This window comes from Phoxinus phoxinus (assembly GCF_949152265.1).
Source record: "Phoxinus phoxinus genome assembly, chromosome: 2".
Lineage (NCBI taxonomy): Eukaryota > Metazoa > Chordata > Actinopteri > Cypriniformes > Leuciscidae > Phoxinus > Phoxinus phoxinus.
In genome coordinates, this window is record NC_136877.1 from 49,924,535 (window position 1) to 49,996,623 (window position 72,089).

Genomic DNA, 72,089 nt, shown 5'->3' on the forward strand with positions numbered 1-72,089 from the left:
GTGATTCATTTACACCAAAACAAAAGATAACATGTATGCCTTGATGTCCTCAAACATTACTTTTGTTGTCTTACATTTAATAATAAACTCAGATAAGCTCAGAGCAGACTCATTTTATGTACGTTTATTTTTCATGAATTGAATGTGTGCAAAGGATTGTGGGTGATTGAAGGACGCAAAGGATACACTTGATGAATCCTTCAAAATAATCTGTTAAATTGAGAAGTCCTCTGATGGAGCTTGATGACGATATATGCAGTTTCTGACTGAGAAGAACCCTATGCCACCACAGGAACCGCTTCATGAATCCTGCAAGATTCAAACTCACACCAGTTCATCTCAAATATGGGAACTGGCTTTGTTAACTCGTGGTTTTCTAGTCAGTATCTGCTGATTTTATGACTCGCGTAGTTTGCTGATTGGATGTTAAAAACACGAAATGTTCTCAAGAATTAAATATTATTTTAATGAACTGTTTAGAATATGGTCATTGCTTTTGTTCATAAGAATAACATTAATCTAGAAACACAATTTGTATTAAAATTTTTCAACCCTTGTGATCTTAGGTTAACAAATGTGAAAAAGTCATGCAAAGAAAATGTCATGTCACTCTTTATTTATCAATTAGAAAGCGTACACTGTTAACTTCAGCAAAAAACAGCAAATATGAAATAAATGAAAGTAAGAAAACAGTTGGCTATATATGAGCAGTGTCGGGGAAAGTTACTTTGAAAAGTAACGCATTACAATATAACATTACTCCCTTAAAAAAATACTTTTAAGAAAAGTACTTTTTCCTCACACGGGCTGTTTTTTTATTTTTTTTTATTTTTTTTATTACAATACAATTAATATTTTTGGGCAAATGTAAAGGCCATTTCACACCAAGATTGAAATAATAAGGCTGAAGGAAATGCAAACGTGTGTACAGTAGAGGGCGCTCAAACAAACCTTTCAGCTTTGCTGATATTCAAGATTGCAGAAGAAGAGGATGCAGGAGAATAAAGTTTAACACTTTCTTCTGCAATAATAACAACAAATCATTTTTGCTTATAGTTTAACATGAATCATCTAAGGTCGGCAGCAAGAATGGGGAATAAAATGAGATTAAATGCATACAAATATGTGTTACTCCAACTCAAGTTACTTGTAATGCATTACCCCAACACTGTAAGCTATAAGAAAAATCATCTTGTTTTGGTAAAAACACAGGCACTAATTGATAAGTTGTGTTAAAGACATGTTAAAAATAAATGCTCACTAGAGAAAATGTTTTAGTAAATATTAAAGATACATTCCTTATATAATGAGTGCAGATAATGCAGTTCTCTTTCATTGAATCATGAGCAAAAGCAGTGACTCCAATTCATTTCTTCTGCTGCAGTTTCTCTTCGTCTGTTTTCTTCACTGCTCTCAGGGACCTTTAAAAAGAGAACGCAGTCTGATTAATTATTCTCCCCAGAAAACAAAGTGTTGCTCTAAGAACGTTTTCCAAACATTCCCTTCCCTATCACGGGAACTCCCGCTGTGGGAACACCCCTGGTGATTGTGGGCTGAGACTCGCTCTGCGTTCAGGAGTGCTTTATAGCTTCCTGGTCTATGACGTCTCGCTCTTTCATTGGACTGATTATACACGTGCTTCACGACGCAGTCACCAGGGGTGTTCCCACAGCGGAAACGCAGCGTCTCGTTCCCTCTCAGGGAACTAAGGTTACATACGTAACCAGAGATGTTTTCATTATAATGTTTAAATGATTTTCCAAGAATGTTTCTTCCTACTATAAAAAACCCTCAACAAACAATGCATAATAACGTGTTTGTGCAAATCTTTTAAAAAATACTATTAAAGACCAGATAACGTTTAACAAACATTCTATTAACGTTACTGGACGAGCGTTTGTTGATAACTTTGAGAGAACCTTGCCAGAACAATAGCTAAAGTTATAAGAACGTTCCCTGTAATCTGGGAAACGTGGACAATAAAAACCTCTGATTTGAGCTCATGCTGTTGATGATTTATAGTTTTAAGATCACAATGAACCTGATCCTCACAAATCTGAACTGAATCACTGAAAACTGATTTATATTCTACATGAAAGAGCAAATTGTGAACTTCTTGTCAGTTACTGTAAGATCATTGTAAGAAAAATCTTACGTGTTTTATTGTTTTTGGGACCTTTCTTCCTTAAAACTTGAGCATAAGTTGCATCACCGACTCCAGCATCATCACCTGAAGAACACAAAAGTTATACGACTTTCACAATTCCTCAATAAACCACATGACTTTATGAATCATTCTGTTTAATAGTTTCACTTTAACAGTGTTTCTCTCACCTCTATCTGTGTTGTTCTTCAGTTCAGAGTATAAAGTGTCTCCAGACTCGCTGCTCTTCCCTGATAGTGAACAAGAGAAGCAGAGAATAAACACTTTACATCTGCAATACAATAATAACGGATAATCCATGATTATATCAAGAGAGAACAGAACCTCTCAAACCACAAAGAACGTTTATTAGCAGGTTATGTTAAATATATTGTTTTTTGTATTGTATATTTTTTTGTATATTTCTTTATTTTCACATGCTCTGTAATCTGCTGGAGACAATATTTCTGAGCATCTCTTTATTACCTCTTTGATTCTCAGAGTTCATTTCGATCAGAACATCACCAAGTCCAGCGCCTGTCATGAAAACAGCAGCTCATTATCTGACTCTATAGGCCTGATCTTCTCCAATATTCATTTTAAAATGTATTGTTGTGACTTGTTACATTTTCAAAATGAACTTTATCAGTTCTGTTAATGAGAGTAAATTGTTCTCTTTTCCTGATAATACAGAAGCATTATATATTAAATCTATAAATGTGATGGTTCATTCACACAGTTGTGTTTAGATGCAGTTTGTTGAGCGTTCACCTTTGCTTTTGCTTTTCTTTTTGTCCTGTATATTGATCTGTGCGTAAGTCAAATCACTGGGTCCTGCAGTATTAATATCTAATACAGAACAGAAAATAAATCAGATTATTCAGAATATGCTGGACAAATAATATTGTACTTCACTCACCTTTGCTTTTGCATTTCTTTCCTTTTGTTCTGACTTCTGAGTACGTCACATTATTTGACTTTGCCATGGTATCGTCTAGAAAAATATATTTAGTCAATTAGAAAGAAATTCTCTTTTTATTGTATTAACTAAAATTGCATAAATGTAATTGGTTAATGACTCTATTGAAGAGGGATTTTAACCTTTATCCACGGATATGTTTTTCTTAACAGTGACCTCTGAATATGTGACGTCTGAAAAAAAACACAACGAGGAACAAGTCAATCACGGATTTAATGATTTTTGTTGATTTTTTCATGATGCATGTGTAGATTTTTTCTAATAATTTTTAAGACTCAACCTTTATTTCCACTATTCACTGGAGTCACATCATTACACATGTGATCAGAATCTGCTGGACAGCAAACAAAGACATTTTTTAAAAGCAAGGCAGTCTAAAAAGGGGGGAAAAAACCCATAAAATAAATGTAAATCATTTGTTATTGCGTCTGACCAGACTGCAGAGGAGAGTTCAACGCTTGAGATTCTCCAGATGGATTGGGGACTGATGTCTGTTGAGTGTTACGGTGCTGATCTACAATAGAGACAAAGATCATTATGGTCACTTTAAGAGTCACTCACATATTATCTGATTACATGCATTAACTGCTCATTTATTAATAAACATGCAGTGATTGTCTAGGCTTCAGAAACTGTATCTTCTATTTGTTGCTGTTCATGTGGTTTAATAATTCATAACAGTGATGAACTTCTCCTCACCTTTCTTGTGTTTGTGTCTCCACAGCAGAACCAGTGAGATGAAGATCAACAAGCAAACACTCAATCCTACAGACACACCAACGGCCAGAAGAGAAGATGAAGCTGCTGAGACAAACATGACAAACACACAGATCTGTCCGTGAGTGACGTGACACTGTATGATCATATTACAATAATATCATCACTGATTACTCAGAGACCTCTGACTGAGATCCAGCTGTGGAGAGACTGTCCTCTCTCTGTTTTACAGTAGTAGAAACCCTCATGTGACTTTGAGACAGTAGTGATGCTCATCTCTCCTGTCGTCTGATTCTGGATCAGTGATCCGTCTTTATAGAAATCAGCGCTGAGGATCGTGGAGTTTGTAGATCGATGTAAACAGTGTAGAGTCAGAGTCTCTCCCTCAATCACAGGATCAACAGAACTCTCCAGAATCACCTCGCCGTCTACAGACACAAGACATGTGTGTTTAATACTGTAAATACTGTAGTAAGAATATAGCAAAACAAATCATAAGAAACATGCTGATATTATTAATTGTACTTTATACCTCTGGAGCTTTTTATGCTATGTGTAGTCTAACCCGATCTGATGAGGAAATGCAACTATTTTATGAGTAGATTCATGTTTTTTTTTCATTCATGTAAGCATTGAAGGAAATGATTATCATGATAATGATAATGATGATGATTATCAGAAAAAGCATTAAAAAGGCTAAAGAAGATTGGATAGGACAGCAGTGTTTCGAAATACATAAAAGTTTGAAGAAGAACAGCAGCAGAAAAGCATTACAAAATGTGAAAGTCCTAACTAAACAAAACAAAACAAAAATCGGTAAAGACGGGAAATGCCTCACTGAGGGAAGTGACATAGTCAGATGGACTGAGTACTGTCAAGAACTCTATAACCATCAGAACAAAGGAGACCCAGAAGTGCTTGAGGCTTGAGTCCTCAAATCATGACGACTTCCCCATTCTCAAAGAAGAGGTTGAGGCAGCAGTAAGATCGTGAAGAGTGGGAAGGCAGCTGGAGTAGACAACACCCCAGCTGAACTCATCAAGAATGGAGGAGAACCAGTGACTGAGATACTTACAAGAATCTGCAATAAGATCTGGCTCACAGGTGAATGGCCTGAAACAAAGATTCCCTCACTAATCATAACCCTACCCAAGAAAGGTAATCTTCAGTTGAGCCACAACTACAGAACTATCAGTCTGATCAGCCTTGTTAGTAAGTGATTCTCAAGATCATCATGAATAGACTATCAGGCAGAAGCAATCATTGCTGAAGAACAGGCTGGGTTCCCCAGAGGGAGAAGTAGCACAGAACAAATATTCAATCTCAGAGTCCTTTGTGAGAAGTAATCGCAACGCCAACAAGATCTGTATCATGTCTTTATAGATTTCAAAAAGGCTTTTGACAGATTCTGGCATGATGCTTTATGGGCAACAATGAAGAAGTACAACATGGGACAAAAGATATCCAACAACATCAGACGGCTGTATGAGTCTGTGGGACAGTGGGACAGTGGGTCTGTACTAGAGGACGGATACCCGACCCGAGCCCAACGGGACCCGACGGGCCGGGCCGGGTGTGGACAGATATTTAGAAATTATGTTCGGGTTTGGGTCGGGCTCGGTTACATCAGCGTGATAAGGCATTGAACATTTTAAATTTAAAACAGCTTATTATGTAGGTAGCCAATGTGCCTGATGCTTTCACTTGAATTCTGGTCTGTACAACAGTAGGGGTACGGCAAGGTTGCCTTTTGTCACCCACGCTCTTTAATATATATATATAGAGCGCATCATGAGTGAGGCTCTAGAGAAGATCCACCGTGGCACAGTCAGCATTGGAGGAAGAAACATCACCAATCTCCGATTTGCAGACGACAAATGATGGACTAGCTGGTAGCGAAGCTGAGCTGGCCGCCTTAGTGAAAAGCCTGGATGAAACATCCTCTAGGTTTGGCATGGAGATAAGCGCTCAGAAGACAAAGTTAATGACAAATAGTGACAAGCAGATAACTACCAAAATTAAAGGCAGAGGACAAGAACTGGAAACTGTGAGTCATTTTAAATATGTGGGCTCTATCATCAGTGAAGAGGGGTCAAAAACAGGAGTTTGATCAAGAACAGCGCAAACAACAGCAGTCTTAGCTGTCAAAGCTGAAACCTGTATGAAGAGACAAAGCTATCTCTCTTAAAACAAAAATCTGACTTCTGCGTGCACTTGTCCTCTCAATCTTCATATTTGCCTGTGAGTCCTGGATCCTCACAGTAGAGTTGCAATGAAGAATCCAGGCACTTGAAATGAGATGCTAAAGAACCATCCTTGCATCTCTTAAGGACCATATCACAAATGAAACGGTCAGAAACATCATTAGGTGCGAATCTGGCCAGTATGAAGATCTGCTCACTGCAGTTAGAAAGAAAAAGCTGGAAGGGTCTGGACATGTTGTCAGAGCCAAAAATCTGTCCACAACAATCCTCCAAGGTAGCGTCCCATGTGTCAGAAGACGAGGCAGAGAGAAAGAAGTCGGCTGATAACATCACAGAATGGACTATGAAAAGCTTTGCAGAGACACAGGCACTACATGACCGAGACAAGTGGAGGGACCCGGTCAGATGTTCAACAGCGCAACGACCTGACGACCACACCAGGTCATGGGACTGATGATGATGATGAGGATGATGATGATGATGATGATGATGATGATGATGATGATGATGAAGGGGCGAGAATCAGGAGCAAACTTTCTGTTGACCATATTGCATCGGTTTGAATGCTGTATCAAGCTTTATATAGCTTATCAAAATAATAAATAAAATCGAATGCAAGCTAAGTTCATCAGTCTTTTTGATGGAAATGACGGCCGACTGCAAACGAGTCGCATAAGGATTATTAGCCACTAATAAGCATCAAGGTCCACCTTTAAACCCAACCATCAGTGGTGCACTAAAACATTATACTAATGATATTTTTGTATAAATTCATACACATTAGTCACCAATTTGCCAAAATGAAATTGTTGGTTGTGTTTGAGTTTTTGTTGGTTGTGTATCAGACTTTTAACCACTGGCATAAAAACAGGTCAATTTTGCAGCTTAATCTGCCAATGTATATGGTAAGAAACTGTCTGATGAATGTGAAACGTGATCAGTCATATTTACTTTTGTTTTTATGTGGCATTTAAGGGCATGTTCATGTAACATCACAATAAATGATGTTCCAAAATGGAGGAGCCTAAACATTCAGTCCTGTCAATCATCATTATGAGCGTATATATAAGCAGTGACTATCCCTCCTCCTCCCCATCTCTATATTTATCTTATTGTTCCTCTGCACAGTCATAGAGGGTTTAGCTCGAGCCTCGTTCGAGGACAGCAAGCCAAGTTCTATTACCATTAACTATATTAAGAGTGAATTGGCATGCGAACTTGTGAATAGATACGTGTGTAAAAACTCATTCAAATAATTGAACATTAGTCAGTCTGTCATCAGCTGTACAGAAAACAATAAGTGGAAAATGTCTTTAGACTGTAATTAGAATTTAGATTATAACATTATGTCATGATTATGAACCGGACTCACCGTGTACAGTGATGTTTCGAGGACGACGCTTCTCTCCAGACTCAGACTCACACCAGTACACTCCAGTGTCAGATGTGCTGAGAGAGGCGATTACACATGAAGATCCTGTTTGTTTTGCAAAAGTGTGTGTGTGTTTGTCTGTGTATCTTCTCACTGTCCATCCAGCAGAGTTACTCTGATCCTCACAGCTCAGAGAGAGAGAGTCAGATGAGAAGTGTTGACTTCTGCTGGGCTTGAGGACCAGAGACACTGAAGCAGAAACTCCTGAAAAGAGGAAAATCTCAGTCAGAACGGACAGCACAGAGACTGCAGTGACACACAGATCCGGATGAGCACCAGCATAAACCCTCACCAGTGATCCACAGTGTGTGTGCGCTGCTGTTGTGTGTGTAATAGGCTGGTCGTCCTCTCTCTGCTCTGCACGTATAAACTCCTGTGTGCTGTAGAGCGGCAGGACTGAGAGTGTAAGATCCTCCAGCTCCTCTGCTGCTGTCTGACAGATGATCATGATCTCTGAACCAGCTGAACGTCCAGCCTGTAGAGGAGCCTGAAACCTCACAGATCAGAGTCACTGATTCTCCTTCAGTCAGCCACGGCTGTGGAGACACTCGCACTGACGCCTGAGCTTCAGCTGAACAAAACAACATGAGTTACAGAGCCGTAGAGAAACTGATGGAGAAGCTGATCACACACACACACACTCACCTGATACAGTCAGTGTAACAGCATCACTGATGTTTGATTTCTGTGAGTCTGATCTCTCTCCTCTACACCTGTAGTTACCGCTGTGAAAGTATTTAACATTACTGATGTTTAACTCTTGTGTTGAGCACAGACTGACAGCATTTCTGTGTTTGTGTTTATCAGCTCCACTGGTGCAGCAGTCTTGATCTGTACATCGATTGGCAGTGTTTTTATATTGGTTGTTGGTTCCCTCTATTTCCCATCTGAATGTCCACTCAGTGTCTCCTGCCCACTTTATATCACATCTGAGAGAGACTGTTTCTCCTCTAAACACTCGTTCATCAGGTCGTACCGTCACCACAGCTTTAGGACTCTCTGTACAAACACAGATTATTGCATTTATAGTTTCAGAAGTTGTGTAGATATTGTCTCTGATCTGTATTTGTTGCGTCACACACTACAGTCTCTCTCACCTGTAACATTTACCCACAGTGCATCACTGTATTGTGTGTAATAGACTGGTTTCCCTCTCCCAGCTCTACACCAGTACTGGCCTCCATCAGACACTGAGTCAATCTTCAGGCTGTAGTTTGTCGTCTTCTTCTCTGTCTCAGGGTTCAGTGTGTGTTTGTACCAGTAAGAGTCCCAGTGTCCAGTGGACGGATCCATGCGACAGGACAAAGTCACTGTGTTTCCAGTCAGTGCAGCTCCTGCAGGATCTGATGTGAGTTCAGGCTTCGGCTGTAGATCTGCAGGAGAACAACAACAGATTCAGATCCTCAAGAGTATTTGTCTTCATCAGAAAAAAAAATCATTCTGAGTCTTTGCCCAGAAAAAGAAAACTTTATTGGATCAGAGCATTTATTGTAGAGGTTGGTTTTTCGACAGGGTTTTTGTGCATATTTACTATAATAAATACTAAGATTAAATTAATTTTGTTGTTCATTTGAACAGAAACAATAATTGCTCCAGTCCTGAGGAGCATACATTTGTTTTGTGACTGACCACACATATGGTCATTAAACAGATGAATATGAAGACTCACCTGATACAGTCAGTGTAACAGCATCACTGAAGTCTGTGTGTGTGTGTGATCTCTCTCCTCTACAACTGTATTCACCACTGAGAGACACATCAGCTGTGAAACTGAACTCTGCTGTTGTTATATATCTGTATGGATAGCCAGTGTTGTATAAAGTGTGTCCATCTCTAGTCCAGCTGTATCTCCACTGAATGTTTTCTCCTCCCTGTATGACACATGTGAGAGTGACTCTCTCTCCTCTGAACACACGCTGATCTGGCTTCACCGTCACTGCAGGTTTTCCTGTATTAATACACATATGAGTAAATATTGATTAAAATAACATCACAGTGTCATGATCAATGTTATCAACCCAAAACCTCCTTATGAGACAAACACTGTATTAAATATTAAAAATCTAGTTTGTTTGTATTTTGTTTTGACTACATCAAAATTGCTTGTAATTATTGATAGACTATGTAAACTTTTTATAAACTAAAAAACTGGCTATATTTGTGCCATAACATACATATAAACTGAGTCTATAATACATGCATGTTATTTTCTATTTGCATGTCAAATAATTCACAGATTTCCAGTAAGTGCAGGCAGAAATAAATTGATTAAATACAAAAATATGTTTTTGGAAGTTTTTTAGCTGCTGGTTCATATCATGTGCAGTGTTTTTATTATAGCGTTTAAATACTTCAACTACAATAGGTTTCAAGAGCTCTGCATTCAGTCTGTCTTCCTCAATCTAACGGTTTTGAACACAAGAACACGTCATCTGTGAGAGAATTAAACATAACTCTTCAAAAGAGGAGTGAGAACCGCATTATTAGTGTGAACGTAACAGTCAAAGACTCTCGATTAGATGTGTGATCATGAATAGGAGAGAGAGTTTAAGAGGACAATGATGTTGAACTCACCCTTCACTGTGAGATAAACAACAGATCCTGATGTTGATGAGTTTGGTCTTCCATCTATCTGTCCTGTACACCAGTACTGACCCTGATCAGACCCAGTAACTCCTCTGATACTGAGAGTGTCTGTGTTTACAGTGTAACGCTCAGACGTCTGTAACTTTACACTGTCTTTAATCCACTCATATCTCCAGTTACTGTGATCAGAGTTTATCACACACTTCAGATCGACTGTTTCTCCAGTGAATACAGGACGGTCTGGTGTCACAGTCACTGTAGATGTGGGTAAAGCTGAGAAGAGACACAGAAACACAAAGACTCGAAGCTCTTTCAGGGAATAAAACTGATTGTTCAGAAGGACCTTCGGTTGTAAACGCTGGTTGTAAATGGGAATGTTGCTGGTATAAACCCTGCAGTGAATAAACCGTTAACCGTCACCAAAATACACAAAATACATGTTTCTATTATTGGAGATGTGGTGTGCAACTTTCTCTTCACTTTCACAGTTTTTGTGGTTGAGCTTCCTCACGGAGTTAGTTTTTCCCGCTGGATGTGTGCATTTTGTGTTGAACCTTTTTTACCATAACCAGCTAACAGGGAACGTTATCACAACTTTGGCTAATAACGTTATGAAGGATCTCTCAAAGTTATGAACAAAATTTTTTCTAGTAACGTTAATAAAATGTTTGTTCAATGTTATCTGGTTTTTAATAATGTTCTCAAAATTAGCACAACTGTAGTTTCTTCATCTTTAACACTCTTGGACCCATTTAGACATCGAGTTCATTCAACACTGAGGATCTTGCTGTGTATCACGTCACTATAACTTTCCCCATTGGATTACCGGTAATTAGGAACGTTTTTTTAATGAGGACTTTTGAGTCGTTAATACAAAATAGGTTAAAATAATATTTCAGAAACATCATACTAGTCCTTTTATATTATCATGATACTCATGAATATCTCCTGTAACCATAGTGACAGTGACTAAATATTAAAGATGGAGACCATAAGACTGGAAAGTCACAATTTACATGATTTTGTAATAAACTAAAAACACGAAACAAACACAAGACGTGTGCAGTCACTGAATAATGACTAAAAGTGAATTTCTTCAGTCCTCTTATAACAACAGATGTGGATGAAGATTATAAGTGTTGAAATATTATTTTAAATGGTCATTAAACAGATGAATATGAAGACTCACCCGATACAGTCAGTGTAACAGCATCACTGAAGTCTGTGTGTGTGTCTGATCTCCCTCCTCTACATCTGTATTCACCACTGCGAGACACATCAGCTGTGAAACTGAGCTCTGCTGTTGTTATATATGGATTGCCAGTGTTGTATAAAGTGTGTCCATCTCTAGTCCAGCTGTACCAATGAATGTTTTGTCCTCTCTGTATGTAACATGTGAGAGTGACTCTCTCTCCACTGAACACAGGCTGATCTGGCTTCACCGTCACTACAGGTTTCACTGAGAAACATAAAAGTAAATATTAAAAAGCATTGCAGTATCAAGGTCACGTCATGAACTCAAAACTTCCTCAGGAGAAAAACACTTAAATTAAAAATCTAGTTTGTTGGTAAATTGTAATGATTAGGAGCACAACGCAACGCGGGGAGTTGTAAGTTAACACACTTGTTTTAAATACTTCCACACATGCCAGCATGACGAAATTCAGAAATCTTTGTAAGATATCACTGAACATTTATTTAACCATACATAGCAAACATACATTTAAGTTAATTTTTCATCTTTTATTTAAAATTAGACAAATCTGATATTATTTTAATCTCCAAGCAATCTGTTATTTAACAGTTGAGATATAGGTATTTAATGCTGATCTAACCAGCAGAAGACACTGGCAGGGTTTGATTACCAGTTGGGCAGACGGGGCATGTTGTCACATCGCGTTAATGAGCCTCTATTAGAAATATGCTATTATGTTCTATACTTTTATGAATTCTATTGAGAAAACATGAGAAACGTAAATAAAGACTGAGAGTCAATGTTCAGAAATTATTAATTATTGTGTTTTGAACTATGCTGTATAGCTGTGTTTTCAGGCGTGTTTGTTTCAAACTCAAAAATTAGTTTTTTTATTATTATTAAAAAAATGCCATTATTTTATATGAAAAAGTTAATAATTGTATTTTATTGAAAAAATATTTTGGTTTGACTTGTATATATTTTTTATTAGATCAGACATCATTTTAAGCTGTCATATGGTGATGTTACAATGTGCGCCACATATGGGGCATGTTGTCACACTTCGCTTCCATTCAAGAAAAAAGTATACACTGTATTAATAAAACAAAACCACATAATTGTACTAGACATGTGGGAAATTAATGTGGGGAAAATAAATACTCTAAATTTACAAACACTGAGAAAGTCAAAAAGTGTTGTGTTGTGCCCCGCTCTCCCCAACACCAATAATGCATGTATTGGTAACACTAAATGAAACTGATATATTTATCCAGTCTGCATGTCTCTGTATTGTTGATCTTCCTGTTCTGACCAGTAGATGACGCTGTTTACAGTCAGAGAGTTTTAAAGATCTGAACTGGGAACTCACTCACTTCTGTCTGTCTGTTCTCAAGCCCTTTTCTCTCCCAGTCCTTCCCACTAAACCACTGAATGAATAAAGCTGAGCATTGGTGCTCAAGATCTTGATGACAGTCGAACCGTGCGGCTCATTGAGGAGAGGTGTGCTATCCAGGGCAGGACTTGGGCGGCTGGGCTTGAGTTTATGTTTGGGCCTATAGTTTACTTACACTACTAACATCATTATGGAGTAGCACAAATTACACAACAATTAAAATATGCTTTGAGGTTCCTCGAACAATTAATTTGCAACATGAATATAGTCAAAGTTTAGTGGTAGGCTAATATTAAATAGTCATTTTCTTGAAACAGCGCGCACTCCGCATCCGAAGATGCACGACTTCGAGCCGAGTCTGGCCGAGCATGAAAGTCTCATCACAACGGCAACCAGTTTGTGTGTTTAAATTAGTTACTTACATTTTAAAAAATGAGCCTAACATAGCAGACATAAGCCTTTGAATAAAAATAAAGGCCCATATTTTATAAAAATGTTCATGAAACTAAATGAAAAAGTTTACAAAATATGTAAGATATTTTTAATTTAGTTGTATAGGCTGATGTATCATGTAAATACTACAACACAATTCACATTAGTTAAAACATAATTATAATTTACTGCAGTAACGGACAGTACCTTGACTGAGTCCAGAGTGAACGAGGGACATCAGCACTAAAAGCAGAAGAAACACAGATATGAAGCTTTTCCATTCATTCAACACAATGTAAACCACACACTGACACATGTCTAGAGTTTATTCTACATGAACTGAAAGTGTTTTTCTGTTCTGATGCTCATTCAGATGAAAACTGATTCTCCAGCATTTAACATCATCACACACAATGACGTCACAGGACTCGTGAACTGATACGAGAGTCGATTCACTGATTCACTGATAGATTCAATGATGTGATCAAATACAATCCATTTGTTAACACGCTCCACAGCGCCACCCAGTGCATTTAATTATAACTGTGAGTTGGTGCTTGGGATTTATCATGGATTCACTGAGAATGTTATTAATTGCTTTACTGGCCGTAAATACTTATTAGTATTTTCTTTTTCGAATAATAACAGTTTTGAATATTCGTGCACACCCCTAATTTTGACTTGATAGTAAAATAATGTGGACATAGAGTAGCCTGCAGCTGAAATGAACCACAACCAGAAAGAAAACCTGCTGCAAGTGACCTCATGCTTCTGGTCTGAGAGCATTTTCACACCTCGTTTGCTTCAGCACTTCAAGAGCTCTCGCCTCGGCCAGAAATAATACATAGATCAACACTAAATGATCTCAGTTCCTCCTAAAATGACCCAAAAAACAAACGGTCACAGTGAGGCTCTGTGACTAGAGACTCTTATTTTGGAGAAGCCTCTTATAATGACACTGGACTGAGAACATACATACATGCATACTTTTCACATAACATCCTAACACACTATCTGTTTTGTGCATATTGTAACATCAGTTAACACAGATATATGTGTTTCACTGATTGTGTATTGTTTCGTGTTGTACCTGTCCTCTCCATGTCCTTTTTCTTTAGTTTAACATTTACTGGGTTATTCATTTCTCTTTGTTGATTTATGTATTGTTAAGAACTGAAACAAGACCAGTAACCATGTTAAATGTTTATTTATTTTCAATTAACCACTTGCATAATAATAAATTGTCATACTTACGTACTGGATCATTTTACTTTACCAAACAGACAAAACCCAGTCACTGTAACTGCCACCATTTTTGAATACCTCTTTCCCGCCAATAGGCACAGTTCATTGTTCTCATGTGTGAGGGGGAGATTGGGGTTCTGTTTGATTCTTTGTTAAACATTGTTTAACGTTAATAATTAAATGAGCTTGTTTTGTTTTCAATGTTTATATATTGGTATTATTCTAACAGTTTATATCTTTGTTACTGTTAAATCTATTTAGTTTGGTCTTGCTTAAATTCCTTTATTATCTTTAATTACCAAATGGTTTGGTCCAGATAGGAGGGGCTTAGCCTTTTTAAGAAGGCGCCTCAGTGTTGTTGGAGGCTCGTAGAGTGAGTGATTGTATAAGTTATTGCTCTGTTTTTGGGTCAATTTATTGGCATAGCCAACGTTTGTATGCAGATAACTTTGAACAGTTTATTTTATTTTTATTTGTCTAGTTTTCTTTTGGGATTTTCACTGTAAATACCAGATGCACTTATTGGATTAAACACTGAACTTTTGACCTCATCGTCACGTCACTTCATTTTTACGCCTCCCTCTGCCGGTACACCCAGAGCAGTGGTGCTGCTACTGTTGGTAACATCTTTGAGGCAGTTGGCACACCCCTGTCTCTGTTACAGAAACCATATTCACTCCACAGTATTTTAATGTGTCGGCCGCTTGCAGTCTCTCAAACAAACGAGTGTGAAAAAGCCCTTAAACCACATTAAAAATTATATATTTGCAATCTATCAAAAGTAAAATTGAAGTAAATATAGCTCAAGTTTTCAGTCAAGACATTTCTCAACAAAGACAAAAAATATTAGCTTTGCAAAACATGAATAAATCAATATGTTTAAAAGGACAACAAAAGTCTGGTTGTCAAGCATTGGTGGAACATGTTCATATGTCGACGTGATGAACTTCTTCTGGAAACCTGCGGTTATTCTGACACACGTGTGAACTGACATCATCCAACAACTAAATATGCAGAGCAGGCGAACTGGTTATAAATAACTGAAACATGTCTCAGAAAAGAGAAGTTAGTTCTGAGAAAAGCTCTACTTTGTTTGATAAACTGATTGTCCACAGAATGACAATGAAATTTAAGTTTCCAAATCATTTTTGCAGTTATTTCTCAATAAGAGAGTCCGAGAGAAAGAGAAGTGATCGAGAAGCTGATTGTGTGTTCGGTCTCTGTTCTCAAACTCTCTGAGTCTCTGATGGAGAGATTATTTAAAGATACAGAATCATTCAACAATAACTCAAATAAATCAGATTTATCTCAACTACTTGAAATAGGAAGAAATATATTACAACAAAACTGAGCAAAAACACACACATTGCCTCCAGCTTTCACATTATCACACAGATGAATGCATCATCAAACTCTTTATCTGATCAACACGTAACATCATCACATTAAATCTGATCAATAAATAATACAAGTGAGACTGTGGATTCATAGACTCTCCTACACAACAATCATTATATTATCCCATCTTCAGCTGAACACATTGCATTATAAACATAAAAAAGAAGATATAGAAGATAATAAAATACTCACAGATGAGAGGCAGTGCACTGGAGCCCATACTGTCACATTAATAGACAGTTTTAACAGCGCTGTGTGACACACACACACACTTCCTGTATTTGAAAGAACAGATGAGGGAGGAGGAGACAAAACTACACAGAAATACACAGATAAAGAAAAGAGAGATCCAGTCTAAGATATTTAGCTACTCATTTATTAAAGTTGTTACGGCTCTGTTCATCTACTTGAATATCATATTCTCCAGATCAGTTCTGATGAGATTGTTCTCACTCTTATTGTGTTCGTTCACACACACACACACACACACACACACACACACACACACACACACACACACACACACACACACACACACACACACACACACACACACACACACACACACACACACACACACACACACACACACACACACACACATTAAAGTGAATCTTGTGACATCTAATGTGTGTCTAATGTAACTCTACATCATATCAGTGAATGAAATATACAGACTTTTTAAGTTTAATTCCATAAAAACTCAAATGTTGCTCATCAAATGTGTTTTCTGCTCCTCAGCGCTTCGGCTCTCAGGAGAACAGCCTCGACTCGATGAACTGAAGAAATGGTTGGAGAAACAGAATCACAAAAGGCCAGATCTTCTCTAAGTTAGGGTTAGTAGTAAGTTAATAAAGTGACTTTGGAAAATGAGTCCTGACCTTTTAAAACGTTTCCTTAATGTGTGTTAACAGACCCTGAACCTGGAGGACATTAGGACCCTGAAACACACAAGCTGTGGACATCACACATCCTTTTTTAGTTTATTAAAAACATTATTTCTGAAATATGAGATAACAATCTTTGTCATGAAAGTGTTTTCATCCAATTTTAACTAATTTGCTCATTTTACTTTATTCATTTCAAATGATCAGAGACTCAATATGAACTCAAATGTACAGATGAACTGATAATTGTCCACAACAAGACGGCATGATGTTGCTCTCAGCAGGGAACAATACATGTGACGTGCCATCAATTGGTAAGAAAATACAAAATAAATGCATGAGCATCCGAATGTACAGTAGTATGAATGAATGAATAAATGAATGAATGAATAAATGAATGAATGGATGGATGAATGGATTAATGGGTGGATGGATGGATGAATGAATGGATGGATGGATGGATGGATGGATGAATGAATGGATGGATGGATGAATGGATGAATGAATGGATGGATGGATGAATGGATGAATGAATGAATGGATGGATGAATGGATGAATGAATGGATGGATGAATGGATGGATGGATGAATGAATGAATGGATGAATGGATGAATGGATGGATGAATGGATGAATGAATGAATGGATGAATGGATGGATGAATGAATGGATGAATGAATGGATGGATGGATGGATGAATGGCTGAATGAATGAATGAATGAATGGATGGATGGATGGATGAATGAATGAATGGATGAATGAATGAATGAATGAATGGATGGATGGATGGATGAATGGATGAATGAATGAATGAATGAATGAATAGTTTTTATTATTGTGTCTTGCCCTAATGGGCTTGTAAGACACCAAAACCACCAACAAAAGACCAGTTATCACAACATACACTGTAAAAAAAATCCCGTATTTTTTACGGAATAATGCTGGCAACTTTGGTTGCCAGAACAATTCTGTAAAAAATACATTAAAACTGTAATCACCTTTACGGAGCAGCATGTAAGTTTTACATTTTAAACTGGTATATTTAACAATGGATTTCAGCAATATTGACATGGCCATAAAGTTATTGAACAAATTCCTTCAGTAAGAATTGAAGACACCTGATGTTAACAAGCAGAATCACTGAAGGAGAAAACCATAATTAAAGTCACCATTATGGAGATCAGTGTGTGTTTTAGTTGGGGTCTTTACCCTTAAATTATTAACATTAAGTTTTGTTTGGCTGCTGTACATGAGTTATAACAGCAGATGATGAACAAAGAGAAAAGGTGACCTGATGGTGTTAGTTGTGTCATAACATAATCATTATTTCACAATCATTTAACCTGAATCACTGATCTCATATGAGTTAGGTTTATTTTATTAATTTTAGCTGCATAATATGTTTAGCCTTTTCAATGAAATTCAAATAATCAAATCAATAAAAATACAAATAAAACATTATGTATCCATATTAAAAAAATGTTTTGGCAACACAGACATATCAAGATTTAGCGTATGAATCTCAGCAATGGTGACAAACAGATCACCTCTGATCATAAGCTCATTATTTATTCATGCAGCAATGCATGATGGGAGCCATGAATGAGTTTTGATTGGTAAAACCCAGAATGCACTGCAACATGCTTTATAAATGTCACCATTGTTGAGATACACAGGCTGATTATTGATGTCTGTGTGTCTCTTTTTTGAACAAGAGAAACTCTTTAGAAATTATTTGGATTACATTGTAAAAGTTAATAGTATTATGATGTTCAATGACGGTACCACTATAGATAATATAGTAACCTAACTCATGAATTGGACTCTATATGAGTTATGTGATTCAGGTCAAATGATTGTGAAATAATGATTATGTTATAACACAACCAACACCATCAGATCACCTTTTCTCTTTGTTCATCATCTGCTGTTATAACTCATGTACAGCAGCAAAACAAAACTAAATGTTAATAATTAAAGGGTAAAGAGCCCAACTAAAACACACACTGATCTCCATAATGGTGACTTTAATTATGGTTTTCTCCTTCAGTGATTCTGCTTGTTAACATCAGGTGTCTTCAATTCTTACTGAAGGAATTTGTTCAATAACTTTATGGCCATGTCAATATTGCTGAAATCCATTGTTAAATATACCAGTTTAAAATGTAAAACTTACATGCTGCTCCGTAAAGGTGATTACAGTTTTAATGTATTTTTTACAGAATTGTTCTGGCAACCAAAGTTGCCAGCATTATTCCGTAAAAGATACGGGATTTTTTTTACAGTGTACATAAACTTATTTAAATAAACAAGTCATCCAGGCTTTACAAACAAAAGTAGCCAATTTAAACACATTAAAATTAAACAACCATTTCATCTTGTCGTCATCACTAATCCAGAACATTTCAGGCTTTTTAACAAACAATTCACCAAATAATACATTTCTAAAATCATCATACCGTGGGCAATATAACACAAAATGAGTTTCATTTTCAACCTCTCCTAACTCACACAGTCTACAGAGTCTGTCCTCTTCAGGAATTTGGGTGAACCAGTTTATAAGGCCAGGGGAAGGATGCCAGTTCGCAGTTGAGCCATCAAAGGTCGTTGGTTCCTTGTCAAATTTGCCTTTACATACAACTCTGTTTCACATACATCTTTAATTTGTAAGTAAGTCCTTAGCTAGGCTTAGCCATAATCCCAATCAGCCATTTATGTTTAAAATTTGACATCAAATTGGATCTGATGTTGTTGACGCTACAGGACAAATAATTACAGAATATGAACTGGAGTTGTGCATCAGCAAATACAGTCTGGAGCTCTGCAGGCCAGGGGGACTTATTCTGACTCCACAAAAACACTTTTTTTGTTACTCTATTTACAGACAGATTAATAAGTCGATTTCACAGTTGAACCATTTCACATTTCCTTTGGACTGATCCAGGAACCCAGCCCATATCACCCAGCGCTGCCAGCACTGGGACAAACCTGTGAACCCAAGAACACAGGGGACACACAGGCAGCATACAACTGGGAGAATGTACCATAACCAAGATCTTTACAGATGTTTAACTTGTTTATCACAGAACCCAGGGCTAAAGCTGCAGCAGCGAGGATTTTAACTCCTCTGTCAAACAACATAAATTCATCAAATACAAATCCTAAATACTTATACTGAGTTGCATACTCAAGAACGGTATACCAAAAGAAAAAAAACTTTGTGCTTCGCAAAGTAACACCTTTCCTGAAGTGCATCATTTGCGTTTTAGCTTGATTTATAACAAGTCTCCATACGGCACCAATTTTGTAAAACATGTACAATTTTCTGTAGATTCTCTTCATTTTGGGCCAGTAACGCTACATAATCAGCATAGAGCAGAATGCCAACAATGACACTGTCTAGGCGCACCCCTAAGTTTAGATGTTTAATTTCAAGAGCCAAATCATTTATAAACAGAGAAAACAGACTTGGGGACAAAATATCCCTGTTTTACACCAAAGGGAATACGAAACCACTCAGTCTGCTCATCATTGACCTCAACACATCCCACACAGTCTGCATACAGGGACTTTAATGCCCAGTAAAACTTCCCATCAACCCCTGCCTGGAGAAGCTTCAAACTTAACAAATCCCTGTCCACCCAGTCAAAAGCCTTTTTAAAGTCCACAAAACAAACAAAAGTGGGTTTGTTTTCAGTTAGTTCTAACAATTGTTGAAATGATATAAATATGATCCATTTTGTTAATCTACTAGATACTCTGTTGTTTCCAAAAAATTATTTAATCTAGCATTTAAAATACTAGAGTAGATTTTATAAACAGTAGGAGACTTCTGAAGTTAAGAGGTATACGGGTGTCATCTTTCGTTGATTTAGGAAGCGGTCGATTTGCGCCCTCGATGCGCACTTTTGCCGATCCCGCACTAATGCGCACTACACAACAGACTACTTCCCGACAGTCAAAGCGGCGTTACATTACGAAAGTGCGGACTCAGAGGAAGACCGCAAGTGCTTAGGGTGCCATTTGGGACAGGGCCGTATTAGTAGTAGTAGTAGTAGTAGTAGTAGTAGTAGTAGTATATGCTGCCACAGAGAATGATGGGAAATGTAGTTTGGTCATTCAAGCTCTTCAGCTCATGTCTGAATGAGTGTTTTCTGGTAAACTTGATCTCTCTGCTTCATTAACAACACATAATGCACACAAACTACATTATACTGTCAGTATTCAGAAATAAATGTATCATGATTGAAAACAATTTGCTTCCGCCATTGCCTCACACTCGTAATTACGACTTTGTGGTGGAGTTCATGTGCGTTACACTACCATCTATCTGACAAGACTTGAACGCAATAGTCAATGTGTTTACTATCTACGGCGGAAGGAACATGATCGGGTCATTCCCTCTGACCGTGAGGACCGTGAGCTTGAGGAGAGTCAGGAAGAGAGGATCCCTGAATCAGGCTTGAGAGACAGTCGGGAGGTCAGGGGTCAGTTAGGGTCAGTCAATAAAGTCAAGTTTGTATGCATGTGTATGTGTATTTGGTTTATATATTTATATGAAATGTGAGAAACATTTAAGAAACCCCTGAGGTATTAGTTTGTTTATATGATTGTTTTTTTGATAAATTTTTTATGATAAATATCCGGCGGTTTATGATAAATATATTATCAGGGACCCCCAAGCTCCCAAAAATTGGGGTGAACTTTTTTTTCACTTGTTTTCCTTCTTTTCAAAAAGAAATGAACTCAGTCTTTTTACTTTTGTAAAAAAACAAAAAAACTCTTTTAAGAGCCACCCACTAGTTAATAGTAAAGATAATTATTTCATTGGTCAAAAGTGACATTGGCTTTCCTTTAAATTACAAGTGAAAGCAAATTAACAGGCCCATTTTTTTTAATCAAATCTCAAGTATTTATACATAATATATGTTTACATATTTATACAATTAAACTAAAGCTATTATGCTTAAAGACCAAAGTGTTTCACTGGGAATCACACATTTGTATCATCATCTTCATCTTCATCATCATCAAAATAAAGGGTTTGGAGGAAAGATCACTGATTGGCCTGGAAAGTTTTCAGATTTCAGCCAATAGGAGTCTGGCACGCTTTATTTTATGTCACCTCACAACTGGCAACCAACCACAGAATAGTTACTTTTGCTTTGCTAGTCGAAAACAAACTTAACCCTCATGTGGTTCAAAACCCTATAACACCTGTTGTGTTCCCGGTCAAAAATGGTCCCGGTCCCCATAAAAAAAAACTTATAAATCACTCATTATACCATATTTACACCCAATCTTGAATTCAATCTTTTTGTCAACTTGTTCTTTCAATTAGGACTGGTTTTATATTTCTGTTTGCATCTGATTAATCGTGGGCCTCATTTATCTGAGAGTAGGCATGGTCACAAATGGCCGACCATTGAAAGTGAATGGGAGAGACTGAAAATAACAGAACAATTTAGTTTTCAGGAGCATGTTCATTATTTCCATGTACACATATGAGCATGTGTGCTTGCAAATATCGAGCCCTTGGACCTGTGCATGTATCGATACATTTACACACACACACACAAACTTTGAGTATTACACACATTCTTTTCCACAGAGAGAAATTTGATCCTACTGTGACGGAGTAGTACAGGTTTCAGACACAAGGAATTTCGACTACGCCACCCATGGGAATTTCACCCCGGGAAATATGAATGATACCTAAGAATTTAGGTCACATAGGTTCGACTCTTTAAGAAGGTAGGCAGAAACGTGGGTATCATGAAGAAGTACAAAATTTTATTAAGTTATATTTAAAAAGAGAATGAGATTCACATTAAAATAACCTCCGTTGCACCAGAATGTGTCTGATGCCTCGTTAGTGCATGGCTGACATCGGCTTCAAGACAAAAAACAGCAAGTGTCATAATATTTTGTCTGGAAGCTGTGATGAAACAAGAACATGAAAGAAAAATTATTTTGAAGCCGGGTCACTGCAGTCACGGCCTGTTTGTGTGTGTGTGTGTTTGTGTGTGTGTGGGTGTGTGTGGTAATGTCAGATGGGTAAATGTATATAGATGCAGGTTAGGGTAGGATCAAATTTCTCTCTGTGGAAAAGAATGTGTGTAATACTCAAAAAAGTTTGTGTGTTCAAACATGTGTGTGTGTCTGGGTAGCGTGTAAATGTATCGATACATGCACAGGTCCAAGGGCTCGATGTTTGCAAGCACACATGCTCATATGTGTACATGGAAATAATGAACATGCTCCTGAAAACTAAATTGTTCTGTTATTTTCAGTCTCTCCCATTCACTTTCAATGGTCGGCCATTGTGACCATTTTTATTTTATTTTGGACAAAACCAACACAGGAATATTTCCTGATAAAAATGTTGGGGTGTGGTTAAAATCAGTCTCAGCCAATGGACTACAACATTCACTGTTTTGGTAGTGACATGAAATGCAGGACACATTTTTTTTTTTTTTGATAAAGTTTCATGATTTAAAAATAAAATAAATATATTTTAACTTAATTTAAAAAAAAAAAAATATATATATATATATTTTTTTTTTTTCAATATCATTTTCACTAGTTGAAAATTAGGGGTTAGGGTTTGGGACAGCCACCTCCTAATTGAAAGTAGCCCATAAATTATGATTTATATATATATATATAAAGCTTACTGATATCTTACATATTATTGTGGGTTTCAATAGATAATTGAAGGATCTTAGTAAACATCTAAGATTTTAATAATTAAATGCTTTTCAAATGTGTTTTTTGGATGAGGGACAGCAGTTTGCACCAATTCTGTAGAATGGCCCATATAGTATGTGAATACTACTCTTAAAAGTGTATTACAAATTCAATATTTAGATAATTCTAACTCTTTTCCTTAAAAATATAATATATTTGTATTCGAACATAGTGTGCCTGGTTTGGCCTTATTGTTTTTAGTTTTTTATCATGTTGCCTGGGTGATTAACTACAAATTATAAAAAAATCACATTTTTACTGGGGAAAATACAGAGCCCTGTGCACATGTGCTGAAACCATAGAAACGAGACACAAAATTGACCCCAGTGGGTCATGTGACAACTTTAAATGATTGGTAAATTGATTCTTACATATTCCGGAAAAATGAAACAAAGGAATGGAGTCACGGGGGATGGTCGTTGTTGATGCGGTTGAATAACATTTCAAAGCTTCTGATTGGATCGCCTGCAATTCAGTGAATGTTTAATGTGACCAATGAAATCGTTCTATGGGTTTATCCAGGAAGACTCACAATCACAGACTCGTTCTTCCCTCTTGAAATTAGCATAGAGCCGTGCATAAAACTCCTCCTGCAGAGATTTAGCGTTATTGTTCTCTGAACGCGATCATGCCTGAACCAGCGAAGTCCGCTCCCAAGAAGGGCTCGAAGAAGGCCGTCACTAAAACCGCCGGCAAGGGCGGAAAGAAGCGCAGAAAGTCCAGGAAGGAGAGCTACGCGATCTACGTGTACAAAGTCCTGAAGCAGGTTCATCCCGACACCGGGATCTCCTCCAAGGCGATGGGAATCATGAACTCTTTCGTCAACGACATCTTCGAGCGCATCGCCGGTGAAGCGTCTCGTCTCGCTCACTACAACAAGCGCTCCACCATCACATCGAGAGAGATCCAGACCGCCGTGCGTCTGCTGCTGCCCGGAGAGCTGGCCAAACACGCCGTGTCCGAGGGCACAAAGGCGGTCACCAAATACACCAGCTCAAAGTAGAGGATCCGCTCAACACAACACAAAGGCTCTTTTAAGAGCCACACATAATGTCTTCAAAAAGAGCTTTGATCGTACATTATCTTGTACAAAAGTACAACTATAATCTGTTCTGTATTTATTGCAGAGAAAGTGAAAGCCTTTTATTTCTGATTAAGATTAAATGTAATTACTCTAACAGCATATAGGCTTTGATCTGCAGCAAATGTACTAATTAATTTTTTTTTTTAAATCAACATTTAGCTTTGAATGTTTTTCTTCTGCACAATCGCTCTGTTTTACAGAAACTCGATTCTGTAGATCAATCCACTCCTGAAAATACTCTCAACACTTGTTGATCCCGCAGCTGTAGAAGAGGAAGATGATGAAGATGAGGATGAAGATGTGAAACTTGTGCTCCAGTAATGCTGGGATTTACAGACATTATCTTGTCAACATTCACATCTTCCTCCACAAAAGACGGATCAGATTTCCACTGTGAGTAAAATGTTTTATGAGCTTCATAATTCAATAATTATAAGAATTATATAGTTTTACTCAATGCTTCTCTTTTAGTCTGTCAAGCCTATCCAAAAAAACATTTTTTTTACATTTAACAAAGTAATTTGATTATAGTCTGATCAGAGGCAAGTATTGCGGTTTCAACTCAGTCTGAGTATTAGAGTCTGTTATAAACTGCTGTCAAATACATTTATTGTGTTTGTTCCTGACTGTCTTTTAAAGGTGTGGTGTAGTGTTATACATTTATGGTGCAATTACATATTCACTCCACTAGAGGGCCACCTTGTCTTTCATTATGGTGTGGTTACCCGGAGTGAGTGAGAGATATAGATGCACGAGCTTGTGAGCAGCACATGCGGTTGGTGTTCAATAATAAATACCCAGTTCTGAGTTACATCTACATGTGTGTGTAGTTTAATGAATACACAACACAAGAAGGAATACTACATGGTGTCAGAAGAGAGTCGTTTCATGAACTCATGAACCTGCGTTAGACAGCACTGAGACGCGACGGAGGAAGTCGACGCATCGTGACTGAAGTGAGTCTGCCGAGTGAAACAAAAATATGGACCAGTTCAGATTACCACCCACATTAGTCCTGTCGGGGAATACAGGCGAAAACTGGAGGAGATGGATACAACGGTTCAACATTTACATGACTGCTACTGGATCAGACTCAAAAAGTGAGAAGGTAAAAATAGCCATTCTACTTCATGCATTAGGAGAGGGGGCTTTAGAAGTGTACAATTCACTGTCCATTGAGACAGAAGAGGATGAGGAGACAATGCAAGATATAGTAACTGCACTGGAGAAGTATTGCTTACCGAGAAAGAATGTTGTTTTCGAAAGGCACCAGTTCTGGGCTTACCCCATGCCTGATTCAATAACCATCGATAAATATGTCACAGAACTACAACAAAAGAGTAAAGACTGTGAGTTTGGCTCAACAGAATCTGACATGTTAAGAGACAAGATCGTGTTCAGCATTGGTGATCAGCGTTTGAAAGAGAGGCTCTTAAGAGAAATAAACCTGACCCTTGAAAAAACAGTGGACATTTGTAGAGCAGCAGAGGCAGCAAAAACACAAATTCAAGCAATGGGAGAGCAGAATAAAACTGTTCATGCCATTAAAAAGAAGACAAAAGATGTTAAACAAAACAAGAGATATGATAGAACGTCATCTCAACAGCAAAAACTAAATGTGAACTCGTTCATCTGTTAAAAGTGTGGAAAATCCCACCTTCCAGTGTCCAGCCTTTGGAGCTACATGTCATGTCTGTGGGAAACGTAATCACTTCGCCTCTGTGTGCATGTCAGAAAAAAATGACACTCAGCCTAAACATAGAAATGCCACTGTTGATTCATTATTCATTGGGACAGTGGAACTAAAAGAGACCCTCAGCTCTGCACAGAAAGCATGGTACACAGATGTAGATATTGGAAATGTGACAGTGAAGTTTAAATTGGACTCAGGGGCTGAAGCCAATATTTTACCTCTCGACATTTATCAATCTCTGCATGAAACAACGTCGATGCAACCGACTTCGACTATGCTGGTGGCGTACGGTGGAACAAAATTAAAGCCAGAAGGTGTGGCCAAGCTGCAGTGTGTCACTCCCAAAGTGCACGTTTTCTTACCATTCTACATCACCAGACACTCATCCATCCCAATACTTGGTAAGGACGCATGTGAACGGATGCAACTGCTGAAAAGAGTTGAGACTGTTGTAATCAAGCATCCCGCCTCAAAAGAGGAGCTGATAAAACAACATTCTGCAGTTTTTGAAGGACTTGGTCAGTTTCCTGGTGAACATCACATACATGTCGATCCGAAAGCAGTACCGGTCATACATGGCTGTAGAAAAATTCCCTTAGCAGTGCTGGGCAAACTGAAGGATACACTGGATCAGCTGTTGCAAGCAGATGTCATAGCGCCAGTCACCCAGCCCACTCCATGGGTTAACAGCCTTGTCATCACTGAAAAAAAGAATGGGTCATTACGAGTATGCTTGGATCCTCGTGACCTTAACAAAGCTGTTCTTCGCCAACACTTCTCTATTCCAACAACCGAAGATGTACTGTGCAGGCTTGCTGGTAAGAGAATTTTCTCCATCTTCGATGAAAAGGATGGCTATTGGCAAGTCAAACTTGACACAGACTCCTCCCTGCTATGCACATTCAACACACCGTGGGGTAGATACAGATTCAAACGTCTGCCATTTGGTGTCAAATCTGCTAGTGAAGTCTTTCAGCAGTATAATAATGAAGTGTTCGGTGACATAGAAGGTGTACATATCGTAGCCGATGACATGATTGTTGCCGCTGCCACAGAACAAGAACATGACATCGTTGTTGCTAAAATCATGGAGAGAGCAAAAGAACACAATGTGAAATTTAACCCTGACAAGATTCAGTACAAGGTGAACACTGTTAATTCCATGGGACATGTGATAAATCCACAGGGTGTGAGAGCAGATGATGGCAAGATACAGGCAGTAGTGAGCATGCCAACACCCACAGATAGACAATCACTACAGCGTCTTTTGGGCATGATCAGATATCTCGCCCCGTTTATCCCAGGTGAGGCATCACTAACAGCACCTCTCAGACAGCTGCTGAGAAAAGACATTGCATTCCAGTGGCATCCTGAACATGACACAGCATTGTCTGCACTCAAAATGGCACTGACCAACACACCAGTTCTCAGGTTCTATGACCCCAACACAGCGCTCACCATACAAACTGACGCATCCAAAGATGGCTTAGGATCATGTCTGCTGCAGGAGGGTCAACCAGTGGCATATGCGTCTAGGGCTTTAACAGATACGGAAAAGAACTACGCCCAAATTGAGAAGGAGCTACTGGCGATTGTTTTCTCGACCAAAAAGTTCCATCAGTATGTCTACGGACGCAGTGTGAATGTCCAGTCAGACCTAGGGCTGGGTACCGAGTCTCGATACTTTTTAGGTACCGACCGAATTGCCTCGATACTATCGAGTATCGAAAAATTACATGTTGTTCGGTTCCAGATTTCGATACCTAAGGAGTTAACTCGTCAACGTCAGTGCTCAAACAAATACATATGAAATGCACAACGACACACATATAGTCGCTCACGCACATAAACGCAAACTCTACACACACGAAACAAGCGGAACTCTCCGCGCACACTCATATGAGACGCGCGCGCGCACGCACAAACTCTCGACACGCATACTTATGAGAAGCGAGCACACACACACACACACACACAAACTCTCCGTGCACATATTCATATGAGACGCGAGCACACACACATAATACCTTAAAGATGTGGAAAAGTCGATCAAAAGTGTGGGTACATTTCTCCAGGCTCGATGCCAACGGCGCGCGATGCAGTATTTGCGGTAAAATAATTGCTGCAAAGACCGGTACCACGACAAACATAATGAAGACCCTGACAGTGCACGGAGTAAACATAAGAGCAGAAAGTTGCTCCGTCTTCGACTGGTAAATAAAGAGATATCTTGTTGATCACTCGGACAGTGTTTATATTGCAATAAATAATAACCTACTGAATGCACACTGCCGTTCAAAAATGTGTTGGTTAGTCAGAATTTTTTTTCAGTAAGGTTGCATTAAAGTTATCAAAGGTGACATTAAAACATGTGTAATGTTACAAAATATTTCGTTTTTAAATAAATGCTTTTCTTTTGAATTTTTTATTCATCAAAGAATCATGAAAAAAATGATCATAGTTTCCAAAATATTAAGCAGCAAACTGTTTTCATATTTCTGAAGGGTCATGTGACACTGAAGTAATGATTTTGAACATTCAGCTTTGACATCACAGGAATAGCCTAAATTACATTTTGAAATATATTAGATACGATTTTAAATTGTAATACTATTTCACAATATTACTAAAGTTTTACTGTATTTTTTTATTTAAAAATTCAGCTTTGGTGAGCATGAGCGCTTTATAAAACATTTTTTATTCATTTGTACACTGGCTAAGGAGCATGAGTCAAACTGAAAAAATAAAACTAAATAAATAAAAAATAAAAGTTTTTCTGAGGTAATATATTATGTAATCTTGTTAAAAAGGATTTCATAAAATTGGTATCGAAAAAAGTATCGTTAGGAACCGGTATCGAAACTGAGGTATCGAAATTGGCACCGGATCGAAAGATTTTGAACGATGCCCAGCCCTAGTCAGACCATAAACCATTGGAGGCTATCTTCAAAAAGCCACTGAGCAAAGCACCAGCGAGACTCCAACGTATGCTCTTACAGCTGCAGAGATACGACCTCATTGTCCAATACACGCCAGGGAAGGACATGTTAATTGCTGATGCATTGTCACGTGCCGTTGCTGATGGTCAGCACTCATGTACAGATGACCTCAGTGATGAAAGAGTTGTATATGCACTTGAAGCAACACAGGCTCTCAGTGAAGACATGCTAAAGCAGCTTACAGACGCTACTGCAAGCGACAGTACTCTCCAGCTGCTTGTGAAGATGCAAAAGACAGGATGGCCAACGCACAGAAAACAACTCAGTTCCTCAATTCGACAGTACTGGCCTGTTAGACACACTGTCGCTGTGCAAAATGGTATATTAATGGTATCTGATAGGATCCTGATTCCTGAGACGATGAGATCAGAGATGCTCAAGAGACTACATATCGCACATCAGGGGATGCAACGCACGAAAGCACATGCCAGAAAGTTTATGTTTTGGCCTGGTATGACCAAACATATTGAGCAGATGGTCGAAGCATGTCCAACGTGTCAACAGTTTCAGCCCAGGAACCAGAAAGAGCCACTCATCTCTCATGAAATACCAGAGCTCCCCTGGTTAAAAGTTGCAGCTGACATCTTCGAAATCAAAGGTCAGTCGTTTCTTCTGATCGTTTATTATATGTCAAAGTTTCCTGAGGTGATGAATATCAGAGACAAAACTGCACACACAGTCATTGCAAAGATGAAAGCAGTGTATGCCAGGCACGGCATTCCTAAAGAGCTAGTGTGTGATCACGTACCGTTCGCAAGCTACGAAATGAAGAAATTCACATCTGAATGGGGCATCAAACTGACACACTCAAGTCCGGCCTACCCTCAGTCAAATGGGTTGGCAGAGTGAACTATCAGAACCGTCAAAAGTGTCCTGAAAAAAGCGGAACAAACAGGGACGGACCATCACCTTGCTTTGCTGTCGATAAGGAATACTCCTGTCACAGGTACGTCTTATTCACCAGCACAAGTTCTGATGGGACTGTCCTGAGGAGCACCTTACCAACATCCAGTGAAGTCTTGCAACCAACTACTCCTCAGGGTGTGCATCAGGCGCTCAAAATCCTGCAAAAGAAACAAGTGTGTCACTACAACGTGGGAGCAAAAGCCCTGCCAGAACTGTATGCAGGTAATACTGTACACATTGAGACAGACAAGAGGGTGGCAGCCGGGTCTCATTGCTTCCAAACGTGATGAGCCAAGGTCATACAATGTTGTCAGTGTAGCAGGACGACAGTTTCGTCGCAACAGACGTCATCTGAGGAAAACAACTCACAGGAACACAGAAACATTTGATCCTGCAGATGAGGCTAACGACGATGCACACTCTCACAGCCCAGAGGCACATGAACCAAGAGATCGGTCTGCACAGGGTGTTCGAGATCAATCCTCACATAATAATAGTACCACAATCACCAGGAGTGGTCGAGTTGTGAAAGTTCCTGTGAGGTTTCAGGACTACTGTTTGAACTGACTATGTGCTTGTCTAGTAATTAAGGTTATACATGGTTAAGCCTTGAACTGCTTATTTGACAGAACATTTGATATATATATCTATATATATATATATATATATATATATATATACATAAGAAAGACTGTTCCTTTAAGAGATATATTTTGTGTTCTTATATCCTGTTTATAGCTATTTTTGATCCCTGAGAAAAGGGGGGATGTGGTGTAGTGTTATACATTTATGGTGCAATTACATATTCACTCCACTAGAGGGCCACCTTGTCTTTCATTATGGTGTGGTTACCCGGAGTGAGTGAGAGATATAGATGCACGAGCTTGTGAGCAGCACATGCGGTTGGTGTTCAATAATAAATACCCAGTTCTGAGTTACATCTACATGTGTGTGTAGTTTAATGAATACACAACACAAGAAGGAATACTACAAAAGGGAAACACAGAATTTGAATGATGAAATGTTTTCAAATGATTTAATTAGACACTAAATGTATAAAGATTTATTATTCAATTATGACTGAAACATTAAGACACATTTTGAATTAGATGGTTTACAAATAATATAAATGTGGAAAAAATAAATAAAGAATAAAACCGTTATGTATGATTAATAATTACTCAAACAAGCAACATTATTATTGTCAAGTTTTCATTATTGATGAATAGACTAAAAACACAAGGTTATGACAAATATAAAGCTTATAAGAACGAATAATCCAATATGTTCAAACCATGTTAAAGGAAAATAAATGCTGACAGAACATTCAAACATGTGGACAGAATATGAACTCTTTAATATCAGATTGAAGTTTCTTCCTCTGTGACGGCGTACTGACTTTGGTCTTCAGATGAAACTGTGAAATACACATAAATGTTTGCGTCAGTGAGGGAATATGTGACTCGAGAGAGAGATCAGACAGAAGCTTTACCTCTCGCTCTGTAACATTTGTAAAGCAGCACGACTGTGGCGAGCAGATACGGAGAAGCTGCCAGAGGAAAACTGAGGATGTGGAAGACAGAAATCTGACCTGACACTGAAAAACAGAAACACAAGAACATTATTGAGCAACATTACAGAGATCTCAAGGGCTTTCAGAAAGTTTCTCGAGGAACCCAAACCACCATTTCCCCTTTACAGCTCTGTATTAAAGGAATAGTTATTTTATAGTTGAAATATCTTCTTTTATGTTCCACAGAAGAAATAAAGACATGCAGGGAACAACAATGTAAATGAGGACATCATAGTATATTAATATAAATTATTCATTTTAATGTTTAAGAGGTACGAAAAAACTGTACGAGATTCATTCTTTGCTGCTTTCAAATGAAAAAAATAATTTATGAAAATTCAGATTTTGACAGGAAAGTCTTTATCAATCAGATTTTATTATAATGTTGTATAAAACACTCTTGATTTTATTGAATTGTGGGATGTTGTTTATAAGGTGTTGATTTCACTATATTTCAGAATATTTTGCATGCGATTTGATAGTTCTAGTTATGCGAGATATGTGAAACTATAAACACAGTTCTGTCATGAACTCTGAGTGTTTGTATATGGTAATGTATATGACAATGTTGGTATGTTTGGTCTCGAAGGAATAGATCTGCTACGCTGCTGTGAGCAAGTAACACATGCTGTACACAATACATGCATTACCCGTAGCAGATCTATACAGGTGGAGCTGGGGAAGGTGGAGGGTTTCTGAAAGCGTGCGAGCTCATTGGCTACTGATACAGCAGGAACCAATCAGCTGTGCCCTATAGATAATGATGTGATTGCAGACTGAGTTAAAGACCTGTCAGTCAGCGCCATCTAGAGTTTAATGACAGATCTTTGTATTTGTCTTGAACTGATTGTGACAGAGACTCGTATATAAATGTGTGGCGTATCTCATCAGACGCTCATGAATAAAATAACCTCTGACTGAGATCCAGCTGTGGAGAGACGGTCCTCTCTCTGTTTTACAGTAGTAGAAACCCTCATGTGACTTTGAGACAGTAGTGATGCTCATCTCTCCTGTCGTCTGATTCTGGATCAGTGATCCGTCTTTATAGAAATCAGCGCTGAGGATCGGGGAGTTTGTAGGTCGATGTAAACAGTGTAGAGTCAGAGTCTCTCCCTCAGTCACAGGATCAACAGAACTCTCCAGAATCACCTCGCCGTCTACAGACACAAGACATGTGTGTTTAATACTGTAAATACTGTAGTAAGAATATAGCAAAACAAATCAGAAGAAATGTTATGAATTGACTTTATACCTCTCAAGCTTTTTGATACTAGTGTTGTGTGGTCTAACCTGATCTCATGAGAAACTATTTTATGAGCAGACGATTGTTTTGTTTAGATTTTTTTTTTTAAAGAAAAAAAAATTGAGCACTAATTCTTTATTTCTTATTGGTTATTCACTGTCACATTGGCACATCTGATCACTTTTGCTGTATTATTTCTTATGGTGGATTGTTAGAGAGGGTTTGAAGAGGCGAGAAGCGGGAGCAAACTTTCTGTTGACCATTTTGCATCAGTTTGAATGTCGTATCAAGCTTTATATGCCTTATCGAAATAAAATCGAAAGCAACCAATTTGCCAAAATGTAGTTACAAAATGTCATGAGAGTTTGTTGGACGTTTCAGATTTTTAACCACTGGCATAAAATCAGGTCCATTTTCCAGCTTGATCTGCAAATTTATATGGGAAGAGACTGTCTCATGAACATGGATTGCTTGATTGCTTTGCTTTTATGTGGCATTTAATTGCAGGTTCATCTAACATCACAATCATAGAAAGTGTGGAAAAACTTATTCAAATTGTACAGATGTCAGTCTGCGATCAGCTGTACAGAAAATAGGAAAATGTATAAAGACTTTTTGTTAGAATGTAGATTAGAATGAGTGCAAATGTCATGATTATGAACCGGACTCACCGTGTACAGTGATGTTTCGAGGACGACGTTTCTCTCCAGACTCAAACTCACACCAGTACACTCCAGTGTCAGATGTGCTGAGAGAGGCGATTACACATGAAGATCCTGTTTGATTTGCACAAGTTTGTGTGTGTTTGTCTGTGTATCTTCTCACTGTCCATCCAGCAGAGTTACTCTGATCCTCACAGCTCAGAGAGAGAGAGTCAGATGAGAAGTGTTGACTTCTGCTGGGCTTGAGGACCAGAGACACTGAAGCAGAAACTCCTGAAAAGAGGAAAATCTCAGTCAGAACGGACAGCACAGAGACTGCAGTGACACACAGATCCGGATGAGCACCAGCATAAACCCTCACCAGTGATCCACAGTGTGTGTGCGCTGCTGTTGTGTGTGTAATAGGCTGGTCGTCCTCTCTCTGCTCTGCACGTATAAACTCCTGTGTGCTGTAGAGCGGCAGGACTGAGAGTGTAAGATCCTCCAGCTCCTCTGCTGCTGTCTGACAGATGATCATGATCTCTGAACCAGCTGAACGTCCAGCCTGTAGAGGAGCCTGAAACCTCACAGATCAGAGTCCCTGATTCTCCTTCAGTCAGCCACGGCTGTGGAGACACTCGCACTGATGCCTGAGCTTCAGCTGAACAAAACAACATGAGTTACAGAGCCGTAGAGAAACTGATGGAGAAGCTGATCACAACACACACACACACACTCACCTGATACAGTCAGTGTAACAGCATCACTGCGCTGAGAGCGTTGAGTGTGTATCTCTCCTGTACAGGTGTATTCACCGCTGTGAGAAAGATCAACACTGCTGATGTTCAACTCTTGTGTTGAGGTTCGGCTGACAGTGTTTTTATATTGGTTGTTGGTTCCCTCTATTTCCCATCTGTACGTCCACTCAGCGTCTCCTCCCCACTTTATATCACATCTGAGAGAGACTGTTTCTCCTCTAAACACTCGTTCATCAGGTCGTACCGTCACCACAGCTTTAGGACTCTCTGTACAAACACAGATTATTGCATTTATAGTTTCAGAAGTTGTGTAGATATTGTCTCTGATCTGTATTTGTTGCGTCACACACTACAGTCTCTCTCACCTGTCACATTTACCCACAGTGCATCACTGTATTGTGTGTAATAGACTGGTTTCCCTCTTCCAGCTCTACACCAGTACTGGCCTCCATCAGACACTGAGTCAATCTTCAGGCTGTAGGGGTTTGTCTTCTTCTTCTCTGTCTCAGGGTTCAGTGTGTGTTTGTACCAGTAAGAGTCCCAGTGTCCAGTGGACGGATCCACGCGACAGGACAAAGTCACTGTGTGTCCAGTCAGTGCAGCTCCTGCAGGATCTGATGTGAGTTCAGGCTTCGGCTGTAGATCTGCAGGAGAACAACAACAGATTCAGATCCTCAAGAGTATTTGTCTTCATCAGAAAAAAATCATTCTGAGTCTTTGCCCAGAAAAAGACAACTTTATTGGATCAGAGCATTTATTGTAGAGGTTGGTTTTTCGACAGTGTTTTTGTGCATATTTACTATAATAAATACTAAGATTAAATTAATTTTGTTGTTCATTTGAACAGAAACAATAATTGCTCCAGTCCTGAGGAGCATACATTTGTTTTGTGACTGACCACACATATGGTCATTAAACAGATGAATATGAAGACTCACCTGATACAGTCAGTGTAACAGCATCACTGAAGTCTGTGTGTGAGCCTGATCTCTCTCCTCTACATCTGTATTCACCACTGAGAGACACATCAGCTGTGAAACTGATCTCTGTTGTTGTTGTATATGGATAGTCAGTGTTGTATAAAGTGTCTCCATCTCTAGTCCAGCTGTATCTCCACTGAATGTCTCCTCCTCTCTGTATGACACATGTGAGAGTGACTCTCTCTCCTCTGAACACACGCTGATCTGGCTTCACCGTCACTACAGGTTTTCCTGTATTAATACACACATGAGTAAATATTGATTAAAATAACATCACAATATCATGATCACTGTTATCAACTCAAAACCTCCAAAAACACTACATCTAGTCTGCTTGTAATTTGTACAATATTTGAATAGTTTAATAGTTTAAAAAGGGTGCTAAATTAAACTTGTAATTTGATGAGGTCACGTGACAGTTTGAATAATTTTTTCGTTGCATATATGATCTGTTCACATACTATTATAAACAGGTGGCAGTATACTGTGCTGAAGTCAGTAAGATAGTTTTCTATTCCCTCGCATATAAAATATCCTGATTAAAATGTGCAACACACACGATCGACATCTGAAGACAATCGTGACTAAAAGTGAATTGCTTATAAGAACAGATGTGGCTGATACAGAAGATCATAAGTGTTGAAATATGTATTTTAAATGGTCATTAAACAGATGAATATGAAGACTCACCTGATACAGTCAGTGTAACAGCATCACTGAAGTCTGTGTGTGTGCCTGATCTCTCTCCTCTACATCTGTATTTACCAGACACATCAGCTGTGAAACTGAACTCTGCTGTTGTTATATATGGATAGCCAGTGTTGTATAAAGTGTGTCCATCTCTAGTCCAGCTGTATCTCCACTGAATGTCTCCTCCTCCCTGTATGACACATGTGAAAGTGACTCTCTCTCCTCTGAACACACGCTGATCTGGCTTCACCGTCACTACAGGTTTTCCTGTATTAATACACACATGAGTAAATATTGATTAAAACAGCATCACAGTATCATGATCACTGTTATCAACTCAAAACCTCCTTATAAGACAAATAGTGTAATAAATATTAAAAATCTAGTTTGTTTGTATTTTGTTTTGACTACATCAAAATTGCTTGTAATTATTGATAAACTATGGTAAACTTTTTATAAACTAAAAAACTGGCTATATTTGTGCCATAACATACATGTAAACTGAGTCTATAATACATGCATGTTATTTTCTATTTGCATGTCAAATAATTCACAGATTTCCAGTAAGTGCAGGCAGCAATACATTTATTAAATACAAAAATATGTTTTTGGAAGTATTTTAGCTGCTGGTTCATATCATGTGCAGTGTTTTTATTATAGCGTTTAAATACTTTAACTACAATAGGTTTCAAGAGCTCTGCATTCGGTCTGTCTTGCTCAATCTAACGGTTTTGAACACAAGAACACGTCATCTGTGAGAGAATTAAACATAACTCTTCAAAAGAGGAGTGAGAACCGCATTATTAGTGTGAACGTAACAGTCAAAGACTCTCGATTAGATGTGTGATCATGAATAGGAGAGAGAGTTTAAGAGGACAATGATGTTGAACTCACCCTTCACTGAGAGATAAACAGATCCTGATGTTGATGAGTTTGGTCTTTCATCTCTCTGTCCTGTACACCAGTACCAACCCTGATCAGACTCAGTAACTTTAACAATATTGAGAGTGTGTGTGTTTACAGTGTAACGCCCAGACGTCTGTAACTTTACACTGTCTTTAATCCACTCATATCTCCAGTCACTGTGATCAGAGTTTATCACACACTTCAGATCGACTGTTTCTCCAGTGAATACAGGATTGTCTGGTGTCACGGTCACTGTAGATGTGGGTAAAGCTGAGAAGAAACACAGAAACATAAAAACTCGAACAGCTCTTTCAGGGAATAAAACTGATTGTTCAGAAGGACCTTCGGTTGTAAACGCTGGTTGTAAATGGGAATGTTGCTGGTATAAACCCTGCAGAGAATAAACCGTTAACCATCACCAAAATACATGAAATACATGTTTCTATTATTGGAGATGTGGTGTGCAACTTTCTCTTCACTTTCACAGTTTTTGTGGTTGAGCTTCCTCACGGAGTTAGTTTTGCCCGCTGGATGTGTGCATTTTGTGTTGAACCTTTTTTACCATAACCAGCTAACAGGGAATGTTATTTTAACTTTGGCTAATAACGTTATGAAGGATCTCTCAAAGTTATGAACAAAAATTCTTCCAGTAACGTTAATAAAATGTTTGTTCAATGTTATCTGGTTTTTAATAATGTTCTCAAAATTAGCACAACTGTAGTTTCTTCATCTTTAACACTCTTGGACCCATTTAGACATCGAGTTCATTCAACACTGAGGATCTTGCTGTGTATCACGTCACTATAACTTTCCCCATTGGATTAATTAGGAACGTTTTTTTAATGAGGACTTTTGAGTCGTTAATACAAAATAGGTTAAAATAATATTTCAGAAACATCATACTAGTCCTTTTATATTATCATGATACTCATGAATATCTCCTGTAACCATAGTGACAGTGACTAAATATTAAAGATGGAGACCATAAGACTGGAAAGTCACAATTAACATGATTTTATAATAAACTTAAAACCCAAAACACGAAACAAACACAAGACGTGTGCAGTTACTGAATAATGACTAAAAGTGAATTTCTTCCTCTTATAATGTGAGATAAATAATCTGTAAATCACGTCATTCTCTCTGACTTCAGTACAAAACTCATCAGCACTGAACTCAATCACCCAAGTCCTTTTCTATTCTCATGATAATATCTCCTGTAACCATAGTGACAGTGACTAAAGTCAACATCTAAGAGACGCCTTTAACACTGAAGTCACAATTTAATTTTATAATAAATCAAAACCTCCACAAAACACAAAACAAACACAAGATGTGTGCAGTCACTGGATAATGACTAAAAGTGAATTGCTTCAGTCCTCTTATAACAACAGATGTGGCAGATACAGAAGATCATAAGTGTTGAAATATGTATTTTAAATGGTCATTAAACAGATGAATATGAAGACTCACCTGATACAGTCAGTGTAACAGCATCACTGTAGTCTGTGTGTGTGTCTGATCTCTCTCCTCTACAACTGTAGTCACCACTGTTGGACACATAAGCTGTGAAACTGAACTCTGCTTTTGTTGTATATTGATAGTCAGTGTGTCCATCTCTAGTCCATCTGTACCACTGAATGTCTCCTCCTCTCTGTATGTCACATGTGAGAGTGACTCTCTCTCCACTGAACACACGCTGATCTGGCTTCACCGTCACTACAGGTTTCACTGAGAAATATAGAAGTAAATATTAAAAAGCATCAAGGTCACGTCATGAACTCAAAACTTCCTCAGGAGAAAAACACTTAAATTAAAAATCTAGCTTGTAAATTGTAATGATTAGGAGCACAACGCAACGCGGGGATTTGTAAGTTTGTAACACACTTGTTTTAAATACTTCCACACATGCCAGCATGACGAAACTTGTGTATTTACTAGTTGCCATATCAACACTATATAGAGAAAAAATTGCGCCAAAATTCAGAAATCTTTGTAAGATATCACAGGACATTTATTTAACCATACATAGCAAAAGTACATTTCTTACTTAAAGGGTTAGTTCACCCAAAAATGAAAATAATGTCATTAATGACTCACCCTCATGTCGTTCTAAGCCCGTAAGACCTCCGTTCATCTTCGGAACACAGTTTAAGATATTTTAGATTTAGTCCGAGAGCTTTCTGTCCCTCCATTGAAACTGTATATACAGTCTACTGGCCATGTCCATAAAGGTAATAAAAAGATCATCAAAGTAGTCCATGTGACATCAGTGGGTTAGTTAGAATTTTTTGAAGCATCGAAAATACTTTTTGGTCCAAAAATAAAACAAAATAAGACTTTATTCCGCATTGTATTCTCTCCCGGGTCTGTTGTAAAATCTGCGTTCAGGACTCCGCAGTGACGCTGCTGACGGAAGACGCTGATGACGTGTTATCTGGTGCGCCCGAGCTTCGTTTACAGTCTGAGGGAGACGCACGCTATATTCAAGCTATTCTACATTGTTTGCGTGGATATCATTTTTTTAATGGTGCGTAAATGTGCATGTCGCGGATGAGACACTTTTACAGCGTGCGTTTCCCTCAGACTGTAAACGAAGCTCGGGCGCACCAGATAACACGTCATCAGCGTCTTACGCCATCAGCGTAACTGTGAAGGATTCACAACAGACCCGGGAGAGAATACAATGCGGAATAAAGTCTTATTTTGTGTTATTTTTGGACCAAAAAGTATTTTCGATGCTTCAAAAAATTCTAACTAACCCACTGATGTCACATGGACTACTTTGATGATCTTTTTATTACCTTTATGGACATGGCCAGTATACAGTTTCAATGGAGGGACAGAAAGCTCTCGGACTAAATCTAAAATATCTTAAACTGTGTTCCGAAGATGAACGGAGGTCTTACGGGCTTAGAACGACATGAGGGTGAGTCATTAATGACATTATTTTCATTTTTGGGTGAACTAACCCTTTAAGTTAATTTTTTCATCTATATTTTTTGTGTTTATTTCAAATTAGACAAATCTGATATTATTTTAATCTCCAATCTGTTATTTAACAGTTGAGATATAGGTCTTTAATGCTGATCTAACCAGCAGAAGACACTAGCAGGGTTTAAATCCCAGTTGTGCTGGCGGGGCATGTTGTCACATCGCGTTAATGAGCCTCTATTAGAAATATGCAATTATATTCTATACTTTTATGAATTCTATTGAGAAAACATGAGAAACATGTAAATAAAGACTGAGAGTCAATGTTCAGAAATTATTAATTATTATTGTGTTTTGAACTATGCTGTATAGCTGTGTTTTCAGGCGTGTTTGTTGTCAAACTCAAAAATTAGTTTATTTTTAATTATTAAAAAATACCATTATTTTATATGGAAAAGTTAATAATTGTATTTTATTGAGAAAATATTTTGGTTTGACTTGTATATTTTTTTGATTAGATCAGACATCATTTTAAGCTGTCGTATGGTGATGTTACAATGTACATCAATGTACAATGTGTATGTTGTCACATTTCACTTCCATTCGAGAAAAAAGTATACACTGTATTAATAAAGCAAAACCACATAATTGTACTAGACATGTGGGAAATTAATGTGGGGAAAATAAATACTCTAAACCCCGATTTACACAAACTGAGAAAGTCAAAAAGTGTTGCGTTGTGCCCCGCTCTCCCCAACACCAATAATGCATGTATTGGTAAACACTAAATGAAACTGATATATTTATCCAGTCTGCATGTCTCTGTATTGTTGATCTTCCTGTTCTGACCAGTAGATGACGCTGTTTACAGTCAGAGAGTTTTAAATATCTGAACTGGGAACTCACTCACTTCTGTCTGTCTGTTCTCAAGCCCTTTTCTCTTCCAGTCCTTCCCACTAAACCACTGAATGAATAAAGCTGAGCATTGGTGCTCAAGATCTTGATGACAGTCGCACCGTGCGGCTCATTGAGGAGAGGTGTGCTATCCAGGGCAGGACTCGGGCGGCTGGGCTTGAGTTTATGTTTGGGCCTATAGTTTACTTACACTACTAACATCATTATGGAGTAGCACAAATTACACAAAAATTAAAATATGCTTTGAGGTTCCTCGAACAATTAATATGCAACATGCCTATAGTCAAAGTTTAGTGGTAGGCTAATATTAAATAATCATTATAATACAATATAATGCAGGATGTCTCTCGGTTGAGCGGAGATCAAAACTCTAATAATAAAGCCAAGAGAAAACTGTATTTGTACATTAATCGTCAGCTATCATGTCCTCTTATTATGTCAGATTCTCCAATATAGTCAACAAATGCAATCAGAATGCAAAGACACGGTGTATGGCTATTATGACCAAATAGACATGTTTAGACATGACATGTATGAATTTACACAGCAAATTATAATTGCATAACTTATGTTAAGAGATTAATGTTTTAAATGTAAAATTTAATGTAGAAAGAAATATGAAATGATTGAAACCAATGAAATAAGTCATTAAAATAAAAACTTTTTAACTATGAAACCAACACCGCCAGTAGGTGGCAGCAAGTCTCCAGCATCTTAATGAAGGAGTTGAATCATTTATTCAACCGATTTAACCGGTTTAACAGCAAACGACTGTATTTATGAATTGATAGCCTAATTGAATCATTTGCTCGTCTGATTCTGTCAAAAAAGCAGATATTTTGAGGAACAAAACACGTGTTGCTCGGAGGCGCAGCGGTTCTGCTGTTTGCTCTGTTTTCTTTGCCGGAGCAGAAACCGATTGTAGGCGATCTACTGTTACTCAGTAACTTTATTGAACTGTTGTATAAATGTCACTCTTGCTGGTGTGATAACTCGCATATCATAGGCTCTGTGTTTTATTCAGTGCTCCCCTCCATCTTTCAAACTAAAGCCTTTCAAACTGCTCTGTGAGCGCGGAAAGACGTGTTTGGCGCGTGCGCGCGCACTAGTGTATTGGATTTTGTTTTCAAGAGCTCAAGTCACTTTGGGCTGATTATAGCCCTCGCTCACACATGGCCAGACAGTGGGAATACGGCTAATCATTTCTGGATATCTGGCATACAAGTTAACCGAACAAAACAAACGAAGGAAAACGGGTAAGGGAGGGGGAGCCCTACTGGACGGGGCCCATGGGCTGCAGCCCAGTCAAACCCAATGGTAAGTCCGGCCACGGCTGTGACTTTTCTAAGCGATCAGGTTTACGATGTTCGCTCAGCGGCCAAAAAAAGTCCCATTGACTTAACATTGCGGAATGTTCAGAAATTCAAATCCAAACCGACGTTTTCACACACAGACACCAAAGTGCCTGACAACCCTGCGGCTCTCCCTCTCTCTCTATTACATTTTAGCAATGACCTAAAATCTTATTAGCCACACCCTAGCAACCAGTTACAGCACCCTAGCAACCACCCAGAATACCATAGCAACAACATAGCAACCACCCAGAACACCCTAGAAACGCCTTAGCAACTGCCCAGAAGCCAGCCAGTAGTACTGGGAAGTTCGGATCATTTTACTGACTCGGATCTTTGAATCTCTTTCAGCAAAATGAACGAATCTTTTTTCGAGTCATTTCGTTCATTTCAGCAGAATATAATTAAATTAATAATTAGTCTTTCCGGTACTGACTGCATAGTCTCTATGGGACTGACAGGAAAAAGGAAAGACTCGGACCTGGCCGAAGACTCGAGACTCGAGAGATGAACATTTCTGTTTCATGTACAGGACCTATGGGATGTTGCGCGCATGCGCGGTCAAAATGAACGAATCACTCTCTGAGACAACTTGGTATTCCCGAGTCATATTAAAGATTCATGAACGACACATCACTACCACCCAGAATACCTTAACAACCGCCTAGCAACACCGTAGCAACCACCCAGAACACCCTAGCAACTGCTTAACAACGCCCTAGCAACCACCCATAATACATTTGAAACCACCTAGCAACCGCCCAGAACACCATAGCAACTGCCAAGTAACACGGAACACCATAGCAACTGCCTAGCAACCACCCAGAACACCCTAGCAACCACTTAGTAGCACCATAGCAATAACCTAAAACACCTTACCAACCACCTAGCAACATCTTAGCAAACAACCAGAACACCATATTAACCGCATAGCAACACTATAGCAACCACCCAAAACACCTTACCAACCACAAACAACCCAGGATATCCTAGCAACCACCCAGAATACCTTAGCAACCCACTAGAAACACCCTAGCAACCGTGCCGAATTTTGCCACTGCAAGCACCACTCACATTTTCTCCAGGAAATGTACAGTCTAGCGAAATGGGCCCTTGCGCACCCAACGACCGTCCACACCGCAATGCCGTTTGGAAAAATGACACCTAATGTTTGCCGTGCACACCTTCGCGCTCGTGCGGACGCGGCGAGTATAAACCTAGCTTTACTCGGCCGCTTTCTTGCATGATCTAAGAATCTGACGTGAAGTCCGCATAGTCCTTCAAAATAAAGGTACTGCAACTTATGATATATAAATAATGTATAAACGTATAAATAACAAACACAACTGAAATTATGAAAGTGATTTTAGAAAACGTAAACAAATTACATATAAATTATATGATCAATATAATTGTTATATTTTATTATATGGCAGCATTTACACAGACCTTGATTTCACACAAGAAATATCATAATCCACTAAAACAGAAATGAGTTCTGCACAGTGAGTTCTGTTCGCATGTTTCTGAGTTTTTGCTGCTGTTGTAATTATTGACTGAGTCACGCGGATTTTCTTGTAACAGCGCGCACTCCGCATCCGAAGATGCACGACTTCGAGCCGAGTCTGGCCGAGCATGAAAGTCTCATCACAACGGCAACCAGTTTATGTGTTTAAATTAGTTACTTACATTTAAAAAAATTAGCCTAACATAGCAGACATAAGCCTTTAACTAAAAATAAAGGCCCATGTTTTATAAAAATGTTCATGAAACTAAATAAAAAAGTTTACAAAATATGTAAGATATTGTTAATTTAGTTGTATAGGCTGATGTATCATGTAAATACAACACAATTCACATTAGTTAAAGGTAGGTAGGATTTATATAAAAACTTTTTACCAAATTTGATTAAACTTTCTATATATATCAATGCATAATTAAAATGTAAGTACTCTGATAAAAAGAGTATAAAAATCGAGTGACTCTAGACCGTTTAATCTTCATTAAACACAGCTCATTATTTCCATTCGGGGACGAATCACAGGATTGGCTTGCGCGACTGTCACTCTCCGTCGCCATGACTACCGCCGTTATTACTGGCTCTGCCCACGTGCGCGCAGTCGCGCACCCATTTTTAGGTGGGAGTGAATGGAATTAATGAGCTGTGTTTATTGAAGATTAAATACACTAGAGTCACTCGGTTTTTTATACTCTCTATTTCAGAGTACTTGCATTTTAATTATGCATTGGTATATAAAGACAGTTTAAACAAATTTGAATAAAAGTTTTTTTTAGACAATTCTGACCTACCCTACCTTTAAAACATCATTATAATTTACTGCAGTAACGGACAGTACCTTGACTGAGTCCAGAGTGAACGAGGGACATCATCACTAAAAGCAGAAGAAACACAGATATGAAGCATTTCCATTCATTCAACACAATGTAAATCACACACTGACACATGTCTAGAGTTTATTCTACATGAACTGAAAGTGTTTTTCTGTTCTGATGCTCATTCAGATGAAAACTGATTCTCCAGCATTTAACATCATCACACACAATGACGTCACATGACTCGTGAACAGATACGAGAGTCGATTCGAGAGTCGATTCACTGATTCACTGATAGATTCAATGATGTGATCAAATACAATCCATTTGTTAACACGCTCCACAGCGCCACCCAGTGCATTTAATTATAACTGTGAGTTGGTTATAATTAAATTAAATTTTAATTAATTAAAATTTATTAAAATTTTAATTATATTACTGTATATAATTAAATACTTAGTATTTTCTTTTTCGAATAATAATAACAGTTTGTAATATTCGTGCACACCCCTAATTTTGACTTAATAGTAAAATAATGTGGACATAGAGTAGCCTGCAGATGAAATGAACCACAACCAGAAAGAAAACCTGCTGCAAGTGACCTCATGCTTCTGGTCTGAGAGCATTTTCACACCTCGTTCGCTTCAGCACTTCAAGAGCTCTCGCCTCGGCCAGAAATAATTCATATATCAACACTAAATGATCTCAGTTCCTCCTACAATTACACACACAAAACAAACGGTCACAGTGAGGCTCTGTGACTAGAGACTCTTATTTTGGAGAAGCCTCTTATAATGACACTGGACTGAGAACATACATGCATACTTTTCACACTAACATCCTAACACACTATCTGTTTTGTGCATATTGTAACATTAGTTAACGCAGATATATGTGTGTCACTGATTGTGTATTGTTGCGTGTTGTAACTGTCCTCTCCATGTCCTTTTTCTTTAGTTTAACGTTTACCGAGTTATTCATTAATCTTTGTTGATTTATGTATTGTTAAGAACTCAAACAAGACCGGTAACCATGTTAAATGTTTATTTATTTTCAATTAACCACTTGCATAATAATAAATTGTCATACTTACGTACTGGAACATTTTACTTTACCAAACAGACATAACCTGGTCACTGTAACTGCCACCATTTTTGAATCCCTCTTTCCCGCCAATAGTAGGCACAGTTCATTGTTCTCATGTGTGAGGGGGAGATTGGGGTTCTGTTTGATTCTTTGTTAAACATTGTTTAACATTAATAATTAATTGAGTTTGTTTTGTTTTCAATGTTTATATATTTTGGTATTATTCTAACAGTTTATATCTTTGTTACTGTTAAATCTATTTAGTTTGGTCTTGCTTAAATTCCTTTATTATCTTTAATTACCAAATGGTTTGGTCCAGATAGGAGGGGCTTAGCCTTTTTAAGAAGGCGCCTCAGTGTTGTTGGACGCTCGTAGAGTGAGTGGTTGTGTAAGTTATTGCTCTGTTTTTGGGTCAATTTATTGGCATAGCCAAAGTTTGTATGCAGATAACTTTGAACAGTTTATTTTATTTTTATTTGTTCAGTTTTCTTTTGGGATTTTCACTGTAAATAAATACCAGATGCACTTATTGGATTAAACACTGAACTTTTGACCTCATCATCACGTCACTTCATTTTTACGCCTCCCTCTGCCGGTACACCCAGAGCAGTGGTGCTGCTACTGTTGGTAACATATTTGAGGCAGTTGGCACACCCCTGTCTCTGTTACACAAACCATATTCACTCCACAGTATTTTAATGTGTCAACCGCTTGCAGTCTCTCAAACAAACGAGTGTGAAAAAGCCCTTAAACCACATTAAAAATGATATATTTGCAATCTATCAAAAGTAAAATTGAAGTAAATATAGCTCAAGTTTTCAGTCAAGACATTTCTCAACAAAGACAAAAATGATTAGCTTTGCAAAACATGAATAAATCAATATGTTTAAAAGGACAACAAAAGTCTGGTTGTCAAGCATTGGTGGAACATGTTCATATGTCGACGTGATGAACTTCTTCTGGAAACCTGCGGTTATTCTGACACACGTGTGAACTGACTTCAACAACTAAATATGCAGAGCAGGCGAACTGGTTATAAATAACTGAAACATGTCTCAGAAAAGAGAAGTTAGTTCTGAGAAAAGCTCAACTTTGTTTGATAAACTGATTGTCCATAGAATGACAATGAAATTTAAGTTTTCAAATAATGTTTGCAGTTATTTCTCAATAAGAGAGTCCGAGAGAAAGAGAAGTGATCGAGAAGCTGAGTGTGTGTTCGGTCTCTGTTCTCAAACTCTCTGAGTCTCTGATGGAGAGATTATTTAAAGATACAGCATCATTCAACAATAACTCAAATAAATCAGATTTATCTCAACTACTTGAAATGGGAAGACAGATATTACAACAAAACTGAGCAAAAACACACACATTGCCTCCAGCTTTCACATTATCACACAGATAAATGCATCATCAAACTCTTTATCTGATCAACACGTAACAACATCACATTGAATCTGATCAATAAATAATACAAGTAAGACTGTGGATTCATAGACTCTCCTACACAACAATCATTATATTATCCTTCAGCTGAACACATTACATTATAAAGATAAAAAAGAAGATAGTATAGAAGATAATAAAATACTCACAGATGAGAGGCAGTGCACTGGAGCCCATACTGTCACATTAATAGACAGTTTTAACAGCGCTGTGTGACACACACACACACACTTCCTGTATTTGAAAGAAGAGATGAAGGAGGAGGAGACAAAACTACACACAGAAATACACAGATAAAGAAAAGAGAGATCCAGTCTAAGATATTTATCTACTCATTTATTAAAGTTGTTACGGCTCTGTTCATCTACTTGAATATCATATTCTCCAGATCAGTTCTGATGAGATTGTTCTCACGGTTATTGTGTTCGTTCACACACACACACACACACACACACACACACACACACACACACACACACACACACACACACACACACACACACACACACACACACACACACACACACACACACACACACACAGTGATTAAAGAGAATCTTGTGACATTTAATGTGTGTCTAATGTAACTCTACATCATGTCAGTGAATGAAATATACAGCCTTTTTATCATAAAGTTTAATTCCATAAAAACTCAAATGTTGCTCATCAAATGTGTTTTCTGCTCCTCAGCGCTTCGGCTCTCAGGAGAACAGCCTCGACTCGATGAACTGAAGAAATGGTTGGAGAAACAGAATCACAAAAGGCCAGTGCCCGGTTGCATAAAGCACCTTAAGTGAAATTTTCCCTTAAGTTCGCCCTTATGTTTCCCTTAAACCTAAGGGTGTTGCAGAAAAATACCCTTAAGTGTTACTTAACTGTTTTTTTAAGTGAAACGTCATAAACACTTAGAATTTCCCTTAAAGGCTGTTTTTTCACTTAAATAATCCCTTAAAAAGCGTTAAGTGTTGCATAAAACCCCTTAACGGTCATTTCCCTAAGTATAACTTAAGGTTTGGAAATCGTAACCTTAAGAGTAACGCGGACAAAAAATAAGACGACATGGCTGAATTTATGGAACCAGCTGAAGATAATTATGTGCCAAGAATAATTTTTAGGGATAGGGAGAACCCTATTGTTGCATGAATAAGTTACCGTTTTGATCGACGCGCAATATTTGACATCACTAACAAACTAGACGGCGACCTTGACCATGTCACAGATCGCAACCACTCTACCTGCGGTGTTACAACTGCTTATAGCACTGCGTTTTTTTTGCAACTGGGAGTTTTCAGACGATAGTGGGAGATGTTTTCCACGTTCATAAATCGTCTGTCAGCAGAGTGGTTCACCGGGTTGCGGCGGCTCTTTCCCGCTTGTGTTAGTGTTTTGCGTATCTATGGCAACAACAGACTTTTATAACGTGAATCCAGGATCGCTGTCGTGAAACACTTAAATGTTTCCCTTACCTAAGAGAATCGTTTAAGAGACTATATGCAACACCCTTAAGTTATTCTCTTAGGTAAGGGGAAATCGCCCCTTAAGTGTCATACTTAAGGGACAAACTTAAGGTGCTTTATGCAACCGGGCACAGATCTTCTCTAAGTTAGGGTTAGGGTTAGTAGTAGTAAGTTAATAAAGTGACTTTGGAAAATGAGTCCTGGCCTTTTAAAACGTTTCCTTAATGTGTGTTAACAGACCCTGAACCTGGAGAACATTAGGACCCTGAAACACACAAGCTGTGGACATCACACATCCTTCTTTAGTTTATTAAAAACATTATTTCTGAAATATGAGATAACAATCTTTGTCATGAAAGTGTTTTCATCCAATTTTAACTAATTTGCTCATTTTACTTTATTCATTTCAAATGATCAGAGACTCAATATGAACTCAAATGTACAGATGAACTGATAATTGTCCACAACAAGACGGCATGATGTTGCTCTCAGCAGGGAACAATACATGTGACGTGCCATCAATTGGTAAGAAAATACAAAATAAATGCATGAGCATCCGAATGTACAGTAGTATGAATGAATGAATAAATGAATGAATGAATGGATGGATGGATGAATGAATGAATGAATGAATGAATGAATGAATGAATGAATGGATGAATGAATGAATGAATGGATGAATGAATGGATGGATGAATGGATGGATGAATGAATGAATGGATGAATGAATGGATGAATGGATGGATGAATGAATGGATGGATGGATGAATGGATGAATGAATGAATGGATGAATGAATGAATGGATGAATGAATGAATAAATGAATGAATGAATGGATGAATGGATGGATGAATGAATGGATGGATGGATGAATGAATGAATGAATAAATGAATGAATGAATAAATGGATGGATGAATGAATGAATGGATGAATGAATGAATGAATGAATGGATGAATGGATGAATGGATGGATGAATGAATGAATGGATGAATGAATGAATGAATGAATGGATGAATGGATGGATGAATGAATGAATTAATTAATAAATGAATGAATGGATGGATGGATGAATGAATGGATGAATGAATGAATGGATGGATGGATGGATGGATGGATGGATGGATGAATGGATGAATGGATGAATGAATGGATGGATGAATGAATGAATGGATGAATGAATGGATGGATGAATGAATACATGAATGAATGGATGGATGAATGGATGAATGAATGAATAGTTTTGATTATTGTGTCTTGCCCTAATGGGCTTGTAAAACACCAAAACCACCAACAAAAGACCAGTTATCACAACATACATAAACTTATTTAAATAAACAAGTCATCCAGGCTTTACAAACAAAAGTAGCCAATTTAAACACATTAAAATTAAACAACCATTTCATCTTGTCGTCACACATCACACATCCAGAACATTTCAGGCTTTTTAACAAACAATTCACCAAATAATACATTTCTAAAATCATCATACCGTGGGCAATATAACACAAAATGAGTTTCATTTTCAACCTCTCCTAACTCACACAGTCTACAGAGTCTGTCCTCTTCAGGAATTTGGGTGAACCAGTTTCTAAGGCCAGGGGAAGGATGCCAGTGCGCAGTTGAGCCATCAAAGATCGTTGGTTCCTTGTCAAATTTGCCTTTACATACAACTCTGTTTCACATACATCTTTAATTTGTAAGTAAGTCCTTGGCTAGGCTTAGCCATAATCCCAATCAGCCATTTATGTTTAAAATATGACTGATCAAATTGGATCTGATGTTGTTGACGCTACAGGACAAATAATTACAGAATACGAACTGGAGTTGTGCATCAGCAAAAACAGTCTGGAGCTCTGCAGGCCAGGGGGACTTATTCTGACTCCACAAAAACACTTTTTTTGTTACTCTATTTACAGACAGATTAATAAGTCGATTCCACAGTCGAACCATTTCACATTTCCTTTGGACTGATCCAGAAACCCAGCCCATATCACCCAGCGCTGCCAGCACTGGGACAAACCTGTAAACCCCCAAGAAGCAGCGTATAGTTTAACACAGGGGACACACAGGCAGCATACAACTGGGAGAATGTACCATAACCGAGATCTTTACAGATGTTGAACTTGTTTATCACAGAACCCAGGGCTAAAGCTGCAGCAGCGAGGATTTTAACTCCTCTGTCAAACAACATAAATTCATCAAATACAAATCCTAAATACTTATACTGAGTTGCATACTCAAGAACGGTATACCAAAAGACAAAAAACGTTTGTGCTTCGCAAAGTAACACCTTTCCTGAAGTGCATCATTTGCGTTTTAGCTTGATTTATAACAAGTCTCCATACGGCACCAATTTTGTAAAACATGTAAAATGTTCTGTAGATTCTCTTCATTTTGGGCCAGTAACGCTACATAATCAGCATAGAGCAGAATGCCAACAATGACACTGTCTAGGCGCACCCCTAAGTTTAGATGTTTAATTTCAAGAGCCAAATCATTGATAAACAGAGAAAACAGACTTGGGGACAAAATATCCCTGTTTTACACCAAAGGGAATACGAAACCACTCAGTCTGCTCATCATTCACCTCAACACATCCCACACAGTCTGCATACAGGGACTTTAATGCCCAGTAAAACTTCCCATCAACCCCTGCCTGGAGAAGCTTCAAACTTAACAAATCCCTATCCACCCAGTCAAAAGCCTTTTTAAAGTCCACAAAACAAACAAAAGTGGGTTTGTTTTCAGTTAGTAGTTCTAACAATTGTTGAGATGATATAAATATGATCAATACATGCCTTGTGTTTTCAAAATCCATTTTGTTCATCTTCTAGATACTCTGTTGTTTCCAAAAAATTATTTAATCTAGTATTTAAAATACTAGAGTAGATTTTATAAACAGTAGGAGACTGGTTCCTAGTTAAGAGGTATACGGGGTCATCTTTCGTTGATTTAGGAATAGGTTTAATGATTATGCATGTAGAAGGAACAATACCGTTGTCAAAACAGAATTTAAATAAACCAAGAAGCTTATGCCTAAGATGTGAGGATTTTAACACCTCCACTCCCATAGCCTTCCTCAGCTTGGCCTTATATCACTTCTTCCAAGATAATATCAAAATTCAGAAAAATATTTGATCGGCTGCATTAATTCAATTTTTTTCTTTTACTTGAACTGAGAGAACAGTATGTTTGATTGTTTAAAGTTTTTATTTATTTACTAAGACTGTGTTTTTTTGGTTTGCCTCATGGCAACATTGTGCAATATCAATAGGTTTAGGACCATATGGTGCATTAAAGTCCTCCTGGGAAGTTTGTTTTTACAAGTTTTTAAAACTCAAGAATGCGCATTATGTGTGTAATTGATGTTGTTTTTATTATTAGTATTATTATTATTATTAGTAGTAGTAGTGGTGGTGGTGGTAGTAGTAGGCCCTGTCCCAAATGGCACACTTCATATGCACTTTCGGTCTTGTGGACTTACAATGGCTGCCCGTTAAGTCCGTGAGATCGTAGGGTGTCCCATTTGTAATTTTAGCTCTAGAAGGTGCTCGCGAGCTCTGCGGTCGATTTGCGCCCTCGATGCGCACTTTTGCCGATCCCGCACTAATGCGCACTACACACCAGACTACTTCCCGACAGTCAAAGCGGCGTTACATTACGAAAGTGCGGACTCAGAGGAAGACCGCGAGTGCTTAGGGTGCCATTTAGGACAGGGCCGTAGTAGTAGTAGTAGTAGTAGTAGTAGTAGTAGTATATGCTGCCACAGAGAATGATGGGAAATGTAGTTTGGTCACTCAAGCTGAATGTCTGAATGAGTGTTTTCTGGTAAACTTGATCTCTCTTCTTCATTAACAACACACATAATGCACACAAACTACATTATACTGTCAGTATTCAGAAATAAATGTATCATGATTGAAAACAATTTGCTTCCGCCATTGCCTCCCACTCATAATTACGACATTGTGGTGGAGTTCATGTGCGTTACACTCGAAAATACCATCTTTCTGACAAGACTTGAACACAATAGTTAATATTTTTACTATCTACTGAAACTTACAGGAAATGGACACAAGAACATGTTATGGGCAGAAGGAACATGATCGGGTCATTCCCTCTGACCGTGAGCTTGAGGAGAGTCAGGAAGAGAGGATCCCTGAATCAGGCTTGAGAGACAGCCGGGAGGTCAGGGGTCAGTTAGGGGTCAGGGGTCAGTTAGGGTCAGTCAGTAAAGTAAAGTTTGTATGCATGTGTATGTGTATTTGGTTTATATATTTATATGAAATGTGAGAAACATTTAAGAAACCCATGAGGTATTAGTTTGTTTATATGATTGTTTTTTTGATAAATTTTTTATGATAAATATCCGGCGGTTTATAATAAATATATTATCAGGGACCCCCAAGCTCCCAAAAATTGGGGTGAACTTTTTTTTCACTTGTTTTCCTTCTTTTCAAAAAGAAATGAACTCAGTCTTTTTACTTTTGTAAAAAAAAAAAAAAAAAAAAAAAGCTCTTCTAAGAGCCACCCACTAGTTAATAGTAAAGAGTATTATTTCATTGGTCAAAAGTGACATTGGCTTTCCTTTAAATTACAAGTGAAAGCAAATTAACAGGCCCATTTTTTTTTAATCAAATCTCAAGTATTTATACATAATATATGTTTACATATTTATACAATTAAACTAAAGCTATTATGCTTAAAGACCAAAGTGTTTCACTGGGAATCACACATTTGTATCATCATCATCAAAATAAAGGGTTTGGAGGAAAGATCACGGATTGGCCTGGAAAGTTTTCAGATTTCAGCCAATAGGAGTCTGGCACGCTTTATTTTATGTCACCTCACAACTGGCAACCAACCACAGAATAGTTACTTTTGCTTTGCTAGTCGAAAACGAACTTAACCCTCATGTGGTTCAAAACCCTATAACACCTGTTGTGTTCCCGGTCAAAAATGGTCCCGGTCCCCATAAAAAAAAAAAATTTATAAATCACTCATTATACCATATTTTCACCAATCTTGGATTCAATCTTTTTGTCAACATGTTCTCTTTCAATTAGGACTGGTTTTAGATTTTGATTTGCATCTGAATAATCATAGGCCTCATTTATTTGGGAGTAGGCATTTCTTTTGAGTAATTTTTTTAATAATTTTGGAAATATTAAATAAAATCTGAAGAAAATTGGTATTGTTGATCACACTAGTCAATTAAAAATTCTCACCAGGAATTTTGTTTTGAAACTTTTGTTTTGTAAAAAATATGGCACATAGTCACACTTGTGGTGTTCCCGGTCAAAAATGACCGGCCTATAAAAATAGCTTATAAATCACTCATTATACCATATTTACACCCAATCTTGGATTCAATCTTTTTGTCAACTTGTTCTCTTTCAATTAGAACTGGTTTTATATTTCTGTTTGCATCTGATTAATCGTGGGCCTCATTTATCTGAGAGTAGGCATGGTCACAAATGGCCGACCATTGAAAGTGAATGGGAGAGACTGAAAATAACAGAACAATTTAGTTTTCAGGAGCATGTTCATTATTTTCATGTACACATATGAGCATGTGTGCTTGCAAACATCGAGCCCTTGGACCTGTGCATGTATCGATACAATTACACGCTACCCAGACACACACACAAACTTTGAGTATTACACACATTCTTTTCCACAGAGAGAAATTTGATCATACTGTGACGGAGTAGTACAGGTTTCAGACACAAGGAATTTCGACTACGCCACCCATGGGAATTTCACCACTGGAAATATGAATGATACCTAAGAATTTAGGTCTCGACTCTTTAAAGGGCACCTATTATGACATTTAAAATGTTCCTAATGTTGTTTAGGGAGTCCCCAACAACAGTTTTACATGCATGCAATGACAAAAAACACTTTTGTTTTCGTATAATATGCATTTATTTTTACCTGATTTGCTCACCGACTCCCAAATGAATCGTTCAACGACTCGTTTTTCAAACCCCTCCTTTGCGCGACGCTAATCTGCTCTGATTGGTCAGATGACCCAGCAGTGTTTACAGAGATAATACTTATTTTTAACACGGAGTACAATGATGCTTTTATCAATTAAATTGTATTATAATAATGATTATAGTCCACTGCTTTATAGTTTGTAGTAAAAAACGAAAAATAAGATAAATAATTTAATGTTATGTTAGCGAGCATAGCCCAGAGTTCATATTGTAAAAGCACAATCAGTCTTTGTTTGCGTTAGCCCGATGCATAAACATAACGTTTTTACAAAAAAAAAAAATGCAGTTACGTTACTACGAGGTATTACTCTATTCTTTAGACAACTCCGAAAACAACGACAAACACTTCACATATCTCAATACAATTGCCATTGAAGACCTAGAAGCTAAACGGTGCTTACACAACAAACAAAATAATTATTAAGCATGCTACATAAAATATAAAAGCAACAATTATTAATAACACTTACAGGTTGTGATACGGAGGATGAAGCTGATGCAAATACACCTGGAACTGAACCTTCCTTCAATATCAGCCAGCTCGCGAATCCAAGTTTGATTGCATTTAAAAAGCAATCGTCTTCAAAATGACGCGAACAAAGCACAAGGGTCGGACTATACTTCTGTGGTATAGTGAATTGTAGCCACTTAGTCTTCAAATGCTCCTCTTTGGGCAGATGAAAAAAGTTTGCTTTTGAGCCGCACTTCAGAACGCAGCGTCTCGTCGCCATGATATTTTCCCTGCTGGCCTTGGAGCGCAATAAGTGGGCGTATCGTATTCAAATAACTTGACAAGTTGACGTCATCTAGTCAGAGAAAAAGCTTCGGTCTTCTAACGATTCATAAAAATGACTCAGAGTCGACTCTCACTTTTGAAAGACAATAACTTTATATACGGTGCACTTTCATATTTCAAACTTTCAAACGTTTTTGTTCACTTAGATCTATGTTACACACTACATGCAAGGTAAATTTCAAAATTCCATAATAGGTGCCCTTTAAGAAGGTAGGCAGAAACGTGGGTATCATGAAGAAGTACAAAATTTTATTAAGTTATATTTAAAAAGAGAATGAGATTCACATTAAAATAACCTCCGTTGCACCAGATTGTGTCTGATGCCTCGTTAGTGCATGGCTGACATCGGCTTCAAGACAAAAAACAGCAAGTGTCATAATATTTTGTCTGGAAGCTGTGATGAAACAAGAACATGAAAGAAAGATTATTTTGAAGCCGGGTCACTGCAGTCACGGCCTGTTTGTGTGTGTGTGTGTGTTTGTGTGTGTGTGGGTGTGTGTGGTAATGTCAGATGGGTAAATGTATATTAGATGCAGGTTAGGGTAGGATCAAATTTCTCTCTGTGGAAAAGAATGTGTGTAATACTCAAAAAAGTTTGTGTGTTCAAACGTGTGTGTGTGTCTGGGTAGCGTGTAAATGTATCGATACATCCACAGGTCCAAGGGCTCGATGTTTGCAAGCACACATGATGCTCCTGAAAACTAAATTGTTCTGTTATTTTCAGTCTCTCCCATTCACTTTCAATGGTCGGCCATTGTGACCATTTTTTTTAATTTTGGACAAAACCAACACAGGAATATTTCCTGATAAAAAATGTGGGGGTGTGGTTAAAATCAGTCTCAGCCAATGGACTACAACATTCACTGTTTTGGTAGTGACATGAAATGCAGGACACTTTTTTTTTTTTGATAAAGTTTCATGATTTAAAAATAAAATAAATATATTTTAACTTCAATTAAAAAAAAATATATATATATATTTTTTTTTTCAATATCATTTTCACAAGTTGAAAATTAGGGGTTAGGGTTTGGGACAGCCACCTCCTAATTGAAAGTAGCCCATACATTATGATTTATATATATATATATATATAAAGCTTACTGATATCTTAAATATTATTGTGGGTTTCAATAGATAATTGAAGGATCTTAGTAAACATCTAAGATTTTAATAATTAAATGCTTTTCAAATGTGTTTTTTGGATGAGGGACAGCAGTTTGCACCAATTCTGTAGAATGGCCCATATAGTATGTGAATATACTCTTAAAAGTGTATTACAAATTCAATATTTAGATAATTGTAACTCTTTTCCTTAAAAATATAATATATTTGTATTCGAACATAGTGTGCCTGGTTTGGCCTTATTGTTTTTAGTTTGTTATCATGTTGCCTGGGTGATTAACTTCAAATTATAAAAATTTCACATTTCACTGGGGAAAATACAGAGCCCTGTGCACATGTGCTGAAACCATAGAAACGAGACACAAAATTGACCCCAGTGGGTCATGTGACAACTTTAAATGATTGGTAAATTGGTTCTTACATATTCCAGGAAAATGAAACAAAGCAATGGAGTCACGGGGGATGGTCGTTGTTGATGGGCGTGATTAACATGTCAAAGCTTCTGATTGGATCGCCTGCAATTCAGTGAATGTTTAATGTGACCAATGAAATCGTTCTATGGGTTTGTCCAGGAAGACTCACAATCACATAGAGAGCCTAAGTCCCGCCCCTCCGCTTCCGGCTCATGGGACCTTATTTCGGAAAAAATATGTATGGAAGTCAATGGCGAGAGATAACTTATCTTTTTATTCCGTCTGAACTGTCCCCTGAACTACACATATGATGTTTGTCAATTTAAAAGGTAAATATGAAAGTCAAGAAAGTCGCAGTTTGTCATAAAACAGAAGAGTAACGTTTAGTTGTATGTGAAAATCGCTCGATGAACTACATCTCTCGTCTCGCACTATGTAGCCTACGTCACAAGATCCGTTGCTCGTATGTGTGTATTCTGGCTCAAAACACGAGTCAGGCATGACGGCGTAACGTTAGGATTATAATGTAAGACTATAGAAAAAATGACAGACGTTAGCTTCAGTAAAGTTAGCTTCATTCATTGAGAGAAAAGGTATGACGTCGCATGTGCGCCTTCTGGGTTTGTAGTCTTTGTAATTACGTATTTTCACAGTCTTATACCTCAACAGTTTTACATCAAACTGCGACTTTCTTGACTTTAAAATGTATCTTTTAAATTGACAAACATCATATGTGTAATTCAGGGCACAATTCAAACGAGATCAAAATATTTGTTGTCTCTCGCCATTGACTACCATACAATATTTTTCCGAAATAAGGTCCCATGGTGGTCGAACGGAAGGGGAGGGACTTAGGCTCTCTATAGGCCCGTTCTTCCCTCTTGAAATTAGCATAGAGCCGTGGATAAAACTCCTCCTGCAGAGATTCAGCGTTATTGTTCTCTGAACGCGATCATGCCTGAACCAGCGAAGTCCGCTCCCAAGAAGGGCTCGAAGAAGGCCGTCACTAAAACCGCCGGCAAGGGCGGAAAGAAGCGCAGAAAGTCCAGGAAGGAGAGCTACGCGATCTACGTGTACAAAGTCCTGAAGCAGGTTCATCCCGACACCGGGATCTCCTCCAAGGCGATGGGAATCATGAACTCTTTCGTCAACGACATCTTCGAGCGCATCGCCGGTGAAGCGTCTCGTCTCGCTCACTACAACAAGCGCTCCACCATCACATCGAGAGAGATCCAGACCGCCGTGCGTCTGCTGCTGCCCGGAGAGCTGGCCAAACACGCCGTGTCCGAGGGCACAAAGGCGGTCACCAAATACACCAGCTCAAAGTAGAGGATCCGCTCAACACAACACAAAGGCTCTTTTAAGAGCCACACATAATGTCTGTGAAAAGAGCTTTGATCGTACATTATCTTGTACAAAAGTACAACTATAATCTGTTCTGTATTTATTGCTGCAGAGAAAGTGAAAGCCTTTTATTTCTGATTAAGATTAAATGTAATTACTCTAACAGCATATTGGCTTTGATCTGCAGCAAATGTACTATTTAAATTTTTTAAAAAAATCAACATTTAGCTTTGAATGTTTCTCTTCTGCACAATCGCTCTTTGTTTTACAGAAACTCTTCAGAAACAGCAGTGATTCTGTAGATCAATCCGCTCCTGAAAATACTCTCAACACTTGTTGATCCCGCAGCTGTAGAAGAGGAAGATGAGGAAGATGATGTGAAACTTGTGCTCCAGTAATGCTGGGATTTACAGACATTATCTTGTCAACATTCACATCTTCCTCCACAAAAGACGGATCAGATTTCCACTGTGAGTAAAATGTTTTATGAGCTTCATAATTAAATAATTATAAGAATTATATAGTTTTACTCAATGCTTCTCTTTTAGTCTGTCAAGCCTATCCTGTGGTGTAGTGTTATACACTTATGGTGCAATTACATATTCACTCCACTAGAGGGCCACCTTGTCTTTCATTATGGTGTGGTTACCCGGAGTGAGGGAGAGATATAGATGCACGAGCTTGTGAGCAGCACATGCGGTTGGTGTTCAATAATAAATACCCAGTTCTGAGTGACATCTACATGTGTGTGTAGTTTAATGAATACACAACACAAGAAGGAACACTACATGGTGTCAGAAGAGAGTCGTTTCATGAACTCATGAACCTGCGTTAGACAGCACTGAGACGCGACAGAGAAAGTCGACGCATCGTGACTGAAGTGAGTCTGCCGAGTGAAACAAAAATATGGACCAGTTCAGATTACCACCCCCATTAGTCCTGTCGGGGAATACAGGCGAAAACTGGAGGAGATGGATACAACGGTTCAACATTTACGTGACTGCTACTGGATCAGACTCAAAAAGTGAGAAGGTAAAAATAGCCATTCTACTTCATGCATTAGGAGAGGAGGCTTTAGAAGTGTACAATTCACTGTCCATTGAGACAGAAGAGGATGAGGAGACAATGCAAGATATAGTAACTGCACTGGAGAAGTATTGCTTACCGAGAAAGAATGTTGTTTTCGAAAGGCACCAGTTCTGGGCTTACCCCATGCCTGATTCAATAACCATCGATAAACATGTCACAGAACTAAAACAAAAGAGTAAAGACTGAGTTTGGCTCAACAGAATCTGACATGTTAAGAGACAAGATCGTGTTCAGCATTGGTGATCAGCGTTTGAAAGAGAGGCTCTTAAGAGAAATAAACCTGACCCTTGAAAAAACAGTGGACATTTGTAGAGCAGCAGAGGCAGCAAAAACACAAATTCAAGCAATGGGAGAGCAGAATAAAACTGTTCATGCCATTAAAAAGAAGATAAAAGATGTTAAACAAAACAAGAGATATGATAGAACATCATCTCAACAGCAAAAACTAAATGTGAACTCGTTCATCTGTTAAAAGTGTGGAAAATCCCACCTTCCAGTGTCCAGCCTTTGGAGCTACATGTCATGCCTGTGGGAAACGTAATCACTTCGCCTCTGTGTGCATGTCAGAAAAAAATGACACTCAGCCTAAACATAGAAATGCCACTGTTGATTCATTATTCATTGGGACAGTGGAACTAAAAGAGACCCTCAGCTCTGCACAGAAAGCATGGTACACAGATGTAGATATTGGAAATGTGACAGTGAAGTTTAAATTGGACTCAGGGGCTGAAGCCAATATTTTACCTCTCGACATTTATCAATCTCTGCATGAAACAACGTCGATGCAACCGACTTCGACTATGCTGGTGGCGTACGGTGGAACAAAATTAAAGCCAGAAGGTGTGGCCAAGCTGCAGTGTGTCACTCCCAAAGTGCACGTTTTCTTACCATTCTACATCACCAGACACTCATCCATCCCAATACTTGGTAAGGACGCATGTGAACGGATGCAACTGCTGAAAAGAGTTGAGACTGTTGTAATCAAGCATCCCGCCTCAAAAGAGGAGCTGATAAAACAACATTCTGCAGTTTTTGAAGGACTTGGTCAGTTTCCTGGTGAACATCACATACATGTCGATCCGAAAGCAGTACCGGTCATACATGGCTGTAGAAAAATTCCCTTAGCAGTGCTGGGCAAACTGAAGGATACACTGGATCAGCTGTTGCAAGCAGATGTCATAGCGCCAGTCACCCAGCCCACTCCATGGGTTAACAGCCTTGTCATCACTGAAAAAAAGAATGGGTCATTACGAGTATGCTTGGATCCTCGTGACCTTAACAAAGCTGTTATTCGCCAACACTTCTCTATTCCAACAACCGAAGATGTACTGTGCAGGCTTGCTGGTAAGAGAATTTTCTCCATCTTCGATGAAAAGGATGGCTATTGGCAAGTCAAACTTGACACAGACTCCTCCCTGCTATGCACATTCAACACACCGTGGGGTAGATACAGATTCAAACGTCTGCCATTTGGTGTCAAATCTGCTAGTGAAGTCTTTCAGCAGTATAATAATGAAGTGTTCGGTGACATAGAAGGTGTACATATCGTAGCCGATGACATGATTGTTGCCGCTGTCACAGAACAAGAACATGACATCATTGTTGCTAAAATCATGGAGAGAGCAAAAGAACACAATGTGAAATTTAACCCTGACAAGATTCAGTACAAGGTGAACACTGTTAATTTCATGGGACATGTGATAAATCCACAGGGTGTGAGAGCAGATGATGGCAAGATACAGGCAGTAGTGAGCATGCCAACACCCACAGATAGACAATCACTACAGCGTCTTTTGGGCATGATCAGATATCTCGCCCCGTTTATCCCAGGTGAGGCATCACTAACAGCACCTCTCAGACAGCTGCTGAGAAAAGACATTGCATTCCAGTGGCATCCTGAACATGACACAGCATTGTCTGCACTCAAAACGGCACTGACCAACACACCAGTTCTCAGGTTCTATGACCCCAACACAGCGCTCACCATACAAACTGACGCATCCAAAGATGGCTTAGGATCATGTCTGCTGCAGGAGGGTCAACCAGTGGCATATGCGTCTAGGGCTTTAACGGATACGGAAAAGAACTACGCCCAAATTGAGAAGGAGCTACTGGCGATTGTTTTCTCGACCAAAAAGTTCCATCAGTATGTCTACGGACGCAGTGTGAATGTCCAGTCAGACCATAAACCATTGGAGGCTATCTTCAAAAAGCCACTGAGCAAAGCACCAGCGAGACTCCAACGTATGCTCTTACAGTTGCAGAGATACGACCTCATTGTCCAATACACGCCAGGGAAGGACATGTTAATTGCTGATGCATTGTCACGTGCCGTTGCTGATGGTCAGCACTCATGTACAGATGACCTCAGTGATGAAAGAGTTGTATATGCACTTGAAGCAACACAGGCTCTCAGTGAAGACATGCTAAAGCAGCTTACAGACGCTACTGCAAGCGACAGTACTCTCCAGCTGCTTGTGAAGATGCAAAAGACAGGATGGCCAACGCACAGAAAACAACTCAGTCCCTCAATTCAACAGTACTGGCCTGTTAGACACACTGTCGCTGTGCAAAATGGTATATTAATGGTATCTGATAGGATCCTGATTCCTGAGACGATGAGATCAGAGATGCTCAAGAGACTACATATCGCACATCAGGGGATGCAACGCACGAAAGCACATGCCAGAAATTTTATGTTTTGGCCTGGTATGACCAAACATATTGAGCAGATGGTCGAAACATGTCCAACGTGTCAACAGTTTCAGCCCAGGAACCAGAAAGAGCCTCTCATCTCTCATGAAATACCAGAGCTCCCCTGGTTAAAAGTTGCAGCTGACATCTTCGAAATCAGAGGTCAGTCGTTTCTTCTGATCGTTTATTATATGTCAAAGTTTCCTGAGGTGATGAATATCAGAGACAAAACTGCACACACAGTCATTGCAAAGATGAAAGCAGTGTATGCCAGGCACGGCATTCCTAAAGAGCTAGTAATAATAATTCATTACATTTATATAGCGCTTTTCTAGACACCCAAAGCGCTTTACATAGAAGGAGGGCATCTCCTCAACCACCACCAATGTGCAGCATCCACCTGGATGATGCGACGGCAGCCATATTGCGCCAGAACGCCCACCACACACCAGCTTACTGGTGGAGAGGAGACAGTGATGAAGCCAATTAGTATATAAAGGAGGATGATTAGGAGGCCATGATGGACAGAGGCCACTGGGCAATTTTGGCCAGGATGCCGGGGTTACACCCCTACTCTTTCGAAAGACATCCTGGGATTTTTAGTGACCACAGAGAGTCAGGGCCTCGGTTTAACGTCTCATCCGAAGGACGGCGCTCTTTTGGCAGTATAGTGTCCCCATCACTACACTGGGGCGTTAGGACCCACACAGACCACAGGGTGAGCGCCCCCTGCTGGCCTCACTAACACCTCTACCAGCAGCAACCTGGTTTTTCCCAGGAGGTCTCCCATCCAAGTACTAACCAGGCTCAGCCCCGCTTAGCTTCAGTGGGAAACCAGTCTTGGGCTACAGGGTGATATGGCTGCTAGTGTGTGATCACGTACCGTTCGCAAGCTACGAAATGAAGAAATTCACATCTGAATGGGGCATCAAACTGACACACTCAAGTCCGGCCTACCCTCAGTCAAATGGGTTGGCAGAGAGAACTATCAGAACCGTCAAAAGTGTCCTGAAAAAAGCGGAACAAACAGGGACGGACCATCACCTTGCTTTGCTGTCGATAAGGAATACTCCTGTCACAGGTACGTCTTATTCACCAGCACAAGTTCTGATGGGACGAGTCCTGAGGAGCACCTTACCAACATCCAGTGAAGTCTTGCAACCAACTACTCCTCAGGGTGTGCATCAGGCGCTCAAAATCCTGCAAAAGAAACAAGTGTGTCACTACAACGTGGGAGCAAAAGCCCTGCCAGAACTGTATGCAGGTAATACTGTACACATTGAGACAGACAAGAGGGTGGCAGCCGGGTCTCATTGCTTCCAAACGTGATGAGCCAAGGTCATACAATGTTGTCAGTGTAGCAGGACGACAGTTTCGTCGCAACAGGCGTCATCTGAGGAAAACAACTCACAGGAACACAGAAACATTTGATCCTGCAGATGAGGCTAACGACGATGCACACTCTCACAGCCCAGAGGCACATGAACCAAGAGATCGGTCTGCACAGGGTGTTCGAGATCAATCCTCACATAATAATAGTACCACAATCACCAGGGGCCTCATTTATAAAACTGTGCGTAGGATCCTTACTAAAAGTGTACGTGCGCCCAAAAGGCAAAAATGGCGTGCGCAAAAAATTATTCAGACTTATAAAACCGTGCGTACGCCAGAACCTGCGCAGGATTCACTTTATAAATCCCACTCAGAGGAAGATTGTGCGCACGTGCGTCTCCTCTCCAAAATAACCATATATGGAGCTTACAACGCCTCGTTTTACTATGCATATCCTCATCTGCATATCATTTGCATATGATTATTCATCCACGTGATAACATGTTTAACGGTACAAGACATTAGGAAAATATGAAATACGGATGTGCCGTCACATTACGTTAATAAAAATCATTTAGTAGCCTATCCTTGCCTTGTTTTTGAATAAATAAAGTTTTTCTCAATCTTTTCCACTGGCCAAATAGTATTTTTAATTGATTTATATTTTTAATGGAAACATAGACCTTGTTGTGCATTATATTTGCACAATATGCTATTATCATGACAATAAATTATCTCTGTAGTTAAAACATTAAAACACAGCATGCCAAAGGAAAAGTGTTCAAAAGCATTGCATCCACAACAAATATTTATAGGCTATTTAATGAAAATTTATATTTTTTTAACTTTTCAGTAAATGTCATGTAGTGTTTAACTCCATTAATGAGAGTGGCATATTTAATCTAAATGTTTATATCAGAAGTAAAACACAGTTTAAATCATTATTTTATTTAAACTGTTATTGTGAACACGCACTGTATGATTAGGACTCATAATGAAGTTTACAGTTTTACTTCATCTGCCGTTAGATATGCGTCAGTTTCACTAAACGGCCAACGCGCTCGCTGGCGCGGACATTTAAGGTGCGGATATCTGCTTCAAGTGATAGGCTTGGTGAGTGAAATTATATTTGAATTATCTTTCTGTATATGTATAATTTAATTTCGATTTTCTGTCTAAAAAAGTCACCAAAAAGACATTTAACTCCAGCTCACCATCGGTGTCGCCAAACTGCTCCGTCTCCAAAACGTTCGTACGCATGGGTCAGAGTTTGCGTGCAGGTGCTCACATTTTCCCGTCAAGTTTGTTTTTATAAATCACAACTTATGCGTCGGAAGTGGCGTACGCCTCTCTCAGGGCCGGTTTTGTGCGTACGCAACGGTTATAAATGAGGCCCCAGGAGTGGTCGAGTTGTGAAAGTTCCTGTGAGGTTTCAGGACTACTGTTTGAACTGACTATGTGCTTGTCTAGTAATTAAGGTTATACATGGTTAAGCCTTGAACTGCTTATTTGACAGAACATTTGATATATATATATATATATATATATATATATATATATATATATTTATATATATATATATACATAAGAAAGACTGTTCCTTTAAGAGATATATTTTGTGTTCTTATATCCTGTTTATAGCTATTATTGATCCCTGAGAAAAGGGGGGATGTGGTGTAGTGTTATACATTTATGGTGCAATTACATATTCACTCCACTAGAGGGCCACCTTGTCTTTCATTATGGTGTGGTTACCCGGAGTGAGTGAGAGATATAGATGCACGAGCTTGTGAGCAGCACATGCGGTTGGTGTTCAATAATAAATACCCAGTTCTGAGTTACATCTACATGTGTGTGTAGTTTAATGAATACACAACACAAGGAATACTACAAAAGGGAAACAGAATTTGAATGATGAAATGTTTTCAAATGATTTAATTAGACACTAAATGTATAAAGATTTATTATTCAATTATGACTGAAACATTAAGACACATTTTGAATTAGATGGTTTACAAATCATATAAATGTGGAAAAAATAAATAAAGAATAAAACCGTTATGTATGATTTATAATTACTCAAACAAGCAACATTATTATTGTCAAGCTTTCATTATTGAAGAATAGACTAAAAACACAAGGTTATGACAAATATAAAGCTTATAAGAACGAATAATCCAATATGTTCAAACCATGTTAAAGGAAAATAAATGCTGACAGAACATTCAAACATGTGGACAGAATATTAACTCTTTAATATCAGGTTGAAGTTTCTTCCTCTGTGACGGCGTACTGACTTTGGTCTTCAGATGAAACTGTGAAATACACATAAATGTTTGCGTCAGTGAGGGAATATGTGACTCGAGAGAGAGATCAGACAGAAGCTTTACCTCTCGCTCTGTAACATTTGTAAAGCAGCACGACTGTCGCGAGCAGATACGGAGAAGCTGCCAGAGGAAAACTGAGGATGTGGAAGACAGAAATCTGACCTGACACTGAAAAACAGAAACACAAGAACATTATTGAGCAACATTACAGAGATCTCAAGGGCTTTCAGAAAGTTTCTCGAGGAACCCAAACCACCATTTCCCCTTTACAGCTCTGTATTAAAGGAATAGTTATTTTATAGTTCAAATATCTTCTTTTATGTTCCACAGAAGAAATAAAGACATGCAGGGAACAACAATGTAAATGAGGACATCATAGTATATTAATATAAATTATTCATTTTAATGTTTAAGAGGTACGAAAAAACTGTATGAAATTCATTCTTTGCTGCTTTCAAATGAAAAAAATAATTTATGAAAATTCAGATTTTGACAGGAAAGTCTTTATCAATCAGATTTTATTATAATGCTGTATAAAACACTCTTGATTTTATTGAATTGTGGGATGTTGTTTATAAGGTGTTGATTTCACTATATTTCCGAATATTTAGCATGTGATTTGATAGTTCTAGTTATGCGAGATATGTGAAACTATAAACACAGTTCTGTCATGAACTCTGAGTGTTTGTATATGGTAATGTATATGGACAATGTTGGTATGTTTGGTCTCGAAGGAATAGATCTGCTACGCTGCTGTGAGCAAGTAACACATGCTGTACACAATACATGAATTACCCGTTGCAGATCTATACAGGTGGAGCTGGGGAAGGTGGAGGGTTTCTGAAAGCGTGCGAGCTCATTGGCTACTGATACAGCAGGAACCAATCGGCTATGCCCTATAGTAGGGCTGTCAACTTTAGTCGTTTAGTCGACTAATCGGTCGATGCCGTCTTGGTCGACTGACATTCTCATTGGTCGACCATGCATTTGCATAATTTTTTTTTTTTTTTCACCAATAAAGAAATTTTCATTGATTTACTCCTTGATATTCCTTTATAAGCATTTATATATTACTGTATTCTAAATATAATTAGCATATGTTTTATCCCCAACTTTAAATGCTTTAATTTAGGCTATTTTGTACCAGCGCCACAGTTTAGCGCACCACGTAGAACAACACAACACTCGGTAACCGCACCTGTGGCTGCAGCACTGCTGCTTGCGCTCACTACGGAATAGAGTTTTGCTGTATTCACTCAGGTAGAACGCTACATCCGCTACTAATCAGAATTCCGGATTTTCCGACCTGAAAATGTGACCTACGTGAATCATGCAGACACTTTTCAACAAGGTTCATTCAGCGCTGCCGCTCCCACCACGCGCATCACATCACGCACTGTGCGTAGGGTGCCGAGTGCTGAGGGGGCAGCAAAAAATAGTCTACTGAAAAATCAATAATTATATTTTAATAATTATATTAAATATATAGCTCACTGATGCCTGCAAAAAGTTTCTCCCGGAATCTAGAGCGAGCGAGCGAGCGCGCCCGCGAGACAGAGACTGTGCTTCAAACCGCGTAGCGCGTGCATGACAGAGGGAGAGAGAAAGAGACTGCGCGCGTGTGTGCCTCATGATGAAGTACATCATGTAAGACAAACTCTACATTATACCGCTTATTACATGACTACCTACCAAATAAATAAATAATTTGACACTAAAAATTGATTTTAAAAGGAGTTTATGTATTTAAAAACGATTTATATTGCTTCCGCTAAAGAAAATAGTCCGTCTCACTTCTCGTACTCAAGTAGAAGTACAGATACTTGGGGCGTCTCAGTATATTTTCCTGCTTTTTTAATTTTCAAAGAATTGTATTATTATTATATTTTTGTATGTATTATTGATGTTTTTCGTTTTTGTTTTATAAATGCTCTGACAATTGTTTAATATGAACAAATGTTCAATCAAAATGCAAAACATCGCGTTTTTTTTTTTTTTTTTTTTTTAGTCGACTGATCGTTGCTCAGGACAGGACTTTGGTCGACTAAGCATTTCTTTGGTTGACTACAGCCCTACCCTATAGATAATGATGTGATTGCAGACTGAGTTAAAGACCTGTCAGTCAGCGCCATCTAGAGTTTCATGACAGAACTTTGTATTTGTCTTGAACTGATTGTGACAGACTCATATATAAATGTGTGGCGTATCTCATCAGACGCTCATGAATAAAATAACCTCTGACTGAGATCCAGCTGTGGAGAGACTGTCCTCTCTCTGTTTTACAGTAGTAGAAACCCTCATGTGACTTTGAGACAGTGATGCTCATCTCTCCTGTCGTCTGATTCTGGATCAGTGATCCGTCTTTATAGAAATCAGCGCTGAGGATCGGGGAGTTTGTAGGTCGATGTAAACAGTGTAGAGTCAGAGTCTCTCCCTCAGTCACAGGATCAACAGAACTCTCCAGAATCACCTCGCCGTCTACAAACACAAGATGTGTGTGTTTAATACTGTAAATACTGTAGTAAGAATATAGCAAAACAAATCATAAGAAATGTTATGAATTGACTTTATACCTCTCAAGCTTTTTGATACTAGTGTTGTGTGGTCTAACCTGATCTCATGAGAAAACAACTATTTTATGAGCAGAATATTGTTTTAAAGAAAATAATTTTAAAGATTTTTTTTTAGCATTAATTCTTTGTTTCTTATTGGTTATTAACTGTCACATTGGCACAGCTGATCACTTTTGCTGTATTATTTCCTATGGTGGATTGTTAGAGAGGTTTGAAGAGGCGAGAAGCGGGAGCAAACTTTCTGTTGACCATTTTGCATCAGTTTGAATGTCGTATCAAGCTTTATATGCCTTATCGAAATAAAATCGAAAGCAACCAATTTGCCAAAATGTATAGTTACAAAATGTCATGAGAGTTTGTTGGACGTTTCAGATTTTTAACCACTGGCATAAAATCAGGTCCATTTTCCAGCTTGATCTGCAAATTAATATGGGAAGAGACTGTCTCATGAACATGGATTGCTTGATTGCTTTGCTTTTATGTGGCATTTAAGGGCAGGTTCATCTAACATCACAATCATAGAAAGTGTGGAAAAACTTATTCAAATTGTACACATGTCAGTCTGCGATCAGCTGTACAGAAAATAGGAAAATGTATAAAGACTTTTTGTTAGAATGTAGATTAGAATGAGTGCTAATGTCATGATTATGAACCGGACTCACCGTGTACAGTGATGTTTCGAGGACGACGCTTCTCTCCAGACTCAGACTCACACCAGTACACTCCAGTGTCAGATGTGCTGAGAGAGTCGATTACACATGAAGATCCTGTTTGTTTTGCACAAGTGTGTGTGTGTTTGTCTGTGTATCTTCTCACTGTCCATCCAGCAGAGTTACTCTGATCCTCACAGCTCAGAGAGAGAGAGTCAGATGAGAAGTGTTGACTTCTGCTGGGCTTGAGGACCAGAGACACTGAAGCAGAAACTCCTGAAAAGAGGAAAATCTCAGTCAGAACGGACAGCACAGAGACTGCAGTGACACACAGATCCGGATGAGCACCAGCATAAACCCTCACCAGTGATCCACAGTGTGTGTGCGCTGCTGTTGTGTGTGTAATAGGCTGGTCGTCCTCTCTCTGCTCTGCACGTATAAACTCCTGTGTGCTGTAGAGCGGCAGGACTGAGAGTGTAAGATCCTCCAGCTCCTCTGCTGCTGTCTGACAGATGATCATGATCTCTGAACCAGCTGAACGTCCAGCCTGTAGAGGAGCCTGAAACCTCACAGATCAGAGTCCCTGATTCTCCTTCAGTCAGCCACGGCTGTGGAGACACTCGCACTGATGCCTGAGCTTCAGCTGAACAAAACAACATGAGTTACAGAGCCGTAGAGAAACTGATGGAGAAGCTGATCCAACCCGATCTCACGGCAATTCGTACGAATTTTACGAGGTGGCTAATTCGTACCAATTCATACGACCTCACTCGTACGAATTTGTAAGTTTTTTGCTAAATCGTACATATTTTACGATTTGCCAAAATCGTATGAATTCATACGAATGACCTACCCCTGACCCCGCCCCTAAACCCAACCGTCACGTGGGTTTAGACAAATCGTAGGAATCGTCTCTATGATAATTAAACTCTTTTAGTGGAGAAACATATTCTAATACATATCTTGAAGTGGAAGCGGAGTCGGGGCAGATTAACATTTCTTACACTATGTAGTTTATAGATGATTGTATCTCATATTTCCTTATATTAGTTGTTTTGCTGTTGTACTGTCATTAGTTTTGTCTTGTCAGATGTTTCGAGGCTCCGTCACGATCTCAGACAAACACTTCTGACTCGCCACAGAAAGCAGAATGAAGCTCCTGAAGGAGAGATGAAGATCTCCAACTACAAGCTCATATGAGGAGATACTGAGTCTGAATCCACTTCATCAGACTATCTGAAGACTTCATGAACTCATTTAACATCATTATCTGTCACGTCATTCTCTCTGACTTCAGCACTAAAATCATCTTTTATATCAGTAAATATCTCCTGTAACAATAGCGACAGTGACTAAAGTTAATCTCAAAGATGGAGACGTCTATAACACTGGAAAGTCACAATTTGCATGATAAAAATATCCTGATTAAAATGTGCAACACACACGACATCTGAAGACAATCGTGACTAAAAGTGAATTGCTTATAAGAACAGATGTGGCTGATACAGAAGATCATAAGTGTTGAAATATGTATTTTAAATGGTCATTAAACAGATGAATATGAAGACTCACCTGATACAGTCAGTGTAACAGCATCACTGAAGTCTGTGTGTGTGTGTGATCTCTCTCCTCTACATCTGTATTCACCACTGCGAAACACATCAGCTGTGAAACTGATCTCTGCTGTTGTTATTGTTGTATATTGATATTGATAGCCAGTGTTGTATAAAGTGTGTCCATCTCTAGTCCAGCTGTATCTCCACTGAATGTCTCCTCCTCTCTGTATGTCACATGTGAGAGTGACTCTCTCTCCTCTGAACACACGCTGATCTGGCTTCACCGTCACTGCAGGTTTTCCTGTATTAATACACACATGAGTAAATATTGATTAAAACAGCATCACAGTGTCATGATCACTGTTATCAACTCAAAACCTCCTTATGAGACAAAGACTGTATTAAATATTAAAGATCTAGTTCGTTTGTATTTTGTTTTGACTACATCAAAATTGCTTGTATCTATTGATAAACTATATGGTAAACTTTTTATAAACTAAAAAACTGGCTATATTTGTGCCATAACATGTAAACTGAGTCTATAATACATGCCTGTTATTTTCTATTTGCATGTCAAATAATCCACAGATTTCCAGTAAGTCCAGGCAGAAATAAATTGATTAAATACAAAAATATGTTTATGGAAGTATTTTAGCTGCTGGTTCATATCATGTGCAGTGTTTTTATTATAGCGTTTAAATACTTTAACTACAATAGGTTTCAAGAGCTCTGCATTCAGTCTGTCTTCCTCAATCTAACGGTTTTGAACACAAGAACACGTCATCTGTGAGAGAATTAAACATAACTCTTCAAAAGAGGAGTGAGAACCGCATTATTAGTGTGAACGTAACAGTCAAAGACTCTCGATTAGATGTGTGATCATGAATAGGAGAGAGAGTTTAAGAGGACAATGATGTTGAACTCACCCTTCACTGAGAGATAAACAGATCCTGATGTTGATGAGTTTGGTCTTCCATCTCTCTGTCCTTTACACCAGTACTGACCCTGATCAGACTCAGTAACTTTAACAATACTGAGAGTGTGTGTGTTTACAGTGTAACGCTCAGACGTCTGTAACTTTCCACTGTCTTTAATCCACTCATATCTCCAGTTACTGTGATCAGAGTTTATCACACACTTCAGATCGACTGTTTCTCCAGTGAATACAGGACGGTCTGGTGTCACAGTCACTGTAGATGTGGGTAAAGCTGAGAAGAAACACAGAAACACAAAGACTCGAAGCTCTTTCAGGGAATAAAACTGATTGTTCAGAAGGACCTTCGGTTGTAAACGCTGGTTGTAAATGGGAATGTTGCTGGTATAAACCCTGCAGTGAATAAACCGTTAACCATCACCAAAATACATGAAATACATGTTTCTATTATTGGAGATGTGGTGTGCAACTTTCTCTTCACTTTCACAGTTTTTGTGGTTGAGCTTCCTCACGGAGTGAGTTTTGCCCGCTGGATGTGTGCATTTTGTGTTGAACCTTTTTTACCATAACCAGCTAACAGGGAATGTTATCATAACTTTGGCTAATAACGTTATGAAGGATCTCTCAAAGTTTTGAACAAAAATTCTTCCAGTAACGTTAATAAAATGTTTGTTCAATGTTATCTGGTTTTTAATAATGTTCTCAAAATTAGCACAACTGTAGTTTCTTCATCTTTAACACTCTTGGACCCATTTAGACATCGAGTTCATTCAACACTGAGGATCTTGCTGTGTATCACGTCACTATAACTTTCCCCATTGGATTACCGGTAATTAGGAACGTTTTTTTAATGAGGACTTTTGAGTCGTTAATACAAAATAGGTTAAAATAATATTTCAGA

At 38.4% G+C, this 72,089-nt stretch overlaps 5 protein-coding genes across 11 annotated transcripts in view; 2 read left to right on the forward strand and 3 right to left on the reverse strand.

Annotated features, from left to right (window-relative positions):
• Positions 1 to 594: 594 nt before the first annotated feature.
• On the reverse strand, positions 595 to 13,452 carry LOC306992550 (Fc receptor-like protein 5). Its single transcript, XM_079601584.1, has 19 exons — positions 13,289 to 13,452; positions 11,251 to 11,520; positions 10,050 to 10,334; positions 9,145 to 9,423; positions 8,573 to 8,848; positions 8,121 to 8,474; positions 7,768 to 8,046; positions 7,416 to 7,679; positions 4,022 to 4,267; positions 3,822 to 3,923; positions 3,556 to 3,636; positions 3,403 to 3,453; positions 3,245 to 3,295; positions 3,063 to 3,137; positions 2,915 to 2,992; positions 2,630 to 2,680; positions 2,335 to 2,394; positions 2,156 to 2,230; positions 595 to 1,421 (listed from the first exon to the last, which is right to left on the reverse strand). The coding sequence occupies exons 1-19, from the start codon at positions 13,395 to 13,397 to the stop codon at positions 1,414 to 1,416; spliced, it is 2,994 nt and encodes a 997-aa protein (XP_079457710.1). The 5' UTR covers positions 13,398 to 13,452; the 3' UTR covers positions 595 to 1,413.
• Positions 13,453 to 23,944: 10,492 nt separating this feature from the next.
• Positions 23,945 to 24,416, forward strand: LOC306992794 (histone H2B-like). Its single transcript, XM_079601987.1, has one exon. The coding sequence runs from the start codon at positions 23,989 to 23,991 to the stop codon at positions 24,361 to 24,363; it is 375 nt and encodes a 124-aa protein (XP_079458113.1). The 5' UTR covers positions 23,945 to 23,988; the 3' UTR covers positions 24,364 to 24,416.
• Positions 24,417 to 31,033: 6,617 nt separating this feature from the next.
• On the reverse strand, positions 31,034 to 45,794 carry LOC306992556 (Fc receptor-like protein 5). 5 transcript variants are annotated; one of them, XM_079601598.1, is made up of 15 exons: positions 45,466 to 45,494; positions 45,003 to 45,083; positions 44,392 to 44,427; positions 38,468 to 38,564; positions 38,307 to 38,383; positions 36,822 to 37,103; positions 35,928 to 36,194; positions 35,196 to 35,468; positions 34,623 to 34,901; positions 34,240 to 34,524; positions 33,882 to 34,160; positions 33,530 to 33,793; positions 32,527 to 32,772; positions 31,535 to 31,639; positions 31,034 to 31,459 (listed from the first exon to the last, which is right to left on the reverse strand). In XM_079601598.1, the coding sequence occupies exons 3-15, from the start codon at positions 44,423 to 44,425 to the stop codon at positions 31,404 to 31,406; spliced, it is 2,544 nt and encodes an 847-aa protein (XP_079457724.1). In that variant the 5' UTR covers positions 44,426 to 44,427; positions 45,003 to 45,083; positions 45,466 to 45,494; the 3' UTR covers positions 31,034 to 31,403. The 5 variants fall into 5 exon arrangements, with proteins under 5 accessions (XP_079457724.1, XP_079457723.1, XP_079457722.1 ...); XM_079601597.1 differs by lacking the exon at positions 45,003 to 45,083 and having other exon boundaries at positions 45,466 to 45,794; XM_079601596.1 differs by having other exon boundaries at positions 38,307 to 38,564.
• Positions 45,795 to 57,593: 11,799 nt separating this feature from the next.
• Positions 57,594 to 58,081, forward strand: LOC306992772 (histone H2B-like). Its single transcript, XM_079601949.1, has one exon. It carries the CDS (start codon positions 57,644 to 57,646, stop codon positions 58,016 to 58,018), a length of 375 nt encoding a protein of 124 aa, XP_079458075.1. The 5' UTR covers positions 57,594 to 57,643; the 3' UTR covers positions 58,019 to 58,081.
• Positions 58,082 to 64,983: 6,902 nt separating this feature from the next.
• Positions 64,984 to 72,089, reverse strand: part of LOC306992575 (Fc receptor-like protein 5) — a 12,094-nt gene continuing 4,988 nt past the window's right edge. Inside the window, exons 3-9 of one of the 3 annotated variants that reach the window (XM_079601663.1) lie at positions 71,181 to 71,462; positions 70,271 to 70,555; positions 69,063 to 69,341; positions 68,711 to 68,974; positions 67,711 to 67,953; positions 65,539 to 65,643; positions 64,984 to 65,463 (exon numbers count right to left, since the gene is read on the reverse strand). In XM_079601663.1, the coding sequence (XP_079457789.1) occupies positions 65,408 to 65,463; positions 65,539 to 65,643; positions 67,711 to 67,953; positions 68,711 to 68,974; positions 69,063 to 69,341; positions 70,271 to 70,555; positions 71,181 to 71,462 (1,514 nt within the window). In that variant the 3' untranslated portion in view covers positions 64,984 to 65,407. The remainder of the gene's footprint in view (positions 65,464 to 65,538; positions 65,644 to 67,710; positions 67,954 to 68,710; positions 68,975 to 69,062; positions 69,342 to 70,270; positions 70,556 to 71,180; positions 71,463 to 72,089) is intronic. The other 2 variants (XM_079601662.1, XM_079601661.1) reach the window with 2 other exon arrangements.

Bases quoted from the DNA above. Each gene is read 5' to 3' on its own strand.
- LOC306992556 (XM_079601596.1), bottom strand. From the start codon at position 44,425: ATGATGTCCCTCGTTCACTCTGGACTCAGTCAAG. The intron at 35,469-35,927 runs GTGAGTCTTCAT...GTATTAATACAG, and splicing joins TGTTACACTGACTGTATCAG to GAAAACCTGTAGTGACGGTG. The intron at 34,525-34,622 runs GTGAGAGAGACT...GTGTTTGTACAG, and splicing joins ACTGTGGGTAAATGTGACAG to AGAGTCCTAAAGCTGTGGTG.
- LOC306992772 (XM_079601949.1), top strand. From the start codon at position 57,644: ATGCCTGAACCAGCGAAGTCCGCTCCCAAGAAGGGCTCGAAGAAGGCC.
- LOC306992794 (XM_079601987.1), top strand. From the start codon at position 23,989: ATGCCTGAACCAGCGAAGTCCGCTCCCAAGAAGGGCTCGAAGAAGGCC.
- LOC306992550 (XM_079601584.1), bottom strand. From the start codon at position 13,397: ATGTGTCAGTGTGTGGTTTACATTGTGTTGAATGAATGGAAAAGCTTC. The intron at 2,993-3,062 runs GTGAGTGAAGTA...GTTCTGTATTAG, and splicing joins AAAGAAATGCAAAAGCAAAG to ATATTAATACTGCAGGACCC. The intron at 2,681-2,914 runs GTGAACGCTCAA...TTTTCATGACAG, and splicing joins AAAGAAAAGCAAAAGCAAAG to GCGCTGGACTTGGTGATGTT.